Source organism: Anolis carolinensis, unplaced genomic scaffold (assembly GCF_035594765.1).
Source record: "Anolis carolinensis isolate JA03-04 unplaced genomic scaffold, rAnoCar3.1.pri scaffold_13, whole genome shotgun sequence".
In the NCBI taxonomy this organism is placed as follows: domain Eukaryota; kingdom Metazoa; phylum Chordata; class Lepidosauria; order Squamata; family Dactyloidae; genus Anolis; species Anolis carolinensis.
The window spans coordinates 10,872,933-10,945,021 of record NW_026943824.1 but is presented as its reverse complement, the minus strand read 5'-3'; positions in this window follow the sequence as shown (position 1 = coordinate 10,945,021).

Genomic DNA, 72,089 nt, shown 5'->3' with positions numbered 1-72,089 from the left:
GAACCTGAATCCCATAATTCCCATCAGTCATCTTGAAACTCATCCTGAACCTGAATCCTATAATTCCCATCAGAGTCATATTGAAAATCATCCTGAACCTGAATCCCATAATTCCCATCAGTGTCATCTTGAAACATCCTGAACCAGAATCCCTTCATCCGGTGAAACCTGTATCCCAAAATCCTCATCAGTCACTCTGAGGCTGTCACAACACTGGGAATGCTTAGCCTGCAGAAGAGAAGAAGAGACATGATGAGGGCCTTGTATAAATATTAGTGTTGTGCATTCCTGTGGAATTGCTGTTCGTTTTGTGTAGTTTCATTCGTGTAATCTCCTTATCGTATTCATGTCCCGCTAACGAAAATGGGTCGCCTATACGACAGGAATTATCGTCTGGCTAACAAAAAAAAACCTGAACATTTTCGGACCATTGGCTGCAATAGGAGGGCTTCTGACGCTCACCCCTCCCCCTCCCACCCCGCTCAGTTTTTGGGCATTTTCCTCCTATTAGTTGTTCCATTTCCTATTGCGTTGATAAGAAACAGCACCAGGACAACAAGTTCCGGATAAAATGCAAAAGGATATTGAGAAAGGCACAAACCCATGCTAATAAATCACTAATAGGATCCTAACTGGAGTTTCTTATGACGCACAGCAGTGCAACCCTTCATACTAAGGGGAAGTTCTCTTTCCGTTTACTTAGGAGTTTTTTATTTTGTTTGAGTTGAGAAGAAAGAGTGGAGAACGGCCTGATTTAAATTGATGCGTTTGACACGTTTTCTTGGGGAGTGCAGTATGTTCTCCCATTTATCTTCAAGCCTAACCTCCTGGCCTTTCTACAAAGCTATTTCGCAAACGTATGGTGGAGGAAATATCAGCCCTGGAAACCCAAGTGACCCTTTGGAAATGTGATGTTTGGCTGGACAAAGGTTTTAAAGGATTTGCTCGCAGATGAGTAAAGGTGTCATAAAGGAAGTTAACCTGGCTAATTAAAAGAAGATGAAGGAAGAAATCCCCAAGGAAATTTCTTCTCTGGTCTGGCCACAAGAAAGTTGGATGAAGCATAATTGGAAATAAGACCGGTTTAGGCTGCAATGTATCAGGGTACTGAATTCTGCAGAGAACGAAGCACCATTTCTCACAGTGAGATTTACCTGCAAGTAAACAGACAGACAGTACCTGTAGATGATAGAGGTGGATGAAATTGACTCAAGGTATCTCTCCATCTCACTCCAAAATAACATATGGGAGAATGATATCCTAGAGCAGTGATTCCCACACCTGTGCTCTCCAAGTGTTTTGGACTTTAGCTCCCAGAATCTTTAAACATTTGCCAAAGTGCCTGAGACTGCTGGGAGCTGAAATCCAAAACACCAGAAGGACTAGGGTTTGGGAATAATTGCCCAAGTTCATGCTTAAAAGGTGGACAAATGTCAGCGTGCTGGAAGAAGCAAATACCACCAGCATTGAAGCGATGCTCCTACACCATTTACTCCGATGGACTGGCCACATTGTCCTAATGCCTGGTCACCGTCTCCCAAAGCATACTATACTCCTTACTCAAGGACGGGAAATTTAATGTTGGTGGACAGGAAAAGAGATTTAAAGATGAGCTCAAAGACAACCTTAAAAACTGTGGCACAGACATCAAGAACTGGGAAGCCCTGGCCCTTGAGTGCTCTAACTGTGACCAGCAGTGCTGCAGAATTCGAAGAGGCACAAATGGAGGGCTTATGGGAGAAATGTGCCAAGAGGAATGCGCATCAACCCAGCCTGACCTGGACCGCCTTCCATCTGGAAACTGATGTCTTCACTGTGAAAAAACATGCAGGTCAAGAATAGGTCTCCACAGCCACCTACGCATCCACTGCCAAGACACATCCTCGAACTATGCATCATCCTCTAACTATGAGGGAATGCCTAAGTAAGTTAAGAGTAAAGCTGAACCATACATAAATATCCCTATCTTATGTACTGTTTGGCAGCTGGATTACCCCCTTACAACCATTTAGGGTCCACGGTGAACCAAAAAAGGCCTTTGTTCTTGCACTTGGATGCATGAGGATGATATTGTCCTCAAAGTCTCTTGAAGGATCCATGGAAGGTCCATTAAGAGGTCTAATTCTTCATCTGGGATACAGTGGATGCAAAGAGTGGGATATTATTATGTCCCATATATTTCTATCTGCTGTGACTCAAACTAGATGTACAATTCTGTTGGTAGATGTCACCAACAAGTCTAACCAGAGCATTATTTGTTTTTGGATAAGACTGTGTATTCTTGGTTATTCGAGATAAATAAGATCCAACTGTGCAAACCCTAGACCAGAAGAAGTTAGGCTGAATGCAAAACTCAGCCGAGGACTGTTGGAACAGTGGGTGAAACTGCTAAGCTGCAGAACTTGCTGACTGGAAGGTCAGCTATGCAAATCAGGGGGGAGTGAGCTCCCGTTGTTAGCCCCAGTTTCTGCCAACCTAGCAGTTCGAAAACATGCAATTGTGAGTAAATCAATTGGTACCTTCATGGCAGCCACATGACCTAGGAGGTGTCTATGGACAACGTTGGCTCTAGACTTAGAAATGGAGATGAGCACCACCTCTCAGAGTTGGACCCGGGTAGACAATGTCAAGGGGAAGCCTTTACCTTTTTATCTTGTCTTAATCTTGTGCAGAATGTTGGTGGACAGGAAAAGATATTTAAAGATGTGCTCAAAGCCAACTTTAAAAACTGTGACATAAATACAGAGAAGGGGGAAGCCCTGGCCCTTGAGCGCTCTCTGGAGGTCAGCTGTGATTAGCAGTGCTATGGAATCCGAAGAGTCACGAATGGGGATATGTCAAAGGGAGAAACGTGCACGTCAACCCAACACTGACCAGGACCCACCTACAATACCAATGTGGAAGAACATGCGGGTCAAGAATAGGGCTCCACAGTCATCTACGTGACACTGCACTTGGAAGGCCATTGTACTTGGACAACGAGTGATTGCATGAATAAGCAATCTTGTGCTACACTGTTTGTATCCTTGGCTGGATCACGCTCCACTCACTCCTTGGTGCCCATTCTCTATCTGCTTTTTTGTCTGCTCTGCTAACAGACCTTAGCCAGCAGAGCAGTTCTGCCAGCAGATTGCTTTACTGCAAATGTATTTATTATGCTGCCTTTCTCTCAAAGTGAGACCCTGGTACAATGAATTTTCCTTTGGCAGAAGAAACCTGTTAGAATGGGACTGCTACTCCTTACCGCCCTCCCCTCCAGCTGCATTATTCACACACCAAAGAAAGCCAACATGGAAGAGATACAGAATGTTTTCTCACCTTTGTCTGACGAAAGCATGCATGCAAAGCTCCCTTTGGCAAATTAAAGTAATAGGTCTTATTTGCTGCCTCCCCTGAGACACACAGTTCATGCGCTCGGCGCCTACGGAGAAAATTAGATACAATAGACAATACCTATCGTACAGTGTAGTTTTAAAAATAGACAATAGGTGCTTTTGGAAGCACAAATTATTTGTTGTCACAGCCATGCCTCTGTGGGTAAAGGAAATAAGAGAAACATCTCAAAAACTGTTGTGAAGCTTGGGGAACCTTGGGCCTTGGGGCCAAAAACAATCCTCTTGTGATCCCAGTCGAATGCTAGGTTTTTGTGCAGGGAGAGAGAGGCAGGTAGTTTCTTTACCAGTTATTAGTGTATCATAATAGCAAGTCCTGTTTTTTTAAAAAAAAATTATTAATTTTTATACTACATCGAAAGAGTGAGAACAACCAAGGTATAGAAAAGTAGGAAAAAGAAAGAAAAGTAAAATCTACGATCTACAGAAATATAGCCTACACACAACCAAAGGAAAATGAAAAAACAGGATGTGACTTCAAATCACAAATCTTTCAAATGGAAATCTTCTTGGATATTTTTTTATTATTCAAAAATATTTTTTCTTCCTAAAAAAAGAAAGCAAAAAATAGCAAAATTGTCTTGCCTGTATTTTTCTTCAACAAAAGTCAATTCGCCCATATCCTTTATTTCTCATCTTCTCCTCAATTGGTGGGACTGATTCCTGTTTCCATTTTATAGTGAAAACAATTCTAGCGGAGGTTCTTGTTCAGTCAATTGTAAGTCTGTCTGTAAATCCTAATTTACTGGTTTATACCTTTAAGTCTCTCCCCTCCATTTGATCCTGCAAACACACCCACACAAAGGTATGGTATGAGAAGGCACATTTGTGCATATTAGAGATGTGCGCGGACTTAGTTCTTATCGTTTCTTCCCTGACTCGTTTATTTTGAGGTCCGGATGTGGGGCTCCCAGGCCGTGACTCCCATGAGTGAATGTGGGGCATTGTGGGTTGATTTTTGGGCCCCTGAAACAAAACAATCAGAAACAACTTCCCAATTTCAGGAGGCTTTCCGAAAACAGATCGGGCTCTGCACTAAAGCCAGAAACGAAACGAAACTGCTTTTAGCCGAATACACACAACTAGTGCATATACCGTATATATTCGAAGATAAGCCGAGTTTTTCAGCCCTTATTTATGAGCTGAAAAAGCCTCCCCCGGCTTATATTCGGGTCAAGCCAGCAGCAGAGCCTGGAGGCCACAGTATGTTTTCTTTTCCAAAACCTCCGCTTCTTCTCCCAGGCTGGTTATCTTATATTTTTGAGAGAGAGAGAAGAAGCAAATGTTATCAAAAGCGAAAGGAGAGTGTGAGAAAAAACCCTTGCAAGCCAGATTTGCATGGGTAGAAGAAGAAAAAAGATATTCTTGCAAATTTGCACGATTCATTACTATTACTATTATTACTACTACTACTATTATTGCAAGAACATTTGAGTCCAAGCTTGTTCCTTAAAGTCAGAACTTTATTTTTTCAGTGAAAAAGAAGGGAGGGCAATGATTTTGATCCATTGCTCACAGAGTTGGGAGACTTTTTCTAATCACCAATGGAACATCTCCCCTTCCCAGGCTCCTTCTCTCCAAAACTCGTCTTAGGCTCGAAATTAGAAAAAGGTGAAGCTTGGTGGAAAAATGAGGACCTTGGACTTTACAAGATGCCATTTCAATTAACAATTGAGTTACTTTTTATTAAGATTTCTTTTATAATACAATAATAAAATAATAGTAATAAAGAAGAAAAAGGAAAAGAAAAAAGGAAAAGAGAAAAGAGAAAAAGAAAGGTTAATATATAGATATGAAAAAGGGACATAAATAGAACAGGTCTAAGACTGCAAGTTAGAGTATCTATTTTACTATGTGTATTACCTACACTAAATGTGTATATTCTGGAAAAAAATAAAATTTTTGCTATTATTGTTATAGTTACAATAGCAGTGTATAGAAGAATATATATATATATATATAGCGCATAGGCGTAGAAAAAATGGAAATATAAACATAGGTTAAAATTATCAGGATAAATGATGTTACATAGAAAAATGATTGGTTGTTTTGACATCCTGGTATCTTCCAGAGGTCTGTTCCTTTTCTATTCTTCTGTTTTATTCTTGTTCCTTTCTTTTCATAGTTTAATGACTATGGAACCAAGAGGAACGCAATTTGGAGGTTGCTTCAAGGCAAGCATTGACCCATGGCAGTTAAACTGGTATCAACCTGCACGAAGTAGTTTGGCTTTCTAGATCTTTTCTATTATTCTTGCTTCTTTGTATGGTTGCCTCTCTCCCTCCAACCCAAGCTTATTTAAATGAATTCAATTACACACAGCGCAGCAATAATGGTGATATAATGAATGTTATTTCACTTCAAAATGTATTATCTTCCGCAAATATTAGTCAGCCTTAAATAGAATAAAACATTTCCCCAAATTAGACCCATAAAGATCTAATACATAACAATTTACGAAAGTTTGGGTTTGAAGTAGCGATATGCTGATTTCAGGAAAAGACATGTCCTGAATTTCCCGTGCACTTTTCCCCTCATTATATGCTCCCTGTCTAAATAACAAGTTTTGGAATTTGTCTTCTGGATTTCTTGGGATCAGTCCAATCCTGTACAACTGGAAATAGGGTTTTCTTAGGCAAGGAATTGAGCCACAGCAGCTAAAACTGCATTCATTCTATAGTGTAGATGCACCCAAGGGGGCAGACTGTAGCACAGGCTGGTTAGCAGCCAGCTGCAATAAATCACTCTGACCAAGAGGTCATGAGTTCAAGGCCAGCCTGTGTCAGGGTGAGCACCCGACAATATGGCCCCTGCTCGTTGCTGACCTAAGCAACCCAAAAGATAGTTGCATCTATTAAGTAGGAACTTTAGGTACCACTTGTATGTGGGGAGGCTAATTTACACCATAATCATCCAGCTGCCGTTGGAATGAGGAAGTTGCTGGTGCAGTGGATGATGAAGCAGCTGCTCCCCCTGTGGCCGGAATCAAGCATACCCTCAGAAGCTGGAGGCTGCAGAAGGTTTAAATTGCCTCTGTGTCTGTCTCTGTTCTTTGTTATATGGCATTGAATGTTTGCCTTATATGTGTACAATGTGATCCGTTCTGTCCCGTTCGGGATGAGAAGGGCAGAATACAAATACTGTAAATAAATAAGAAATAATAATATAGTTGTATTATACCCGAGCCTCACATTTCCTATCTAAGAACTAGAAATGTGCATGAAAAGATTTCTTTCATTTCCTTTGTGCTATCGTTTCATTTCGACCATTCGTCTACACAATTTATTTATTTATTTATTTACAATATTTATATTCCTCCCTTCTCACCCCGAAGGGGACAGGGCGGCTCACATTACACATATAAGGCAAACATTCAATGCCTTGACATAGAACAACGCAGGCTCCGAGCTGGCCTTGAACTCATGACCTCTTGGTCAGAGTGATTGGTCTCAGCTGGCTGCTCACCAGCTTGCGCCACAGCTGTGAGAAGAAATGATGACTTTTGTAGAAAACGAGAGGCGACACGAAATGAAAACCCGCACAATCATCTATGGATGGAGGCTGAACCATAGCAATGGAGGGCAAATATTACATCAAACTGCAGGTGCGGTGACGGGAGGGAGGCTTCGCCAATTACTTTCCTTCTCATGGCTTTTTTGGGATGCACAGATTCCTCTCAGCAGCTCTCCTTGTTTGGCGCCGATAAAAATAAAGTTTAACGATGGAATTTTCCTTAAGATAATCAGAGGCGGTCTAATTTATGCCTCCAACGCCCGTTTGCAGACAGATGTAATGCCGCTCGGAGTGGCAACATTACAGTTAGTAATGACTCCGGCTGACTGCTGTTTGGGGAGAATTTATTTAACAGGTGACTGAACAATGCCCCCATATGATATTGCCATAATCAACATGTGGTCTATTTTGTTTTTAAGGAAATAAATAAATAAATAGGTACCAAAATAGGCCCCTCTCTGTTCGTGGATGCCGAAGGGCCCCGAAGGATGCCGAAGGAGAAGAATGCAAAGAAGTCAAATTTGGTGCACTTTGGGTGGGCAACTTGCAGTCCACAAACTAATTGGAAAAAGAACAAGCTGTCTCTCTGACAACTGTCTGCTAAGCTTGAAAGAAGAGGGAGAAAGTTCCCATCTAAACTGCATTTGAAACCACATTCGGTGGTCCGTGTAGATCCATATAACAAAGAGAATCGGAAGAAAAGGTGGTGACCAAAAACAGAAGTGGAAGGAAAAATGGGATGGATGGAGCATCTGCCAGAGAACTTGAAAGAATAACAAACGAGTAGGGAAGAGAGCAAAGCACTGGAAACTACAAATCCCATAATTCCATTGCATTCAAGAAAAGGTGGGGATTTTACGAACTTAAAACACAGGAAAAGATAAATCAGGAATTTAAAAATATAGGGTGGTTCCAATATGTTCAGATTAAAGATCATTTCAATAGAGATAAGAAAATAGGATAAAGAGACATTTTGGGACAAAAAAACACAATCAGAATCTAAAATCATAACTAAAGTTTACAAAAAACTACTTGAGTGGGCAACAGAACAGGATTTCATCAAAGAACGTATAAGTGAAATGGGCAAAAAACATAGGGAAACCAATCAGAATAGAGGAGTGGGAGAAATGTTGGAATTGAAGATTAAAGTATACATACTCATCAGATCTTAAAGAAAATTGGATTAAAACTTTCCATAGATGGTACTTAACCCCCCCAAGAAAAAAACTTTCCAAAATTTACACAAAAAAAACCGCCAACAAATGTTGGAAATGCAGGGAGCATGAGGGCACATACCACTGCTGGTGGATCTGTGAGAGATCCAGAGTTTTGGAGAGAAATACATCAAAGAATACAAAAGATTTTGACAATTAAGATCAGCCTAGATCCTATTAGGGATGCTGGATTTAGAAGATAAGAACAAATACATTTTATTTAATTATTTAATAACAGAGGCGAGAATAACACGCAAAAGAATGGAGGACAAAAAACAGACCAGATATAAATTCCTGGTTTAATAAAATCTTTGAAATATGAATATGGATAAATTAACATACTTATCAAACACTCAGGGTAAACCAAAAAACAGACAGATTGGGAACTGATAAAAATTTACTTAAGAAATTAAATTTGTAAAGTTATAATATAAAGAATTTTTAGATGAGTAACAGGGGCAATAGAACTGTCTCAGAATAAAGGATGAAGAAGAAACAAGATAGATATAAGGGTACTGGAAGTACCAAGGAACACCATATATCAGATGGAAGTCGATTTTAATAAATGTGTGTTTTGGTTATGTAACTATGTATAGTTGTCTGATTAGATTTATGTTGCTATTTAGCACAATTTTTTCTCGCTCTTCTTTCTGATTCGTTTGTTTGGTTTTTTAGGGGTATGTATTCACTTTTTTGTCAAACCTTTGTCATGTCTGGTAAATCACATTATTATAAATGTTTGCAATAAAAATACACTTAAAAAAAAGAAAAGGTGGTGACTGGTAATGTTCTAACAAAGAACTGCCAAAAACTGTTAAACTAAACAATCATTGTTGTTCCATTACGACAGTTGGAAAATAAAATAATAATAATAATAGTAATACTAATAGGATTTCCAAGCAGTATGTCATCATTTGGTTAACAGAGAGACATAGAAAAATAATATAACGTGCATATATTTCATTAAGGCTACAAATAAATCATGTTCGTACTCCTAGAATAGTGTATTTTTGCTTTTTAGTACATTAAGAATATTTTTAATGTAGATGGTAGAATATTAATGCCTGCACTTCAGGCAGAATTATCCTATGGTCTGTTATATCACTTTTTTATTTTAGGAATGTTCTTTTATTAAATAAAATAAAGCATAATAAATTATAATATGCAGGCAGTGAGTCAGAGCATTTCTACAAATATATAGACTAGGATGTCTTAATGAAAATACCAGTGTTGAGTCCATCCTGTTCTAATTATACTATCTGCTTCTAACCTAGCAATTTTATTCGAAGTGTTTAATGCCAGTGCTAATGCTTTTTTGCTTTTGCTTTTTGGTGTGTTTCTTTGCATTTTTATATCGCCATTTTTTTTCTTTTTTATATAACTATGGATACTTTAGCTTTTTTTTGGTTTTTGTTTTTTTTTCTCTCTCTCTCTCTCCCTTTTTGATCCTTTTTAAATCTCAGTTTTCCTACTTTCTATACAATCAAATGTTCTCTTTCGATGTTAACTTGCTCTATCTTATAAGGTAAAACTTCAATAAAAATATATTTAAAAAATAAATAAAAGGTAGTGACCAAAAACAGAAGCGGAAGGAAAAATGGGATGGATGGAGCATCTGCCAGAGAACTTGAAAGAATGAGAAACGAGTAGGGAAGAGAGAAAAGCACTGGAAACAGGGAAGGCTATCACCAAACTAAAAATCCCACAATCCCATTGCTATTCAAGTGATGTCAGGCTGCATTTGATTCTACTAGAGGGCACCCACACAGGACTAAAATCCGCACCAAACGGGTTTAAATAACTCGCTTTGGTGCGGATTCCAGTCCTCAGTCCCCACTTAAACTGGGCTTTCCCAGGGGTGGTGTGGGGTGGTGGCTACATGCCATACTGAGACAAATCACCTCCAGTCACCCATTTACCCCTAAAACTTATTTTAAAAGTCCCTGGCTGCCATAATTTCCTCTCTCGTGTCCTTCTGGTACAGGAAAATTATGCCCAAGAAGAAGCGAGGGATGAGGACGAAAATCCCTCCTCACTCCTCTCCTGTCTCATGCGTCATTTTCTCAGAAGAATGCAAGGAGGGAAGCTATGGTGGCCAGGAACCTTGTAAATACCTTTTTGAGGTGAAATTTGGGACTTAGAGGGAGTGCATATGTGCCATCCCATTCCTCCAAACACAATACCCCATAAGACCCGGGACTTTCAGGAAGGCCCAGATCGAATGGGGTATCTAAGCCTTTGTTCGTCGTCTCACTCATTCAGTCGTCTCTGACTCTTGGTGACCTCCTGGACCAGTCCACGCCAGAGCTCCCTGTCAGCCGACACCGCCCCCAGTTCCTTCAAGGTCAAGCCAATCACTTAAAGGATACCGTCCATCCATCTCGCCCTTGGTCGGCCTCTCTTCCTTTTTCCTTCCATTTCCCCCAGCGTCGTGATCTTCTCCAAGCTTTCCTCTCTCCTCATGATGTGGCCAAAATACTTCATCCTTGCCTCTAGTATCCTTCCCTCCAGTGAGCAGCCACTGGGCATTATTTCCTGGAGGATGCTTGGATCTTCTTGCGGACCAAGGCATTCTCAGGATTTTCCTCCAGCACCAAAGTTCAAAAGCATCTCTCTTCCTTTGCTCAGCCTTCGTTATGGTCCAGGTCTCGTATCCATAGGTTACTATAGGGAATACCATTGCTTTCACTCTGCGGACCTTTGTTGCCAGTGTGATGTCCCTGCTTTTCAATATTTTATCGAGGTTGGCCATTGCTCTCCTCCCAAGAAGTGGACGTCTTTTGATTTCCTGGCTGCAGTCTGCAGTGATCTTCACGCGTAGAAATATAAAGTTGTCACTGCCTCCACGTTTTCTCCCTCTATTTGCCAGTTATCAATAGGTGTAGTTGCCATGATCTTGGTTTTCTTGACGTTTAACTGCAACCCAGCTTTTGCACTTTCTTCTTTCATCTTGGTGAGAAGGCTTCTCAGCTCTTCCTCACTTTTGGCCATCAGAGTGGTATAATCTGCATACCTAAGGTTGTTAATGTTTCTTCCAGAAATTTTAACTCTGGCCTTGGATTCGTCAAGCCCCGCATGTCGCATGATGTGTGCTGTGTACAAGTTGAATAGGTAGGGCGATAGTATACAGCCCTGCTGCACTCCTTTCCCAATCTTAAACCAGTCTGTTGTTCCGTGGTCTGTTCTTACTGTGGCTACTTGGTCTTTATACAGATTTCTCAAGAGCTGACAAGGTGACGGTATCCCCATACCACCAAACCTTTGTTAGTTCCAAATTAAGTAGTTTTTACTGAAGATGTATTTTGGACACCTCCGGTAAAAGACGAGACAAGTTCCGGTTTTTGGGCCTGTCTGGATGGGCCCGTAGATACATCTAAGAGCAGTGGTTCCCAACTTTGGATCATCCAGCTTCCAGAGGCTCCAACCACTTCTGAAGTCCTACAGACCAAAGTCTGAGAACCTCTGCTTGAAAACCCAAAAAATAAGTACAGTAGGCTAAATGGGCCAGCAGAACCTTGGATAAGTGAATATTTTGGATATTAAGGAGGGATTAAGGAAAAGCCTATTAAACATCAAATTAGGTTATGATTTTACAAATTAAGCACCAAAACATCATGTTATACAACAAATTTGACAGAAAAGGTAGTTCAATACACAGTAATGTTATGTAATTATTGTATTTACGAATTTAGCACCAAAATATCATGTTATAATGAAACCATTGACTACAAAAATGCCTTGGATAATCCGGGACCTTGGATAAGCGAGTCTTGTATGTGAGACTCTACTGTAGTCTCTGACTATAATGGTTCTGAAATTTATATATGTGTGTATATGTGTGTATGTAGGAGCCCCGGTGGCAAAGTGCGTTAAAGCACTGACCTGGAGACCGAAAGGTCCCAGGTTCAAGTCCTGGGAGCGGAATGAGTGCCTGTTGTTAGCCCCAGCTCCTGCCAACCTAGCAGTTTGAAAACATGCCAATGTGAGTAGATCAATAGGTACCGCTCTGGCGGGAAGGTAACGGCGCTCCATGCAGTCATACTGGCCACATGACCTTGGACAACGCTGGCTCTTCAGCTTAGAAATGGAGATGAGCCCCAACCCCCAGAGTCAAATTTGACTGGACTTCACGTCAGGGAAAAACCTTTATGTTTAAAAAGTTAATAGTGAAAAGTCATTGTATATGACTTTTAGTAGAGTCTCACTTATCCAACATAAATGGGCCGGCCAAACGTTGGATAAGCGAATATCTTGGATAATAAGGAGGGATTAAGGAAAAGCCTATTAAACATCAAATTACATTATGATTTTACAAATTAAGCACCAAAACATCATGCATTACAACAAATTTGACAGAAAAAGCCGTTTAATACACAGAAATGTTATGTAGCAATTGCTTTATTTACGAATTTAGTATCAATGTATTGAAAAGATTGACTACTAAAAGGCTGTCTGAGTTGGATAAGTGAATGTTGGATAAGTGAAACTACTGTAATCTATTTTTTGCTTTCGTTTGGTGGGTTTGTGTTTGAGGTTTTATGGAGAGGTTCAAACCACCTTCCTGCTATATTAGGTCTCCACCTGACAGTCCTCTCTGTGATAATTTGCCATCCTTCCTATTAATCTTCAAACCGACTGATCATTTTATTGATAATGTTCAGCTCACTCTCAGAAATAATGGGAAGGAATAGTTTTCGTGAGCTCCTTGCCTTTATAAATCCTCCAACTTTAAGAGTTCTCATTTATGACTCAATATTTAGGCCTTCATGCCATATTGAAATCTCCCCCAACCATCATTAGCAAGCTGGTAATTACTTCCTGTAAATTTGTTCGTGCTCCATCAGCTATTTTATACAGAATTTATTTGTTTTTTATATCTCCAATATTCATCTTCAGAAGAATAATTTTGGTGATGGCATTAGGGAGGACTCAAGCCGTCCATGATGCTCGCTTAAAGAAACACGTTTTACTGTCTTTCCTCAAGTCAACCCATGGCAAAACCTTCCCAAATTTGCAAACTTTTATTACCCAGTAGCTGCTAAAAATGATATAGGGGCAAATATATAAAGGACAGAGCTTCTGATTTATCATTAGACACAAGAAGAAGGGGGAATAACTGTGTTGAAAGGAAACGTTGCAGCCGGTTATGTTGAATGTATGTCTTGCAGACCTAATCACTTAATTTTATCAAAACTATTTAAAGTTTTTGTCGAAACATTATCTATATTAAATAAGGAAATAGGGTCATGATATTTTCATATATATGTTTTAATAATACAGCAGAGTATCACTTATCCAACGTTCTGGATTATCCAACACATTTTTGTAGTAAATGTTTTCAATGCATTGTGATGTATTGGTGCTAAATTCGTAAAGACAGTAATTACTACATAGAATTAATGTGTAACGAACTACTTTTTCTGTCAAAACCTAATTTGATGTTTAATAGGCTTCTCCTTAATCCCTCATTATCCAACATATTCACTTATCCAACGGTCTGCCGGCCCGTTTATGTTAGATGAGATTCTACTGTATTATATTTTATCTGTGTGTCTAACTCATGTTGCATTCAACTTTGAACTGTAAGGAGAGGAAGGTAATAAATACAATTATTATTACATATTATTATCATTATTATTGAAAAGGGAGTAATGATTATTTCTGACTGATTGTGACCTCAATGTGAAACTATCATACGGTCCTCTTGGCAAGATTTGTTCAGAAGATATTCATGATTACTGAGGCTGAGAAAAAGTGATTTGCTCAAGTCAATAGATTTTATGGCCAAGCAAGGATTTAAACTGTAGTCCGTGGACCACCAGTGGTCCCCAAGAACTAAAATATGGTCCGTGGCCTCACCGTTACTACACCGTTGCTCTTGTTGCAACGGTGTAGTAACGGTGAGGCCACGGACCATATTGAGTCTTGAGAAACCCTCTTATAGTGCCGAGAAAACGGGGATGTTGGGAGTAGAGAGGCTGACTATCCACAAAAGGTGTGACAACAAGCCTCCTGATTGCTGCTTCTCCTCCTCCCTCCATCATCCGAAAATACATCACACAGTCCTAAACACTTGGGAAGTGTTCAACTTGTGACACGAAATCCAGCATATCTATCTTGTTTACTGTGTCAGACTGTCATTGTGTCAATAATAATAATAATAATAATAATAATAATAATAATAATAATAATAATAATTAACATGTTGAACTTAATTTTTAAGCATGATATTCTATCCCAAGGGCGTCAAACTCAATTTAATCAACTCCCCTAAGCTCTAATGATGAGGAACATAGGAGTTGTAGTCCAGCATTTGGAGGGCCACATAAAAGGACATGCAGGGCTGGATTTGGCCTGTGGGCCTTGAGTTTAACATGCGTTCTACGCTTTGCTTACATTTATACATTTATCCCCACACCCCATTGGTTCAGATTACTTGTTACAAGTTGGTGCTTTAACTCTCAGAAATTCAGAGGATTTTTGCATCATTTGAATTTTGCCTGGGGTTTAGCTCTATCTATACCGTGAATTGCATAAGAGATCCAAAATCCTCCTTTTGCGGAGAAGAAATGCAGGTGGATAAATGATGGTGCTGTATGTGCACATCATAGGGGACTATATTAACTCAGATCACTGTAGGTTAGAAGTATTCAACGGTTACAGCATATTCCATTACTCTTTACCCAAAAAGGACATTTATTTAATGTCCATATGTTAGATTGCTGCTAATAAATGGCTAGATTTTATCACTCCGGGCTTGATGCTGTCTTCCCAGAGTTTAATAAGGATGTAAAGAATTAGCTGCCTGCCTGCTCTCTGTGGTTGGACATGCAGGGAAAAGTTTTCCACTTCTATATTTTACTTATTTTTAATAGCACCTAATAGCGTAACATTTTACCCGTTGATGAAGATTTTATACCAGTAAACAAATAATAAAAATAACCAAATGCAGTGGCTGGCCTTCTGTAATGCTTTGACTGATTCCTAATCTAGAGTTAAGGATCTGTACTGTAACAGATTAGAGAGCGGGGTCAAAACTGACAAAGAATGAATTTGAACAAGGAGAATTGTACGATGCGACACTTTGGCAATGAAAATAAAATGGGGAAACAGTCCACACAAAAGGAATTTAGGAATCTTGGTGATATGGCAAAATGTGATATGGCAGCTAAAAAAGTGGTTCTAGGATGCATCCATGGGAGTCTAATATCTAGATTGAGAGAAGTCATAATCTCACTTTATTTTGCTTTGTTCAGGCCTCACTTAGAATAAGACTGTGTCCAGTTCTGGGCACTGCAATTCAAGAAAGATATTGACCAGCTGGAACAGGTCTGGAGGGATACACAAGTCTCCCCAAATCTCCTCCAATAAGGACAAAACTTCTGAAATTCTTTTGCCCTTGGTAGAGAGGAAAGTTTTCCCTTCCTTTCATTTAAAGCAATTCGGAACAAAAGGGCTGGACTGGCACAGCAATTTAAACCACCTGCTATAGAAGATCCTGCTGATTGGAAGGTTGGCAGTTCAACCTTGGGTTTGGGTGGGCTCCCGCCATCAGTCCAGCTTTTACTCGTTTACAACAATGTAAGTAGATAAATAGGTGGCACCTTGAAAATCATGCCAGCAAAAATCTGATCAGGAAAGGCGTTTAAAAAACAAGAAATGCAAAGTTGTAATATAAAGAAATATCAGATGAATAGAACTGTCTCAGAATAAAGAATTAAGGACGGATGCAGAAACAAGATAGGAGACCTAAGGGTACTGGGAGTAACAAGAGAATACTATAGGAAACACCACACAATAGATGGAAGTAAATTTTAAAGATGTTATGGTCATGTAACTATGTAAAGTTGTCTGTTGGATCCGGTTCATGTTTATTTTTAGTATTTTCTTTCTTTCTTTTCTTTCTTTCTCTCTCTTTTCTCTTACTACTTTCCTCCTCTCCGTTTAGGTCCAGTATCTGTTTGGTCTGTTTGGTGTGCTGTAGGGGGATTTTTGTGTTTACTTTTCATCACTCTTAAATTTGTCATCTCATTGTAAATCACATTGTCAATAAATGTTTGCAATTTAAAAAAAAAAAAGGAACGGAGTCTAAGGACGATAGTCTCCTTGGCTTGGAAAATGAAAAAACAGCACCTCCCCATGGCTGAATCAAGCACAGCTGGACGCCAGGAATGAAAAGAGGGAAGACTTGCCTCTGTTTATGTACTGTCTGTCTCTGTCAATTGTATAACAACATTGAATGTTTGTCATATATGTATGTATAATCCACTCTTAGTCCCCTTGGGGAGATAGAATATAAATAAAGTATATCATCATCATCATCATCTTCCTTTATATATGTTATGAATGAGGAGTTTATTGCCATGGATTTATTGCTATGAAAGCAGTGAACTCATCCTCTGTTTTACAAATTATTCTCTTGCTGCATCTCCAAATTGAAGTCTGTTTTCAGTACTGGTTCAGCAGTAGGACAGCTCCCCTGCAACCCAGAATAATAAATGGAAATACAGTATCATAGAACCATAGAACTATAGATTTGGAACATACCACAAGAGCCATCCAAACCAACAGCCTGCCATACCGAAAAGTACTCCTGACAGATAGCTATCCAGCCTCTGCTTTAAAATCTACAGAGAAAAATTAGAATTTATTCACCATTCCTCTATTAACAGACCCACTGGAGCCCCTATATATGTGGGCCAAAAGAAGGTTCTGGCATTCGGTACAATAAAAATCTGTTGGAATCTACCAGCATGTGCCTTGGTACTTTTCTTTGGAAGACGGACCCACAGCACAACTGAGAGAAGAGAACCCGACAATTTGTACCGAATCATCTACACTCTCTAGCTCCTACCTACAGCAACATGGAGGGAGGAGAGAGAGAGAACCAATTCGAATATTCCCGGGGAGAGGAAGCAAGCGCCGACGGAGAAGGGAGGGAAGAACCCCACAGCCTCTCGGACGAAGCAAGCTCCAATGGAGGGGAGAGGGAAGAATCCCACTCCTCCGTGGACACAGCCACTTCGCCCCCAACCATGGCCGCACAATGGAGGGTCACACCAGCGGGGCCGGAGAGGCCACACAGAGCCGAGCCAGCCGCCGCCTGGGAGCTTGGCAACCCCCACCCGACGGGCAGTCAAGGAATGCAGGAGATGAGGCAAGAAATAGCACAACTGAGGGAGATGGTCCATTCACTGATCCTGGCACAACAGGGCAGCCCCGGGGGCAGAAAGCCAGCTCTGGCCTTCCAGTGGCTGCTCCTTCTCCGCAGGTAACCTCCCCCTGCTTTTCTGTGGCAGCCCCTTCCCCCTATAGACAAAGGAGTGGGGGAGAGGGGGGGCAGCGGGGCCGGCACTACAGAGAGGAGAGGAAGATGCAAGTCACCTTTGATGGAAACCCAGAGAAACTGCCTTTCTTTTTGATGAGAGTGGCTGCCTTCATGAGCAAGTGGGAAGGTCTTTCTCAAACGAAATGGACAAGGTCCGACATGTGGCTGACCACCTTGAAGGAGCAGCCTCTGAATGGCTCCTGGCGCTGTACGACATGGGGGCACTGGAGCTCAACAACTTGGATGCCTTCATGGGGGCACTGAGATCCCGCTTTGAGGACCGCCTGCGGAAGCCAGGGCGAAACTGAAGAACCTGAAGCAAGGCGCCTGCTCCGTCCAGGACTTTGCCTTGGAATTCAGAAGGCTGGCCTTCCTGCTCCCTGAGTGGAACAAAGCCTACAGAATCAATGCGTTCAAGGAGGGCTTGAGGCCAGATCTGGTGGAATGGGTGCTGGCCAGGGGAAACCCAGACACCCTGGACGGATGGGTGGACGTGGCTGGCGAGAGGGAGGTGCTGAAGGAGGAAATCAAAAGCTTCCACCAAAAACAACCCCCCAACCCAGCTGGAAGCATTGCGGATAGAAGCCGTGCCCCTTCGAAGAACAGGGACAGGCTTGATCCGGCTGAAAAGAATCGGAGGTGGAAACTGGGCCTGTGCCTACAATGTGGAGGTGAGGGCCATTTGGCCACCTCCTGCCCAGGAAGCGGGAAGAAACCTGCAGGACGCAGAACAGGAGAAGTCCAGCACAAGGCCAACCTCAACCCAGGGAAGAAGACCAGTGCAACAGCACTGGCAGCGAAGCAGCAGAAACGGCTGGAGACTCCTCTGGCAGCGAACAGCTCTCGGGAAATGAGGTTTGCCTGGATTAAAGCGCACCGGCATCCAGGCAAAAGGAAGGAGGCACGTCAGAGCAGCAGAGACTGGCAGTGACTCTTCCCCACCCCAGGCAGCTCTAACGACGCTCTGTGGTGAGTGGCACAGAACCCCCTTTCTGGCTGAAGGTGCAGCTGAGCAAAAGAGGGACTGGAACAGACTTGCCCATACGGGCAATCCTGGACTCAGGCTGCACAAAATCCATAATAAAGCCTGAGGTCGTGCTTGGGATGGAGTTGGCCAAAGTAAAGCTTCGCTCACCAATAACCTTTGTGCAGATGGATGGGAGCGAGATGAAGGGGGGACTCTGTAAATACAGGACTGAACAAGTATTGTTGCAGGTGGGAAACCATTGGGAGGCCATCCAGTTCATCATTGCGCCCACGGCCCGCTACAAACTGGTCCTGGGCTTAGATTGGCTGAAACGATATAATCCCATGGTGAAATGGAGGGAGGGGACATCAGTTTCACAGATCCGACATGCAAGGACCACTTGCGGGACCTGAATGCAAGCGAGAGGGGAGGGGCTGATGCGGGATGCAGCACACTCACTCTTTGCCCATCGGAGGGAGGGGGAAGAGGGGGTATCGAAGACCCAGAGCAAATGGCAGGAAGCGCTGAGTCAAAGAACAACACACACACCTCAACAGGAGAACAGGAAGGGGGGAGGGAAGACCAAGGGCAAATGGCAGGCAGCACAGCCCAGCAAGGGGGGGGGGGCAAAGAGTAACACACACACCTCAACAGGAGAACAGGAAGGGGGGAGGGAAGACCCAGAGCACATGGCAGGAAGCCCAGCTCAACCACCGGCGGGAGGGGTGACACAGTCACTTCTCAAACACTGGGGGACGAGCAGAGCCAGCCCTAGGTATTTTTCAAGTGTAGGCGAACAGAATTTTGGCGCCCCCCCAAACCAATCACTGAAAAATAAAAGCGTTGGATAAGCGAAAATGTTGGATAATAAGGAAGTATAAAGGAAAAGCCTATAAAACATCAAATTACATTATGATTTTAAAAATTAAGCACCAAAACATCATGTTTTACAACAAATCAATAGAAAAAGCAGTTCAATACATGTTAATGTTATGTAGGAATTACTATATTTGCAAATTTAGCACTAAACATTGAACAGGGATATAGGGCAGTGTGGACTTAGATAACCCAAATAGCCCTCAGTATTAAAAAAACACTCTAAAATCAGGACAATAAATAAAGAACAACACTCTGAAAACAGAAGAAATCCAGACAGTAAACAAACAGGGACAGCTAACTCCTCCCAAAAAAAGATTCTCCCAGGCAAGAAGAAGCCAGGCCTTGAAGCCACAGGGCCATTAAATGCTAATCAAGGTGATTAATTACAACATTCACACCTGCTTCAAAGAAAAGTTCTTTCTCCCACCCTGGACCTTCTACAGATATATAAACCCCACATACCTAGCTTCCAAGTTCCTACAGACCTCACAATCTCTGAAGGCCCCAAAGGTGGGCTTGTGTGGTGCGAAGGTGGGTCTGCGCTGGCCGGAAGGCCCAGCACGGCCGCTGGAAGGCCCGAAAGAGAAGGAGGTGGAGAGTGGTGCCCTCCTCCCAGGACGATGGTGCCCCCGGGACAATGGCGCCACAGGCAAATGCCTATTTCGCCTTATGGTTGGACCGCCTCTGGGGACGAGGCAGGGTGCCCCTGGATACCAGCAGAGTATGCAGAGTTAGCAGAGGTCTTTGATGACAAAGAGAGTGACAAACTTCCTCCCCATCGATATACAGACTGTGCCATTGAGATCTTGCCCAACTCCCCAATGCCTAAACAAAGAACCTACCCCATGACTCCCAAAGAAAGGGTTGCGTTGAAAGAATTCCTAGACAAGAACTTGGCCAGGGGCTTTATTCGCCCTTCCATGTTACCCGTCTTTTTCAGGGAAAAGAAAGATCACTCAGTGAGGCTGGTCACCAATTATAGACGCTTAAACGCAATCAGCACCTGTAAGGATGTTATGAGTTAACAGAAATTATTAATTTGATTTTATTTGTTTGTTAAAAAAAAGGAGTTATATATTAATGAAGGCAGGCCTCGCATAGAAGCCAGCTGGAAACAGTATACAACAGGTTGCCATAGCAACATAGCCTCTCTTTAGAGGAGAAGGGGGCGTGGTTTAGTTGGCAGTTAAAGCTTAAACCCTTTAAAAAAAGTTAGTTGCTGTTCGACCTTTGAGGAAGTTAGGGGCTGTTTGAATCAGCTGAAGAGAGGTTGCTCTTTGACAGCTTAGAAAAGCTGGGAAATTGAGGCTTGTTCACACAAGCAGACGGCAGCTTATTGTCATTCAGGGAAAGGCTTAGGATATAAACTGACCGGGAGTTTAGTCCAGACGAAGTCGGTTTTAAAAAAATTAAAAAAGGAAAATAAATCCACGGCTTGATTGTTAAAGTGATAGTTAGATCACTGTTCTTTGAAGAGAAGTTTTTAAAGAAGTATTCATACAAATAAGACTGCACTGTAACTCAAGATCCTGAAATGTCTATATATTGTAACCACAAGCTTACGTACAAATAAACTTGAACTTCGTTGTTGTTCATAAAGATCAGTCTCCTTGCCTCACTCTGCGCCTGGGGAAAAGCCATTACCATTTACCATTTACCATTTGTCGTTTACGTTAAAAGACATTACCTCACATTGGTGGCAGTTACCATTACTTATATAAGTTACCATATTTACTCATATAAATTCCTCAGGTCTGTTATCCTTCCTTATCCTCCAAATCCTCCTGATATATATAACTCCCTCCAGACATATTTTCCCTCCATATTTTAAGGACGGTTCACAGCGCCACACAGTCTATGTGAGGCTTTTCACAGGGTGAGAATACGGGAAGGGGATGAATATAAGACAGCCATAAGCATTGTATATGGGAAGTATGAATTTCTAGTTTTGAATTTTGGTTTAAAATCTGGATCTGCAGTCTTCCAAAATCTCATTAAGTGCTCAGGGAACACCTAGGTAAAGGTGTTCTCTGTTATTTGGATGACGTCCTCATCATTTCTAACGACCTTGAATCTCATTTCTCCGTAGTACAAGTCCTTAAAAAATTGGTGGCCAACCAATTGTACGTCAAGCTGCCCAAGTGTGCATTCTACCAAGACATACTGGTATACCGCATCTCTAGCCAGGGCATTGAGATGGACCCCAGCAAAGTGCAGGCAGTACTGGGCTAGGAGCCCCCCAGGCTTCCTGGGATTTGCAAATTTCTACAGGCAATTCATACCCAACTTTGCCCAGATAGCCCTGCCCCTCACTGACATGCTCAAAATGAAGAAAAAGGGAGGGGAAATATTACCAAGGAAAGACACAGATCATTGCCCGCTAGTTAAAATTGAACTACAAACCCGGTATGAAAAAATGGAGACTTAATGAAAACCTACTACAGAAGGAAGAAGATATAGAGAAAAATAAAAAACCTTAAAAATATTTTTTGTTCAACACAACAGCGGATGTAGATGATGGCTTTATTTGGGATGCAAGTAAGGCCGTCATGAGGGGTAATTTTATTCAACAAAATGCTATAAAAAATAAATTAAGAAATCAAAAGTCATTAGAAATACATAAAGCAATAGAACTGGCTGAAAAGAATTTAAAGAAAAACCCCAAAAACTCAAAATTAGGACAGGAATTAGATTACCTTAATAAACAACATCAGCAATTGGAAATGGAACAAAGGGCTAAAGAAATTTGTAAAACAGTACCATTTCCAAAACGCAAACAAGCCGGGTAAATGGCTAACACGCACACTAAGGAGGAAAAGACAGGAACAATGGATAACCCAGATAAAACACGGAACCAAAGTTTATACATCATAGAAAGAGATTATGGACCAATTTAGCAAATATTTTGGAAACCTATATAAAAGCGACCATATAAATAGAGAAGAAGTTACGCTATACTTGGGGAGACAAAAGATACAAAGACTAACAGATGACCAAAGGGAGATGCTAAACAAGGATATATCACATAAAGAAATCGATATTGCTATAAGGAAATTATATCCCAATAAAGCACCGGGTCCAGACAGCCTAACGCCAATCTATATATATAAAATGATAAAGTTGTTTGCGCAGTGACTATAACAACAAAACTAAACATCCCAGAAATACGAAATTTGGCAACACAATGCAAAAGGCACATTTCATCCCATGCAGGAGGATGCCCAATGCAGAGCAATTGGTGCAAATGTTCATTGAACACTATAAGCACCATGGGGCTCCCTCGAAGGTCCTATCAGACCGGGGCTCCGTATTTGTGTCCAGATTTTGGAAAGCGTTTCTACGTCATTTAGGTGCCAAGCAAGCCCTCAGCACGGCATACCACCCCCAGACTGACGGGCAAACAGAGAGGGTCAACCAGGTGTTGGAACAATACCTGAGATGTTACACCAACTACCAACGGGATAATTGGTCAAAGTTTTTGGCCTATGCCCAGGTGGCATACAACAATTCGGTACATTCCAGCACAGGGCACTCCCCATTCGAGATAGTTTACGGCCGTAACCTCTGCACACTGCCAACCCCAGAGGTCATCCAGTCTGACCCAATCCCCTTTGCAGAATGGATGGCGAGAATTAAGGACGCATGGCCTGTCATCACACAGGCTCTTGAAGAGGCCAAGGCAGCTTACAAAAACCAAGCGGACAAACACAGGAGACCAGATTGGGACGTCAAGCCAGGGCAACAGGTATACATCTCCTCCAAATACCTCAAAGGTAGACAGCCAACCAAGAAGTTGACTGCCAGATACGTTGGCTCCTTCACGGTCAAAAGACTAGTGAATGAAGTCAGCGCAGAACTAGAACTCCCCCAGTCCTACAGAATGATTCACCCCGTTTTCCACTTCAGTCTCCTCAAACCAGCTCCCGAGAGCTCCCAGTGGCACCCAGTCAAGCCCCGCCCCCACCTATCATGAGAGGGGGCAACCAACACTATGAAGTGGCGGAAATATACTGTAAATAAATAATAAATAAATAAAAGTAATCTACCATGGAGTTGTAGTTAGAGTGCTGTCAAACTGGATTCATTCCTCAGTGAAGATGTTCCCTCTATGCCCAAGCTGCTACATTTCCAAAGTTCTCCTGTGTACCCTTTCCTATCATGGGCTGGTGTGCTTTTTTTCAACTGGGAAAAAATTCTTTATTGCACTGGGCTGAGAAGGAAGGCAAGGGCTCCATGAAATCCCAAAGGCAGACCTGAAACAGATGAACAAATCATACCTAGATCTGACTGTGGTGGAAGTATTGTATTCTCAAGTCAGCAGTTTCGGGACCGGGGCCTTTGGAGGTAACTCTAAGGCCCCTGCGAACACAATGGTAGAAAATTACATTAAAACTGTGCGCCGAGCTAATAAATCATACAGGAGCCTTGCAGAAACCGGTGCCTCAAGAAAGAACTGTCTGCTCCTGAATGAAAATAGATTAAAGCTTTCTTAGGAATCCTAGGGTTCAGCTTATTTGCTCCTTTTGCCCATAGCAAGTCTTCTTAATTCTCCAGCCCTTTCTGTGAAATTAATAAGCCCGAGTCAGCCAATGGGCGAGTGGAAGTGATAACATATGACTAATGGAGCCAATTGGAATATGAAAGAGAAAACTACCAGGGGATTCTCAATCCTGGCACGAGGAGGAGGAATGACAGCTTTTCCTCATTTTTTACATGGCCAAAGACATGGATCAGAAGGCATGACGGCATGCAAAGAAGTTGACCTAGCTTCAAGGATGCTCTGGGAGTTTGCTCAAGCCTGGCTCAGAAACAAACTTCTCCGGTTCTTGAAAAGTTTTCTTCAAGGAAATTTAACCAGCTAAACATTTAAAAGAATAAGAATTAAAGATTCAGCTGTATGCTCATCTAAGGTTGTCTACACTGTCAAATAAAGCAAGTTGAACTGCATCATAAGGTCAGTGTAGACCCATGTAATATGCAGTTCAACTCAGTTCAATATGGATATAAATGTCTGATTCTGAGGGTTGGTGCTCATCTCCATTTCTAAGCTGGAGCCAGCGTTGTCCGTAGACGCCTCCAAGGTCATGTGGCCACTGGCATGACTGCATGGAGCACCGTTCCCACCGGAGCGGTACCTATTTATCTACTCACATTTGCATGTTTTCGAACTGCTAGGTTGGCAGGAGCTGGGGCTAACAGCGAATGCTCATTCCGCTCCCAGGATTTGAACCTGGGACCTTTCGGTCTGCAAGTTCAGCAGCTCAGCGCTTTAACACACTGTGCCACCACCAGGGGTCTCCATATAGATAGGCACTATCTATATGGATAAAGCATTTCAAATATATATATATACTGGCCATATAGGGTCTGATAGAGGATTTCCATTCCAGTGGGAAGCTTCCCATCAACAAGATGAAGTATCATAGCGATGAAGATGGAAAATAAGGTTGGGACAGTAACACATCCCTGTTTGACACCTGATTCCACCTTAAATGGGTCACTTTGGGAGCCATTGCTGTCCAAGATACTAGTGAAACCAAGAGCGGATCCATAGCTCTGCAAAATTGGATGCTGACACTTCTCTATCCTCACTACATACATATAGAGGTGGGCTCAAAACATGCTGCTTTTTAGTATTATAGAAGCAGCATCCCTTTTTTTTACTGTCTGGGAAACGAGCAATCGAACGCACTGGTAGGCTCCTTAACCCCATAGGGAACAAAATAAACAATAAAATTAACCAGATCCCGATGGCATGGCATGAATGAAGAATTAACGCCCTTGATGCAACTTGAAGCAGAAGAGAAAAAGTCCTAAGGCTTTGAAGTCGTTTAATTTCCTGAGCTGGTTTGTTTTTTTGTTTTTTTGAACACCGGATTAAATATCGCTACTCAGCTGCCAGGGTTTGGGGGCAACAAATGCTTTCGGGACAAAGCAGCCATGTCGGAAGACTCTTTTCCAGTCTGGAAATTGCTTGCATAAATAACGTAGTCTGATTGAAAGGAGAAGTGCATGATTTATATTTTCCCCCAGCGCCTTATTCCTAAGCACTAAATTTCTAGACATTAAATGTTTTCCATCCCTGCAATTCTACATTTGCCATGTTCCCATTTTTCCCAGACCTCCAGTATTATTTTCCTGGTCACAAGTTTGGTCTATCTTTGGTGGAGTTCAGAGTGCTTACTGATTGCAGGTAAACTATAAATCCAAAGACCTACAACTCCAAAATATCCATGCCACTTCCCCTCAAAACCCACCAAGTATTCAAATTTGGCCATATCGGGTATGCATGTATGTTTGGGTTCATAGTGCGCTCTGGATGCTGGTGAACTACAGCTCCTATAAATCCCTCTAAAGGCTGTGCGGCAAGTTAGTTCCAGGTCCATTGTTGGTGTTCAGAGTCCTCTTCGATTGCAGGTGAACTATACATCCCAGTACTTATAACTTCTATAAATCATGGTGAATTCTCCCCAAACCTCTCTAGTATGTTCAGTTGCAGATAAATTCCTCTGTTTGCTGTTTGCCATAGAAAAGAATAGAAAAGGGTTAAGGGAGAAGCAGTGGGCGGGGTCATGCAAATTCCACACCAATTAAGATAGTACTGGGATGTTTGTGGTGGAGGAAACACATACAATCTAGATGAAATTGTCCCCGTATGAAAGCTTTCACTTGAGTGATGGGCAGTATGGTGTTTGTGGACGACGTTGGCAGGGCTTTTGGACATATTCGTGGCATTCGCTATAACCTGCAATGTCATTGGAGGGATTGGTGTCTCCTGAGTAGTGGGAACTATAGCTATTTGTGGAAGTGAGAGCTTGTCTGTGTAAGTGGACACCCAGCATATTTTCACTTTTATTATGTATAGATATTTAGGGCAGCATACTGTTTATATAGGATTTTTTGTAATAATTTTAATAGGTAGTTTTAAACATTAAAAGAGTGAGAACAATAGTGGGTATAGAACAGAAAAAGAAACAGAAAGTGAAAAGAGAAGGGAAGGTGATAGAAGAGAGAAAAAAAACCAAAAAAAACCCACAACAACAAAAAATAAAAATGCGATGACTTCCTTTAATCCTTTGTGGTTAGGGTCCTGTTGTTTCTTTCACCAAAGTTATTCATTGTCCTTCTGACCCTAATTCTTCTCCAGATATTAATATTCTATTAATTCTTCAATTCTATTAATTCTTAGAGCCCCGGTGGCGAAGTGCATTAAAGCACTGAGCTGGAAACCGAAAGGTCCCAGGTTCAAACCCCAGGAGCAGCGTGAGCACTTGCTGTTAGCTCCAGCTCCTGCCAACCTAGCAGTTCAAAAACATGCCAATGTGTATCAATAGGTACCGCTCCGGCGGGAAGGTAATGGCACTCCATGCAGTCATGCCGGCCACATGACTTTGGAGGTGTCTATGGACAACACCGGCTTTTCGGCTTAGAAATGGAGATGAGCACCAACCCCCAGAGTGTGAGTAGATCAATAGGTACTGCTCCGGCGGGAAGGTAACATTGGCGCTCCATGCTGTCATGCCAACCACATGACCTTGGAGGTGTCTATGGACAACGCCAGCTCTTCGGCTTAGAAATGGAGATGAGCACCAACCCCCAGAGTCAGACATGACTGGACAACTACCTATTTCTTCAATCTTCTGTAATAATCTTCTACTGGTTCCCAGTCCATTTATTTTATAGGATTTCCCGAATTCTTTTTGAGAAAAAAAGTTAATTGGTCCTTATCTTTTACTTTGTTTCTCCAGGTATCCATATCTGTTTGTTTCCTGTAATTTCCATGTTTTCGGAAATACTATCCTTGCCACCGTCAAATAGAATGTCTTCATTTTTTGTTAAAATCAAATCCTTATCTAATAGACCTAAAAAATAACATTCTGGTTTCTTTGGGAAAGTTCTTTTAAATAATTTTTGTAACTCCTTGTGAATTTTTGTCCAGTATTTGGTGGATATTTTGCAAGTCCACCATAAATGGGAAAAACTTCCATCGTGTTCCAAAAGCAATTATTTCTCATTATGGGGTGGTATAATGCAACACCTCTATGGGGGGGATAATGGCCATCAAGTATAGAGCAGAAAGAATGCGGGACTTTTCTCTGTCTGCACTCAATGTATTTCACTTTTTAAAAGCATGTGATCAAATGGGCCACAGTCATAATGTAATTTGTGCAAAACCCGGCCAGCTGTGTTGCTTGCTGGCCATCTTTCCCCACCTTTATCTAACTCTCATTGTCCATGGACTGGCGTCCACCCGGAGAAAGTCCCATTAATTTCCACGTCCCAAAGGAAGAGCCACGATCACATTTATTCCTCTCACTTTGCAGTTCATCCTTAATAGGCATTCCATGGATGAATAGAGTTGGTTAGTAATTCATGGAGGTATTGATCCCTGTATATTAAAACAAGCAGAAGTCAACTCTTGACTTTCAGCTCCTCCCTTCACTATTATAAGGAGAGCGTTGAGTTCTGCGGCAAAGCATCCAGAGCTTTGAAGGCTGTGTCGTGCTACGTCTTTCTGGAGAGAAGTCCCAAAGACAGAGGAAATCTCTCTTTCCTCAAACCCAGCATGTTGTGGCAACCTGACATGAAAATCCAATCATAGAGGACCAGTTAACTCCAGGATCTCATAGCATTGAGCCATGGAGGTTAGAGTGGTGTCAAACTGGATGTGTAGATGTAACCTAAGTACCTTTAAAATCGAGTAGCTACAGCTCATGGATGTGAAAATCCTTGTCTTGATTTCACTGTTTCTCTCCATCCCATTTGTATTTTCTCTACATCTTGAGTTCCCCTTCTCGCATTCAAATGTGTTCAAACTTTCAATGCATTTTAATGCCTAGTTTGCCAACTTATTTGCACAATTTGCCTGATTAGCGTAACTTTTTCTCCATTAACGAAAGAAAGTTCAATGTGTTGTCAAAGGCTTTCATGGCTGGGATCACAGGGTTGTTGTATGTTTCCGGGCTGTACGGACATGTTCCAGAAGCATTCTCTCCTGACGTTTTTCCCACAACTATGAGAGGCATCCTCAAAGCCAGTGAAAATGTTGCAGTTAATCACCTTAATTAGCATTGGAAAGGTTCATCTCCTGGCTATTTCTCCCTGGGGGCATCCTTTGTTCAGAGTCATTAGGTGCCCTTGTAACTTCTGTTTTCAGAGTGTTGCTTCTTATTTACTGTTCCGACTTTTGAGTTTTTTAATACTGGCAGTCAGATTTTGTTCATTTTGTTTCCTCCTTTCTGTTGAAGTTGTCCACATGCTTGTGGATTTCAATGGCTTCTCTGTGACATGATAGTTGTTGGAGTGGTTGAGCATTTCTGTGTTCTCAAATAATATACTGTGTCCAGGTTGGTTCATCAAGTGCTCTGCTATGGCTGATTTCTCTGGTTGAAAGAAATCTCACCCACGTTTCCAGTAGGCTCATGTCATCTGGTGTCGGTTTCCCAAATCTGTGTTGTTTTCACATTTTATTTCTTAGAAGCATTATTACAAACCTCTGACTTACAAATGACTCTTCGTTAAGAATGGCGTGAGAAAACACCTACCGGCTGTTAGGAATTGGGCTGGGCTGTGGCGTAGCTGCCTAGTAACAAGTTGCAGTTAAGCCCCTGGCCATTAAATAGCGTGGCTTGCTGTTTACCTAAGCAGCCTGAAAGACAGTTGCATCTATCAATTCGGAAATTTAGGTACACTTTAATGCAGGCTAATTTAACTAATTTACAACACCATAAAACTGTCAGCAGCAGGTGGAAAGGAATGAGGAAGTACAGCATTCGGTGTCACTTGTGGATGATGAAGCAACAGCTCCCCCTGTGGCCGGAATCGAGCATACCCTCATGAAGCTGGAAATGTTAAAATTGCCTCTGTGTGTGTCTATACTGTATGTTATTTGTCTGATGGCATTGAATGTTTGCCATATATATGTTCATTGTAATCCGCCCTGAGTCTCCTTCAGGGTGAGGAGAAAGGGCGGAATATAAATACTGTAAATAAATAAATTGCGGGAGTTGAAGTCCAAAACACCTGGAGGGCCAAAGTTTGCCCATGGCTGGTCTACACAGTACAGTACAGACTCAACAGACACAACAGAGCATGAAGCATGGTGCGCATGAGCCAGCACTTGAGCCATGCGATCTTCTTTTTCCGTTCTTGAGACCACATTCATGCAAATATGAGCAGTATCCCATACTGGCTTTCTATTTACACACATTGGTCTCCAAATCAAATAAAAGAGGCATTCCTTAAACTGGCTCCAGATTTCAATCCCAAACAAACCGAAATGAATGTCTGGACAAGCGACTTTCACTTTTCTTTTATCAGAATTTGGGAAATAAACAAGAGAAAAAAAGTTGCACTCAACTAGATCAACACAGAATCCACGCTGTATTTTTGCACTGATAAAATTATTCTGGCTCTTTTGAAGCTCTTTCTGCATCCATCAACATTCGTCTGAAGTTTACTTTCTCCCCCAAGAGGAAGCTTTCAATTTCCTTTGAATGAAATGTGCTGTCAGTTTGTCAGAGTAAGTTTTCTGCTGCGATACCACGGCTTCTACCCACAAGGCTCGACGGTTTCCTGCTTGCAGTCCAATTTTCTGAAGTTTACATTTTCATCAGTGGAATCAATTTCCTTCGCTTTGTTTCTTCTAACTGGGGCCCTTTCACAGTTAGATTGCTATGATTCCACTTAAACTGCTATGATTCTCTATAATGGAATCCTGGGATTGGCACAAGGCAAGGACATTTGGGATTCTCATCCAAAGAGTTCTAGGACCCAAAACTACAAATTCCAGAATAGGATGCAGTCAGTGACCCCATGGGGCTTAGCATCTTCTGGGAAGCGGACAAGTTGGAATTGTGTTTAAAGAACTACGGAATAGCCCAGTTAGACAGAGGTTGTCTAACTCCCAACAGAGGTTGTCTAACTGGGGTCTCCAGATATTTTTGGCCTTCAACCTGAAATCCTAACAACCGGTAAGCTGGCTGGGATTTCTGGGAGTTGTAGGCCAAAAACATCTGGGGACCCCAGGTTGAGAACCATTGGCCTATACAGACCAAGCAAAATGCATGCATTCAACGGGATTCAAACCCATATCCCTCTATTTAATAGGAACATAAAGTTGCAATTTTTCATGGCTTCCATGAAACTGGATGTTTTGACACATTGGGACATTCCTTGAGTCAAAATGGCCCGGTGAGATTGTTCACATTTTGGTGCAAAATCAATATTTTGCTCAAAATTTCTTATTATAGTAGTCTCACTTATTCAAGCTAAATGGGCCGGCAGAAGCTTGGATTAGCGAATATCTTGGATAATAAGGAGGGACTAAGAAAAAGCCTATTAAACATCAAATTAGGTTATGATTTTATAAATTAAGCACCAAAACATCATGTTAAACAACAAATTTGACAGAAAAAGTAGTTCAATACGTAGTAATGTTATGTTGTAATTACTGTATTTACGAATTTAGCACCAAAATATGATATATTAAAAACATTGACACCAAAAATGCATAGGATAATCCAGAACCTTGGATGAGCGAGTCTTGGATAAGTGAGACTTTATTTTAGTTTCATGTTTTTCAATATGTGTATGTTTTAACATATATTTTTATGATTGTATAATATAAACCTGGCTTACAATGATGACGCTGTTTTATGTTATTATTTTGTTTAATGTTGTTGATTCTTTTGAGCTATGTTTTAATCTATGTTTGGTTTTAATTTTTGTTGGATCAGGCTTGTCCCCATGTAAGCCACCCGTGTCCCTTCAGGGAGATGGAGGTGGGATATAAAAATAAATTTATTATTATTATTATTATTATTATTATTATTATGTTTCAGCTATGTTTTAATATGTGCTCCATGTATGTAATTGGCTTTATTGTGTGCCCCACCTCGTGCCTAAAGGAGAGGAGAGCGATAAATATTTATTTTATTTTATTTAAATGTAGTTTTTTAAATAAAAGGCCTCTCATTGAATTTTCTAAAAAAAGATACCACCTCCAATGTAACCTAGTCATTAACAGTTTTAAATTAAACACAATATATTGCTAATAAACTCATTTTTATGCAGTAAAGGAATATGTCTATGGCATGGGATGTGGTGGCCCGAAGTTTGGCTCTATTCATAATGTTCTCAGTCTTGGCTATGATCCTGCACTGTCACCATATCTATGAATTTTTGCCAGATTTGTAAGCTGCTTTGAGTCCCTCCCAGGGTTGAGAAAGACGGGGTAGAAATGACGTAAGTAAGTAAATAATAATAATCATAATCATAATAATCATAATCATAATAAACTGATGAAACCATTGATCATCTCCTCTGTTGCTGTAAGAAAATCGCACAGACAATGTGGCCCAAATCAATCATTGGAACTTATGCCTCAAGTACCACCTCCCTGCAGTAAAGAACTGGTGGGATCACAAACCTGCAAAAGTATTGGAAAATGAACACGCAAAGAGACTGTGGGACTTCCAAATCCAGACTGACAAAGTTCTGGAACACAACATGACAGACATCACAGTTGTGGAAAAGAAAAATCCAAACATCCAAAATGTTTGGATCATTGATGTTGCCATCCCAGGGGACAGTCGCATTGACAAAAAAACAACAGGAGAAACTCAGCCGCTATCAGGACCTCAAGATTGAACTTCAAAGACTCAGGCAGAAACCAGTGCAGGTGGTCCCGGTGGTGATGGGCACACTGGGTGCCGTGCCAAAAGATCTCAGCCAGCATTTGGAAACAATAGACATTGACAAAATTACGATCTGCCAACTGCAAAAGGCCACCCTATTGAGATCTGCACGCATCATCCGAAAATACATCACACAGTCCTAGACACTTGGGAAGTGTTCGACGTGATTTTGTGATATGAAATCCAGTATGTCTATCTTGTTTGCTGTGTCATACAATAATAATAATAATAATAATAATAATAATAATAATAATAATAATAATAATAATAATATAATGATTGGCAAAGCTTCACCAAACCTATCTTTATAGCCTCAGTTGAAGCATATTGGAGATGTTGGCAATTGTGGCACTGGAGTTGAAGTCCTTGGCCATGGATATCTTGAGAAGGTTGAGTCCAGGGTTAGTTTCCATTACAGATCTGAATGGGTTCATCTTGGGCTGCTCATGTTGTCTGTTCTCCACTTTATTACATTTATCACACACCAAAATCTAAGCAACAACCTTCCATTAATGGAACTTCTCTTATCATTGTCAAAGGAGTAGGAAAACAATGTAAAACATCCAGGAGACAATCGGGATCACTGCTCTGTGCCAGGACGATAAGTAAGTAGCACAATTTAGTCCTGCTTAATCCACACTTTTAGGGTTGCTTGGCAACAGGAAAGCCCATCTCAAAAAGGTTGCGTGCTGAAAACAGTAAGCCCCTTTCCTGACGAAACCTCATGCAGACTTCAGAGAAACTCTCCCAGGAAACTTGGCTAATTTGATTGAAATGCTCTTGAACTCGCTTGAGGTTCTCTCCTTGATGTTTGTCAGAGCAAGACCCTGCAAATTGGCCTCAAGCTTCACTTTGGGCAAAATCTATGGCCATGGAGAGACATGTTGAACTTCCCTGAGAGAGCATCTCTTAATCTTCTTGAAAATCACTCTGCTTCCCTTAATATTTGTTATAAAGGCTTCACCTCCAATTTTGCTCCAGGTAAAATGTGGCGTCAGTTCTAATGTATCAATTAATATCTTCTTATACTAGTTTTCCATGAAATCAGCTGGCAGACTTAACACTAACAATAAAGAACTATCCAAGGTACTGAACCAATTTGTGGGGTAGGATACAGCACTGTGGACAGCTTAGACTAAGCCTCAGACTAAAACAAGACTACTGTTTTGGCCTACAACTCCCAGAAATCTCATCCATTTACCAGATGTCAGGATTTCTGGGAGTTGAAAGGCCAAAACATCTAGGGACCCACTCTTCTTGTGCAAATAATTATTTCACATTGAGGAGCTAGCATTTACAGAGTCAAAGGAAGCTGCCTTACACCCAATCTACTATTGATCTGCCAACCCATTATGGTCAATGCAACTGGTATCAATATCTTCCCGGAGTTTCAGAGCAGGTTTTTCCCCATAACTCTATCTGGAGATCCTTTCTATCATGTCCAAGGACTTACCAGGCCTGATCTTGCTTAGCTTTCAAAATTAAAGGAGATTATAATAGTGGTAGATTCCTCTTTAAAATCCAAAGGGACACAGTGATCTTACTTATCCATTATGAAAGATCATAGTCAGCCATGTCTCTCTTTCTGTCTTTTTTTCTTAGAAGAAAACCCCTTTTCCACATAATTATCATTCCAAAGGCAATGGCTGAAAATTGATAAAGACAAGACAAATGAATGAAAAAAATTCCTTGCACATATTAATAGTACGGATGGTTTTGGAGCTAAATTGCCTGTTTGCTCAACGGTATCCTTTCATTTACTCTGCCATCTCAACATCTCTCTCTCCCCCCCCCCCCCCCCCCAATCCTCCCCGTGCTAAAATTGTATTTTGATTAAATAAAATTTCCTGGTGCATATTTCGACACTGCTGAGTCGAGATCTTAGCGCTGATGCCTTGATGTGTTAGGCCCATAAATGCAAATTGAAGCAATCACGCAAACACGAGAGCCAAGTGAATGAGAGCGAGCTAGCCAGGAAGGCTTCCTTTGAAAAAATAATAATCCAAACAAGCTCAGTCATTTGATTAAACTTGCAGTAATTTGTCCTTCCTATCATTTCCCCCATTATAAAAATGGGAGCAGTAAAAACGAAGGCTTCAGCTCAGCGATAAAGATGCATTCACAAAGAAATAGCTGAAGAAAACCTCTACGAATCTCTGTACCATTCAAAAGTTATGTTAAGTATCTCTGCCCCCCTTCACCCCCAATATTTTCCTTCAAAACACAGTATCCCAAATTTGGAGATAAAATGGGTCTCATAAAAAGTGCCTGCAAAGTCATTTCAGCAATTCCTAACTCAATGAAACGAGATTGTACACACCGCAAGGTAGTGTGGGAATTCTGCAGGATAAACTATTGCATATATCCACTCATTTTGGATTCATTATTGGGTCCCTGGACATTGTGTGGCTGGTCAAGAGCAGAGGAGGGAAAAGCAAAAAGTGTCAAAAATGGAGTAAATTGTAAGGAGAAGGAGAAGGTGAAGGAGATGGAGATGGAGACAGAAACGGAGAAGGAGAAGGTGAAGGAGATGGAGACGGAGATGGAGAAAGAGACGGAGAAGGAGAAGATGGAGAAGGAGAAGAAGGAGAAGGTGAAGGAGATGGAGATGAAGACGGAGACGGAGAAGGAGAAGGAGAAGTAGACAGAGGAGGAGACGGAGAAGGAGATGGAGACAGAGAAGGAGACGGAGATGGAGAAGGAGAAGGAGATGAAGACTGAGAAGGAGAAGGAGGAGGAGAAGGAGAAGGAATTGACTCTGGAGACCAGTTCAAATCCCCACTCAGCCATGGCAACCCATAGGCTGACCTTTGGCAAGTTCCACCTCTCAGTCTTGGATAACACCATGATAGGGTTATCTCAGAGTTGCCATAAGTTGGAAATAGCTTGAAAGTAAACAACAACAATAACGACTTATACCTCCATGTGCCACTAATTCAATGCTGGTTGTGATTTTAAAAAGCTGGCCCATTTAAATTGAGGTTGGCTCCCTTTCAGGCAAACAGGACACTTACCTGGAACTGGAAGTCATGAATCCCTCTGAGAAACAGCTGAAGAAACTGTGCATGTTTGGCCTGTAGAAGAGAAAGAAGGGGACATGAGAGTCATAGTTAAACATTAAAGGATGTCATATCAAGGATGGGGCAAGCTTGTTTTCTGCTACTCTGGAGATTTGGATTTGGAGCAACAGATTCAAACTGCAGGGAAGAGATTCTGAGTGAATATTATGATGATTTTCCTGATGGATAGAGCTGTTCATCTGTGGAATACACTGTTGTTTGAGAGACTAGTGGAGTCTTCTTCTCTGGGGGTTTTAAACAGAGGTTGGATAGCCATCAGTCAAGATGGCTTTGATTATGTCTTCCTGCATGGAAAATGAGGATGGAAGGTGTGGCCCTTGTGGTCTTTTTCAACTGTATGATTCCATGAAACAAGAACAAAGCTTCGGCAAACAATTTTGGGGTTGCCTAAGTTATTGTTCTCCTTCTCCAAGTCAGTAGCAGAGCTGCTTTGAGTTTCCTTTGTGGAGAGAAAAAGTGGGATATAAATAAACATAAAAGTTAAAGGTAAAGGTTTCCCATGACATCGTCAAGTTGTATCTGATGCTGGGGATTGGTGCTCTTCTCCATTTCTAAGCTGAAGAGCCAGCGTTGCCTGTAGACACCTCCTAGTTCATGTGGCCAGCATCTGCATGGAGCGCCATTACCTTCCTGCAGAAGTGGTACCTATTGACCTACTCATATTTGCATGTTTTTGAACTACTAGTTTGGCAGAAGCTGAGGCTAATAGAGGGAGCTCAGCTCCCTGTAGCCCCTCAATTATGGAATGCCTTGCCAGTTGAAACTCGAACTATCCGAGACCTACTTGCCTTTCGGAAAGCCTGCAAAACCTTTCTCTTCCGACAAGCTTTTGGTGGGTGAAAAACTCCGGGCTATGTTTGTTTTTATTGTTGTTTTTTATTGTTATTTTAAAGCTAATTGTATTTTAATCTATTTCTGTAAACCACTCCAAGTCAAACTGGTAGCGGTATACAAGTCTAATAAATAAATAAAACCGCCAATATTTCAATCAGTGTTTAGCAGATCAGTGGTTTAACCCACTACACCACCAGAGGCTCCTATAAATAAACATAATAAACACAACAACAACAACATTAGACTTGAGAGATACCTAAAATAGAAAGCTCTGGACCTTCATATTATGCTCTACAGGTGTAATGCAGAACCTTTGTTATGTATATTTTCAATCTTTACTCAATGTCAATAAACTGGAGAGAGAGAACACAAAGCCAGGGCCTAGCCAGGAACATCTGAACACCTCCAACCATACCTGCCCAAAGTTTGAGCATCGGTAAATGCCAGTTGGCTTCTTTTCCCTTTTTTTTGTTCCAAGAAAGTTGGTCCCTGGGAGAAAGGTCTCCAAGGTGTCACCTAAATGAGATTGAATGCCTATGAGTGCTTTTTCCAGTTACTTGGAAAGCAATTTGGTGGTCATTCGGCTCCTTCTTGCTGCCCTTAAACGGTCTGTTCATTCCCATCCGAGTTCCCTCATATCATCGCACCCCGCAGAATTAATTGAGCGGGAGATTTTCCCTGCTGCACTCACAGAGGCCCGAAGCAGAGGCCCGGCCACCTCCCTCTCTTCCCGGCTCCAGCCAGTCAGGAATGATTAGCATTTGATGAGCTTCTGTTTCAAGACTGAAATTGAAATTCCTGAGCCTGCAAGAGGACCGGGGCTCTGACAGCTGACTTATTGAACTTTCCCAAGCTGTAACAGCAGAGAAGGTAAATCTATCAGGGCTGCCTCATACTGTAGCAGCATTTGTAAAAATAAGAAGACAAGAGGGGACAAGAGAGACGGAGAAGAGAAGGCAGTGAATTCACCTGGAAGTCCTAGACACCCAAATTAACCTTTGCTTTGCAATCTTGCCTGACTAATTAAACAAAAAGTGATGTCCTGCATAACATCCAAGGGAGGCGCACACTTGCTATTTTGATTTCTAGCAAAAAGCGGTGATACTTTTCATAGTAAAGGTAAAGGTTTCCCCTGACGTTAAATGCAGTCATGTCCGACTCTGGGGGTTGGTGCTCATCTCCATTTCTAAGCCGAAGAGCCGGCGTTGTCCGTAGACCTGAATTAGTACCATCAAAATGCCAACACCCTACCTGTCATGTCAATCTAAAAGGTTTGGGTCCTGTGATTCCAACCGAAGTAGTTTCCTTACCTGTCGAATATGGCAAATGGAAAGGAGTGTGGGACTTTGCTATTAGTTCTGATATACCATATAAATGCCTAATTGGTAATGACCTTGCCAGAGAAGTCAAAAAGATGCAAAAGACTATTGATGAGGATGAATGTAAAGCTGGAAAATCTGATAAAAAAATTGTCTGTTTGCCTATACAACAGAAAGAGGAAAATCCTGAGGTTTTAAATCAAAAATCCCCAGAGATTTCCGCTTCCTATACGCAGATTGTGGTACCTCAGAAGTATAAAGAACAGCTGATGAAGGTAGCCCATGACAGCCCACAGCCAATGCACTAATTTCAATATGGGGAAGAAAGGGTTACCCTAAAGAGCTCATATCGGATTTGGGAACCCAGTTCACTTCCAGGTTAATTGAAATATTGCTGGAACTGTGTGGCATAAGGCATTTGACATCATCCACAAACCAATGGCCTTGTTGAAAACCTAAATAAGACTTTGGTTAGAATGATTAAGTCTTACAGTCAGCAACACCCACATGACTGGGACATCAAGCTCCAGCAGATTATTTGCCTATAGGGAAGTTCCCCAAGACAGCACTGGCTATAGCCCCTTTGAATTGTTATACGGGAGGCGAGTGCTAGGACCGCTTGATCTAGTCAGAGAATTCTGGGAAGCAAGCCCAAGACCGGAACCTGTTTCGGTGACCAAGTACATTAGAGATCTACAGTCAACAATGGAGATGGCCAGGAACACCGCCAAAGAACATCTAGTGACAGCCCAGGAAAGACAAAAAGCTCAGTATGATTCAACTGCCAGATGCAGAAGCTTCAATATAGGGGATGAGGTCCTGTATCTTACACCAACCAAGACCAACAAGCTCCAATTAGACTGGACTGGACCCTCGAAAGTCATCAGAAGACACAGCAGCTTGATCTATTCTATTTATAATGAACAGTCTAATGTAGAAAAGGTGGTGCATGTAAATATGTTAAAACCCTATGTGAACAGATCTGTAAATGTATATATGATAATTTCGGTGGAGGAAACAGGTACTTTTTCCTTTTGGGAAGGAAATATGAAGCCCTATAGAAGTAGTGACCAAGTAAAGGTAGAGGAAGGATTGTCCCAGATTCAACAGAAACAAATTAAGAAATTATTAAACAAATAGGATATGTTATTTTCTGATCTTCCTGGGAGAGTACAGGGGGTGATACTCCACCCATAGCATCCCCTCCATATAGAGTTACAGGGAAAATAAACAGAGAGGGATGTGAAAGAAATGTTGGACATGGGCATTATAGTACCATCAAGCAGCCCATGGGCCTCACCAATTGTTCTGGTTCAGAAGCCTGATAACACTATAAGATTCTGTGTGGATTATCGTCTTTTAAACAAAGTAACACAACCAGACACCTACCCAATGCCTCAATTAGCAGCCTGGATTTAACCAAGGGATTTTGGCAGTTACCTCAGGACCAGGCAAAGACAGCTTTTAGAACTCATGGGGTTCACAGTTCACTCATATGAGTTCACAGTTTTACCATTTGGTTTAAGAAACAGCCCGGCCACATTTCAACGTCTAGTGGACAAGGTACTTAGTGGTATGGGAGATTTATTTTTTTATTTATTTTTTTATTTATTTGCGACATTTATATACCGCCCTTCTCACCCTGAAGGGGACTCAGGGCGGTTTACAAGTATATATAGATACAATATATTATATTATACAACTATATCACAATATTATTAGGAATATTGCATGTAATATAAATATACAATTATAATAGTGAATTATAATAATTATTACATTGTATTACATCATAATATTATTAATATTATATGTATATACAATGTATTATAATATTAGTATAGTATAATATTATTATATATCATTATATCATTAAATTGATACAGGAGACATGGTGGAAAGATGTCTTCCCGGCCCCGCCTTCTTCATTCTGCTCCAGATATAAAACTAGCATAGCAAGTTATTGCGGATAGGGGCCTCTAGCTGATGTAAAAAGACAAGATGGAACTGTCCTCATGGCTCCCTCTTAGCTCTGGCACCCGAGCGTCAGTTGGAGATGGTGGGAGGGGCCTCTAGCTGATGTAAAGAGACAAGATGGAACTGTCCTCATGGCTCCCTCTTAGCTCTGGCACCTGAGCGTCAGTTGGAGATTTCTGTGTGGCTTACATGGATGACATAGGGATTTTTAGTACGAGTTGGGAGGATCACTTGAAGCACCTAAATCAGGTATTGAGTCGGTTAAAGGAGGCAGGTCTAACTATCAAGGCTTCCAAGTGCCCAATAGGTAACCGCACAATCCAGTACTTAGGCCATATAGTAGGTTGTGGAAGTATTGGAACGGAGCTTACCAAGGTTGAAGCTATCCACCAATGGCCTATTCCAAGAACTAAAAAGCAAGATAATTTCAACTGCCAGGATATTATCGGAAGTTTATACCATCATTTAGCACTTATAGCAGCCCCTCTAACTGATCTCACTAAGAAAACCTGTCCCAATCAAATAATTTGGTCCCCTGAATGGAACAACTCCATGGAACAATTAAAGCAAGCCCTTACATCAAATTCTGTTTTAAAAGCCCTGGATTTTGACGCACCTTTTATTTTAACCTGTGACGCTTCTGATACTGGATTGGGAGCCGTTTTAAGTCAGGTTGACACAGAAGGGGAAAATCGTCCAATCCTCTTTTTAAGTAAAAAATTACTTCCTTGGGAGTGCAGCATGTCAACTATAGAAAAGGAGTGCTTAGCCATAGTTTGGGCTATACAGAAATTCCGACCTTATTTATGGGGGAGGAGGTTCACCCTCCAAACAGATCATGCCCCATTAAAATGGCTAGATAACACCAAGGGAACTAATAACAAGTTTCTCCGATGGAGCCTGTTACTACAGGATTACTCCTTTGACATGACATGTAAAAGGTAAAAATAACATTGTAGCTGATTCACTTTCCAGGACATATTAGAGTTTGCAACAGTGAAGGTTTGTGTTTATGGTTTATGTGTTGCATGATAATATGTAAATCTTATATGTTAAATGTGTGATAATATGTATTGTTATATATTTTTAAATACAATCCATATTATTTTTGATCATTCTGTTAAAGAAGAGTCAAAAATAATCTTTATGGGTTGGGAGGTGTGAAGAAGTGTGTGTTTTGTTTTAATTTATGGATGACATGTTTATTTAATTTCGTTTTAAAAGTCAGGTTTTACTATATAAGGGTAAGTATTAGTTGCTATTTCGTGGGGGAAGGTAACCAGCTCAGCATTCTGAGGCAGGTTACCATAGCATCGGGGGTGGAGCCAATAGCCGTTTGAAGAGAAAAGAAGGGAATGTTTTAAACCCAGATCAGTCTGTTATTGTTAGTCACAGGAGATAGACTGGTTCCAGGTTTAAGGAAACCAGGGAGGCAGACCTGTAGTAGTACCAGACTAAGCAAGTGGAGTGACTTGTTTAGGGTTATTTATAGAGGCTGTGAAGTAAAGGGAATTAATCCCAGTAGATCCAAGTGATCAGTTTATAGTTAGTTCTGAGAGGAGAAAGTATTTTGGAAGTTAGAACACCTCAACATCTATCTGTAACAGATATTTACCGCTGAATAAACATTACTGTCCTCCCAAAAATCAGAAATATTTTTAATCTCTTTTGAGATCTTTCAAGGGAGTGCTCCTCTATGAAGGAATCAGATGAAAATTTTGGACCAGACATTCAGTTGCGATCCATCTCAACTTTTCTCAAGTTCCATCCCATACCCCAATACTCCATCATGACAAATGCAGTCTTCAGCGTCATGGATTGGGTCCTATTTCTCGAGGGAGGAATAAAATATTTTCATGAATTCGATTCCTTCCCTGCCAGCTCAGAATTGATCCAGAAATGTTCCACCCTACAGATTTTTACGTCTTTCGAGGGGAGGGAAGAGAGCGAGAGAAAAGAAGATGATAAACCAGTCTCATCTGTGTGGGAATCTATGACCTTTCCAGTCACAATTCATACTTAGGTGAAGACAGTCATGAAACGAAGATTGTTTTTACACCAGAAAGTCTGTGATGTCTCATAGTGAGAAGGAAAGTGGATATAATAAAGTCCGTGGTGCACAATGCGGTGCTAGGATGTCCATTCAATATTGTCTTAGCATGTGGAGATGTGCTATCCAAACTATACACCCATCAACCAGCATATTCCAAAGCCTCAAGGCCATCCTACATGTTCATTGCAGGCATCAAAATAAGGAAACAGGAATGGAGAAGATCTGACTGTCACTCCCAGAGCCAAACATACAATGAGAGAGTGATGAGATCTAGAGAGTCTAGATGAGATCTGGGAGTCTGTCAGAATAGGGAGTATTTCCAGAAGCTTCTTTAACCCTATCCAAAAACTTTGAAGTATGGAATGGCCATATGAGGCAGCTTTGGGACTTTACTGTCCATTAGGAGGGGATCACTATGCACTGTGTGGAGAGGAAGAAAACCCCAACCGTCATGGTGAGGAAGAAAACCCCAACCTTCATGGTGCCCCAAAAACAAATCCACAACTGTAAGAGATATTCTATTAAGCACAGCCAAGGTGTGTTGACTTGGAAGTAAATCACTTTGCATGCAGTAGGATTTGTGGCCTAAGTGAGAATTAAGTTACAACTTAAGCATGGATGCACATCTACCTTGAATTCCACAGAAGGTCTGAAGTCAACTGAGGAGATACCATTTGCCTTCAAGCCACCTTGAACACACCTAATATCCTCTGATTATGGATGGTAAGATAAATTAGGTCTGGTTAATCCTTGGATGGGAGACCAATCAAGGGATTTCCAAGTATTCATAGATAGCATTTGTAAGGAATGCTATATTTTTCTGCATTGTGGTTGGATCAGGTGATCTCCATCCTGCCTTCCAATTCTGAGATTCTGTGATCAAGATAGACCTTTGGCCATTTTCTGAGTGCATTACAGACTCAAAAAGAAATTCACAGTGTACACAGTGAGCTTTCGGAGTCAATGACAAAGTGTTTTACTAATGGCAGGGGTGCTTGGTTTCGATGCGTCCATTTATTATAGTTTTTTTTTTCTCCCCATGTCTAAACTATAAAAATATTAGCTGAAAGAACTGACCCATGTCCTTTCCCTTTCCCTGCTCTTTTCTCTTTGATTTATAGCATGGTGCACCCGCTGGGTACTCACAACACCTACTGCAGTCAAACATTGGCACTTTGCAAAAATTTAATAAATAATGGTAATACATGGACAGGGGATGTCCTTTTGCTTTCCTCCTTGATTATAATGCAGGGGGTCCCAAGCGTCAAGGCTTGGCTTGGCAGTAGACATAACTGGGCAGTGTACTGCTCTCTTTCTGAAAATGAATCAGCTCCCTCTTTTCTACATCCAGCATAATGTGGGCAAGAAGAAGTATCAGATTGGTATGCAATGTACTTGATCTCTTTCCCTATTCTTTCTTCCTGTCACCTCCTTATCCCAGGCTAAGCCATACCCAGGTCTGTCTATCCAGATCTCATGAACAGCTCCTTGAAAACTCAGGTGACCTCTTTCTAATGTACTTGTGCCGTCACACCCAGGCACCTTTGGTTGAAATTAAGATGTGCTCCTTTCTTTGCCGGGTGGACCTTTGCCGGGGGGGCCTTACTTTGAAGCTCAGGAGTCCCAGCAACTAAGGCCTCTCCAAATTGAACATCAAACAAGATTTTTATTTACTCAAAGTTCTTGGCACAAGTTGTTGAGGTTACAAATTCAAACTGTCAACTTGTAAATCATGCAGATGTTTCCCTTGTCCCTTTAGCTGCTGGGTTAACTTCTTCCAACCGTGGAGAGATCCTCTTTACCCTAACCCTGAGTTGCTATATCAGAAAGAGCAGGTCTTTCCCTAGCTAAACTCAAAGCTAGCTTGGAGATGAAGTGGTTAGAGCTTCTTCCAATGGCAGAGAAATCCTGGGATATTCTTTACCCTAGTGCTGTTACTATTTTAGAAAGAGCAAGTCTTTCCCCATCTAAACTCAGAACTAGTTTTAAAAGCAAGAGGTTAGTACTTACGATGGCTTGTCTGAGCTGGCCTGGCTTGACCACACAAGCACATCTGAGTTCTTTTTCTCTTTTGTAGAAAGCAAAAAGGCTTCTTAATCCCCAGAAAAGGGGGTGGCCTCAAGATCAAAAAGATACTTTTGCAAGCTTACAGCAGCAAAGGGTTTGCAGGCTGGTTACAAACCTCATTGGTTAACTATCAGGGTGTTGCTGAGTCGTAGCAACCCTGAAAGAAACACAAAAAGGGTGCTATTTCCTACAAGTATGGGACAATGCAAATCAAACCCCTGGGGGACGGAACAGTACCAACCCATATTTGTTTTCCTTTAAAGCAAAATAGAGCAGGAGTGGCCCATATGGGTCCATTAGGTCCACCATACGGGCCACTCACATCACACATGTTACGGGTGACCATTCCATTGGCACTGTATGATTTACACCACCAAAATGGTGAGCCTTCTCTTATTTTAGAGTGAAATGGAGATGTTTTCATTTGTGGTCCTGTGAGTCTTTACAGCATGGAGGGGATGCTTTAGGAACCTCCTACACCATGGAGAACCTCTTCTGTTGTCCCTGAATAGCAACTACCATCATGTTGGATTTGGCAGCTGCTAAATCCCATCATTGAAGGTGTCAGTGAAGGAAATTCTGGCAGGCCTACTGGTCTATATAAGTCCCTAAGTTTGGGAAACTGCCATGAGCATAATCCAAAGGAAGGATGCACATAGTATCTTGATGCTGTGGCCATACAAAGATGGGAACATATAATTTCAGATCAGCAATAGAGAAGCGATGGATGGAGCTGATGGCTAACACTCAGGAAGATGTTGCATCTTCATTGTGTTTTTTGCCATCAAAAGTAGAAGTACAAAAGCAGAACCAAGTTGAGAAGACCAACTTGGTCTTGTGAAACAAGAAATTGGGCAAACCTTAGTAGAACCAGCCAAACATAGTTCAAGTCAAGAATATGAAGTTCAGGGAGTTTGACGCAGAGAAGATACTGTGTACTGTGCATGGAACCAGCCAAGAGCTGGTTCATTTGTTTTGTAACAAATCTTTTCTATATATATCTGAATGTTTTAATTTCATACTTAACAAAGACAATTGGCTATTGAACTGATCACTACAGTTACTTGTCTAGTAGAAAGGTCTCCTTGTGATCTAAATATCAGACAGGGTAAAATGGCAAGGGAGTGCCAAGAAATGTTAGAACCGGAAGAAAATCTGAGTCCAAATATACAGTACACAGATAGATGTAAATACAATTTGGAATGCCATACCAAGTTTGATCCTGGAAAGACTCCCTCTTTCTGACTGAGACGTTGACTTTGTTCATTTTCTTTGACCGGTTAATTGTAGGAAAGTTCTCCTTTTTTTCATGTGAGTTGGGAACTAACATACACTTTGCATTTTTGTTATGTCTCCTCCTGGATCTAATTACTCTTTAATTTAAATGCAAACGCCGACCCGGTATGGCTCTTGAGAGGGAAGGAAGAAATGCTGCTCGATTCTTGTACATGACGACCTTTTATGATACCCATTATATAATAAGGAGCATCTGGATTCTTAACAATAACGCTTCCTTGAAGTCTGCTCCTCTCGCCGCCCCAACCCCTGTTTAACCTCCCCCCATCTGTATTCAAAGTTTCTGCATAGTAGCTTAGGGAAGTAAGGACATTTTCTTCTCAGTCTCTTAGAACCCACCACAAATTCTTTTTTTTCTTAGAAAATAAACCCACTTGAGGAGTGCTGAGGAAGACGCCTTTATTGACTTTCATCTTGGTAGAAAGAAAAACAAAAATTTCAGCTTTGCTTCCAAACTATCCCATGTGTTTATTTTTTTGGGGGGAAAGTCTTCTCTACCCTTAAACAATTCAGTATTCCCGACTCTCCTATTAATTCAAGAAGACAAGATCAAGAGAAGGGTTTTTTTTTCCACCAGAACATTCAATTTCACTATTTTACCCCAGATTCTAGAGTTAGGTTCATCCAACCATATTCTGCTCCATGACATGAGGCTATCTGCCTTCTTCCAGAATGTGTCCCCTTCTCATTCTTCCTTGGGTTTCTGTACATGCTTTCATCACAAGGGGAGCAAAGAGGATAGAAAGTCCACTTCATATAACTGATATTCCATATTTAATGGGAAAGACATTCCCATGCGTGAAAGGTTCTGGTGTTTTGCCTTAGGTGCAATCCCAGAAAGTCTTTGGCTTTATTCTTCAGACAATTCAGCTAGTTTGGACAATGGGTGGGTTTCTGGGTTTCAGAATGCAATGTTTCTGTTGAGTTACAAAATACATTTTGATTAGGTTTGAACATTGAATGGTGACTCTGAAGACCAGTAGGCATGAGCGATCCATGTAAAAAATGGTTCAATACTCGTCTCTAAAGTAGGGGGTGCCGGCGCTTCGTTTTTCAACTATTTCCGATTTTTCTCCTCAAAATTTTTGGATATTTCTGAAAATTCATAATGCTCGAAATTGGTTCATTAATGGCGGTCGCGCATGCATAATCATGAAAAAAGTAGTGTGCAGGTGTGTGTGTGTGCTCTACCGCCCTCATTTTTTGAGCTATCCTGATCAAATTTGGTACAGTGGGAGAACACATTTAACCCTGCCAGCTCACCAAATTGCAGAACGTTTCCTTTACCCTCTCATTTTTGTTGAATTTTCATAGCTTATACAAGAAAGAAACCCTCTTGTTCCTGCATTGAAAGACATTTCCTTTTCCATTTAGTTTTTTTCAATGTGAGTCCTATTTAGGTAACTAACTTTGCATCTCGGAAATAATAAAAACCATTTAAAACATACAGCTGAGCTTATGTCTTTTGAAACGAAAGAAAAGGCCAGTCTGATACGGACGGAAACCAAGCCAGCAGCAACCCAACCACCAGGTCTAGATGCCCCACCTGAGCATGGAAACCCACTATGTGACTTTGAGTGTGTCACACACTCTTAGCCCCAGAATAACCCATGATAGGGCTGCCTTAGGGTCACCCTAAGTTGGACTTGACTTGAAGGCATACAACAGCAAGATGGTGGAAATAGGTGTCTCTGTTTTGTGTGCTATGTTCTCTCCAAGTGTGGAATACCAGTGATAACTAAAGGAATCTCTCTACTACTGTTTCTGCTTTCTGCCAAAAGAATGAGCTAGTTTTATGCCCCACGTTCCTTCCTACAAAAGAAAGCACAAGGTGCATGTGAATCCAAGAAACGGCTTCAGAGACTTACAAGGTGCAGGATAAATGTGCAGATGTTTTCAATGTGGAGGTTATCTTCTCTGATGCTATTGGGGTGATAACTTCCTCAAGTTTTTAGTCCAAACTTTGAAGAAGCTATCCAAAGATTCATCGAATCTATATATATAAAAGGGTAATGACATTTCGGCCTGACAAAACAACAAAACTACAGACACTAAACTTGCCAGCACAACCCCTCATCCATGTCTACGTTCATACAAAAAGGAAAGAAAAAGAAAGTCCTAATTAGAGGGAGAGGAATAATTGTTTTTATCCAATTGCTGCCAGTTAGAAGGCTAAGCTCCGCCCACTTGGTCTCCTAGCAACCCACTCAGCCCAGGGGACAGGCCGTTAGGCCTCTTCCACACTGCCTATAAAATACAGATTATCTGATTTTAACTGGATTATATGGCAGTGTAGACAAGGCTTTTCCACACAGCTATATAACCCATTTATACTGGACAATGTCAGGGGAAAACCTTTACCTTTTACCTTAACTACCACCAATTCCTCAATACTTTATTTCCCAAACCACCATACTTCGCCACAGCAACGCATGGCCAGGCACAGCTAGTCATAGAATATTAATGTTAGAAGAGACCACATGGGTCATTTAGTCCAACCTCCTGAATCCTATTGCTATAATAGGTTTTGCGCTGTATGTAGGCAATTACTTTAACAATTGAGTGAAAAATTTGAGTGAATTCATCCACTTCCATGGCTCTTGTTCTGTCCTAGGAATTGATAACAGCAATGTTGGGTTCTTTACTACAGTTCCAGTTGGAAACATTGTGACTAAAGGACAGAGAGAGAGCATAGCCATCCCTGGAACATAAAGAAAATGGGCCACGTTGCTTTGCATCATCCAACGAATGTGGGGGCAGAGAGCTGGGATGAGCATCTGGCCTTTCACTCTGAAGCATTTCTTCATCCATGCCTTCACATTTTATAGGGTGGCATTTAGAAAACTCTTAAGATCTAGAAGGTCTGAACTTTCCTGTTAAAAGTTTAGAGGGGAAAGGGTTATGAGGGCAGCTTAGAGCGTTTTATCACAAGGCAAAGTAACCTGGATAACTCTTCAGGTCTGAGTAAACATCTAAAATATTGACAGAATCATGAAAAATTCATCCGTTCTAAACATTAAACATGGAGTGATAATATTTAATATGTATGCCTAAGAGAATTTTGGTCAAATGAGAACGGGTGTATCCTCCTTTCCCCAGGATCTAAAATATTCATTTGGGCAAGACATTAAAGAGTGTGGGAAGTGCCGTCTGACAACATTTTGCACCAGTCATAATTTTGCATAATCTAGGACGGTCACTTGTTGGTGATGGACTACTTTGCCTAGTTGTGGGCAAAAAGACCTTAACGGATGAGAGAGCTGGGCCAAAATGAAGAAATGAATTTTAACAGAGAGAAATGGAAAGTACTACACTTGAGAAACTGCAAGTGGCTTCTGGTATGAGAGAATTGGCTCTCGGCAAGGACGTTGCCCATGGAACACCCAGATGTTTTGATGTTTTTACCATCCTTGTGGGAGGCTACTCTCATGTCCCTGCATGAAGCAGAAGCTGATAGAGGGAGCTCATCCACGCTCCCCCCCCCCACGCGTTGGATTCGAACTGGCAACATTCAAACCTTCAAGTCATCAGTCCTGCCAGCACAAGGGTTTAACCCACTGCACCACCTTGGGCTCCAGGTACTACACTTAGGTAGAAAGAGTGAAATGTTCAGCTATAGGATAGGTGACACTGAGCTCAACAATAATATATGGGGTGGTGAAAACACCAATGAGGTAACGACACTAATGAGGTAGCAGATACCATAGCTACCTCATCCTTACATCCATTGGAAGGTAACCAGATGTTGAGATTTCTGGAAACCAAGCTCAAGAGTAATGGTTGAAAAAAATAGTGTGATGAACCAATAGAAAAAAGATTGTGTACTAGGGATGGAAGGGATATTTGAAAATATTTAAAAATGTCTGTATCTTTGAAGAACTGAGAAAACATCATGTTGGATTGATAAAGATCTTTGCAGTTTGGGACACTTACAATTGGGGGTTTATTCTGTGCAAAATTCACATGCGGTTGTTTTTGCACAGAAAACAGCATTTTCTGTGCAGAAAGTAATAGTCTGGAAGACAATTGGAAACCTATGTTGTTCTGCACATCCCTATGTTAGCCACCCCAAGTCCCTTCGGGGGGATGGAGGCGGGGTACAAGAATAAAGTATTATTGTTGTTGTTATTATTATTATTATTATTATTATTATTATTATTATTATTATTATTATTATTATTATTGTATTACACAGCAAACAAGATAGATATGCTGGATTTTGTTTCCCAAAATCACAAGTCGAACACTTCCCAAGTGTCTGGGACTGTGTGATGTATTTTCGGATGATGCGTGCAGATCCCAGTAGGGTGGCCTTTTGCAGTTGATAATTTTGTCAATGTCTGTTGTTTCCAAATGCCGGCTGAGATCTTTTGGGGGCACACTGGTTGCCATGCCAAAAGATCTCAGCCGGCATTTGGAAACAATAGACACTATTATTATTATTATTATTATTATTATTATTATTATTATTATTAGACAATAAATGGAAAACCTCTTCTGAAGAAATCTTAGCAAGTAAACCCTGTGGTAAGTTCACCTTAAGGTCACCATGGGTCAGAAATGACTTGAAGGCATACAACAACAAACAAACAACAAAATTAAGTTCATGGGTTTTGAAATGGAGTTGCCCTTGCAACCCTAGTGTAGAGAGCTCGCCATAGTTAAAGATATGCTTCATCCAAGGTTGATCATATGTCTGTTTGGGTCACTGGAGATCACGGATTGGAGAAGGATCAATTTATATGACTTCTGTATCAGAATGGAAAGAAACTTTATTGGTCTTGGCAGTTGATGGCTAGAATTGTGTTGGGGTCTTGGGCCTAGAGTTAGAATTGGTCTATTCTGTAATGTCAGTATCCAGTAATAACGCTGTTATATTACAAGATAAAGGATACAGCAAAGTGAACTGATGTGCATTTGAATGAAATAGGACTAATGGAGATCTGAACATTGACAGGAGGGCACCGAGACACTCCTGCCAATGTCCTAATACACATCTTTTCAATTCACTAATCGGGTTCCTTAGCACCTCTACTATATATACATAAAGTTACGTAATCATGACAGATGATTACAGTTGATAAAAGTGACCTTTTTTTGCTCCTCTTGAGAATGTTTGAGAAGAAATACATCAAGGACTTGTTCATTTGTGAAGCTTAAAGGCATTTTGGAGAAACAAAATGCACACCCAGCGAGGCACACATTTCAAAATGAGAGTTGTAAAATGTGTCTTAAATGAAGAGAAATAGATTCAAGGAAAACAGGGGGAAAATGCATGTGCACAAACAGGCTTTTGTCAAGAGGGAAGATGTGTAAGATAATGCTTAATGAATAAATAAATATGCACATTAGGAAAGGGATGCATTAAAATAAAAATTTCCCTATGAGGAAGCAAAGACTCTACAACTTGATATAAAGCAAGGAGGGGAGGATAACACAAGTGGGTTGTAGAGAAAGGCAGTGAAATAGAAATTGAGAGATGATCCTCTCCTTACTTCTAAATTCCTGACTTACTATATGTGCTAGTGCTAGTAAAGCTACTAAGAAAGTCCTGAATATCAACCTTTCAGGAAAAACGGAAGAGATTGAGGCCCATAAACACAGGGCCCAAACACGTGAACTCACGGACTTTTGCCCGAGTTGTCTAAATGACACTTCTGAAATTAATTCACTAATTATGCACGGTGTGGGCTCTGTGTGGACTGACCCCTTAGACGTCAGTGCCGTGTATTTATTTTAATCAATGTTTAATGTATTTGATTTTTAACTGATTGAATTGCCTGTAATATTTTTATATCATGTTTTATTGTAAGCTGCCCTGTCCACTATGGGAGAGAAGGGCGGGATATAAGTATTGTAATAAATAAATAAATGTCCTGGGATTTCTGAGGGGGCTGAATCAAACTGGAAAACCCGTAGGACTGTAACACCTACCTCAAACTCCTTAAAACCCCCTTAAAATTAAAAATAACACCTGGCCACCCTTACTATGGTGGCGGAGCTCTCCTGGGATGAAGAAATGATGTGCCAGGAGAAGGGGGGACATTTCTACATGCCAGGAAGACTCCAGTACCAAGGTAATGGTAGCTGGGTAAGTTATTTTTTTAATTTTTAAGGCTTTTCTGGGGGTTGCCAGAAGTTCCAGTAGGGCATCTAGACACCCCCTCTAGGAAAGTGCGGGTTTTAGGGGGAGGTTGTGGACCTGAATCCGTGCCCAATTAGGTTTCTTGAACCCAATTGGATGAGAGTTAAAGGCCTGTGCCACCTCAGGTCTTAATAATAATAATAACAATCATCATCATCCTTGACAAAATTGAAGGAAAAACTGACAAGAAGAAGACCTGGTTATGGCTCACAAATGGGACATTGAAGGAGACAGGCCTGATCCTTGCAGCCCAGGAGCAAGCCATCAGGACAAAGGCCAAGGTCGAAAAATCAGCTGATGACCCAAAATGCAGACTGTGCAAAAGCCGACGTAACCATTGATCATATCCTCAGCTGCTGTAAGAAAATCGCACAGACAGACTACAAACAGAGGCACAACTATGTGGCCCAAATGATTCATTGGAACTTATGCCTCAAGTACAACCTCCCAGCAGCAAAGAACTGGTGGGATCACAAACCTGCAAAGGTAATGGAAAATGAGCACGCAAAGATACTGTGGGACTTCCGAATCCAGACTGATAAAGTTCTGGAACACAACACACCAGACATCACAGTTGTGGAAAAGGAAAAGGTTTGGATCATTGATGTTGCCATCCCAGGGGACAGTCGCATTGACAAAGAACAACAGGAAAAACTCAGCTGCTATCAGGACTTCAAGATTGAACTTCAAAGACTCTGGCAGAAACCAGTGCAGGTGGTCCCAGTGGTGATCGACACACTGGGTGCCGTGCCAAAAGATCTCAGCCGGCATTTGGAAACAATAGACATTGACAAAATTACAATGCCAACTGCAAAAGGCCACCCTACTGGGATCTGTGCGCATCATCCAAAAATACATCACACAGTCCTAGACACTTGGGAAGTGTTCGACTTGTGATTTTGTGATACGAAATCCAGCATATCTATCTTGTTTGCTGTGTCATAATAAAATAATAATAATAATATTCCTTGACAAAATTGAAGTAAAAGCTGACGAGAAGACCTGGCTCTGGCTCACGAATGGGACCCTGAAGAAGGAGACAGAAGGCCTGATCCTTGCAGCCCAGGAGCAAGCCATCAAAACAAAGGCAATTAAGGCGAAGATCGGAAAATTAGCTGAAGTCCCAAAATGCAGACTGTGCAAGGAAACCGATGAAACCATTGATCATCTCAGCTGCTGTAAGAAAATCGCACAGACTACAAACAGAGGCACAACTATGTGGCCCAAATGATTCATTGGAACTTATGCCTAGGCAAGGAAAGGAAAAAAATATATATCCGTGGAGAATCCAGGGTGTGACAAGAGTCCTTTGTCAGTTGGAAGCCAGCATTAATGTTTCAGTTAATCACCCTAATTATCATTGGAAAGGTTTGTCTCTGAAACAATGCTGGCTTCCAACTGACAAAGGACGTCACATATTTTTTTCCTTTCCTTGCCTAGTTGATCCATGCCTCACAAACTCTGAGGATGCCTGCCATAGATGTGGGCGAAACATCAGGAGAGAATACTTCTGGAACATGGCCACACAGCCCAAAAGACATACAACAACCCTGTGATCCCGGCCATGAAAGCTTTCGACAACACAATTACAATGAATATCAAAACAAAACAGTAATAACATAAATCAAATAAGATAAACCATTTAAACATTTTAAAAATACAATAAAACACATAAAATCAGAGCAAATGAGTAATAATAGTCAGCATAGTAAATGGTGAGGAAAAAATGGGATTTGTAATTTGACAAAATCCAACGGACCATAGGTTTATCATTTCTGGTGTAAGTCATTCTCCTTTGGAATATCCTGGGATTGAGAAGAATAGATTATTATTAATCTTATATTAGCCTCCTTGAAACCATGGACAAATCATTCCTTTGGTACAAGTTGGTAGTGATTGTCCAAAATCTATGTCTCTTCATCTTCTCATAAATTTGGCCACTAGGCTAGTTCAACTTCGATGCATTCCAGAAGTCAAAACAGTGTACAATGAAAAGCAACATAAACTGAAGCAAGGGGAGGGAGGCACCATGTCTTTTCCAAATATATTTTTTCCTCCTGTGCCCTTGATCTCCACCTACTCTTTCACAGATTGCAAATAAGACAGCATAACTATGGGAGGGGAGGACATTCTGGGTTTAACCCCAAACCTCAAATTGTCCAATGAAAGACACCTAATAAGAACCAGAGCAACTGATCATGGCACTGTGAAATTAGTTCCTGAGATTGTAAGAGGGGTAACCATCTTTGGAGGTCAGCTGGGCTGCGGAAAGTTGCATTGCAGTTGGAAACTGAACAAATTGACTTTTTTGAAGCTGTAAAAGGACATACTCTTAAACTTCTTTTAACTGCTGCAGGGCAAAAAAGCAAAGGAAAAAAATCCTTGTAGGAATTATCATTAATATTTCAATAAAAGGCAAGATACAAAGATAATAAACTGGGTTAAGGCCAGTGTGATTAGCTTTATTTTCAGTTTAATTGCTTCCTTGATATGACTTCAAAGTGTGCTTATTTTCAACTTCTCTTTTTGTAAAGGGAGGGGATATTCGGTTTATAAAGATGCCTGGCCTATCAGACACCAATGTGCTCATTCATTCAATATATTATTGATACTGGATTTATAGTGCTCAAAAGGTGAAAATTATGTTGATCATCTGTAAAGTTGACTGATTCACAAATGCAATGTGAAAAACCTTCATTTTGTAAGACATTTTAAAATAACTGTTGTTGTTGTTGTTGTTGGGTGTTTTGACCTGAAAGGAATAGTTATAAGATACACTCCCAGGAAGCTACGTGTTGGAATCATTTTGTTAGATGGTCATGTTGGATCAAACCTGAAAATACATAACAAGCACTACCACTTAGCCGTGGAACCTTGTTGGCTTGTCTTGGGCAAGTTGCAGTCTCTTAGCCTTAGATTGTTTGCATGGGGCAAACTATCTAGAAATTAATCATAACCAGAACACTCTGTGAAATCAGAAATGGTTTGGAAGCCATACAACTGTGCTCAAATTCTTTCATGGAAGCAGTTTATTTATTTATTTTATTTACAGTAGAATATAATTCCACCCTTCTAGCCCCTAAGGGAACTCAGGGCAGATTACAATGCAAACGTTCAATGCCATTACACATATGACATATAGACACATACAGAGGCCATTTAACATTTTCCAGCTTCCGGCTTCATGAGGGTATGCTCGATTCTGGCCACAGGGGGAGCTGCCACTTCATTGTACACTGTGACACCGAATACTTGATAGTAACTTCTTCATTCCTTTCCACACACTGCTAGCAGTATTTATGTTGTTTCTTCTGTGAACTATGTTGACCGGGCTTTGCCCGATGTGAGCCTCCCTGAGTCCCTGCAGGAAGATGGTGGCGGGGTATAAATAAAGCTTTATTATTATATTATTATTATGGTGTTGTAAGTTATTTAAATTAGCCTCCCCGCATAAAGTTAAAGTTTCGAGCTACTTAGGTCAACAGCGAGCTAGGCTATTAATGGTTGGGAGTTCAATCCAACCCGGGCAGGCTTTGAACTTATGACCTCTTGGTCAGTAGTGATTTTTTGCTGCAGGCTACTAACCAACTGTGCCACAGCCTGGCCCCAGTTGCTTATTATGGAAATCCACATTCTATACAACCCTGACATAAATTCTTGGCCATGTATCCCAACATTTGTTAGGAAGTTGAACCTTGATACACATGTGTCCCACCATATAACTTTGATATTTAACGTAGCACGAGAATGATGTTTTCCCCCTCTTCCAAGCTAAATTTCTATGCACCCCCTCTTCCTGTAGTGGCTTGAGCATTGAGCTATCACTGTGGAGACAGGGTTCAATTCCCTGCTCAGGCATAGAAACCCACTTGAAGACCTTCAATGAGTCACACACTCTCCACCAAAGAAAATCTCATGACAGGTTCACTTTTTGGACTCCAAACAACTTGAAGCTATCCATCTAGCTATCAATCCTTCCACAAATACATAGAGGTTGGCATTCAGTGGGTCCGTGATGGATTCATAATCTGCAGTCTGCAGCTACTAATCCATCTTGAGATTCAACTGCTGGATTGAAGGTCCATTCAACAGGCACTCAAGGCACAAAGAGGAGGTTTCCAAATCCTTCTAAACATTTTGGTTTGTTCCTTGTTGCAACCTTGCACTAGATTCACCCATTACAGTGACAAAGAGAAGCTACTTAGTTACATCTCTATTAATAAGCAGCTGATGTGGGATTCCAAGATTCATTTCGAGACGCTTGCTCTGAAAGAAGCCACAAAAGACAAGACACAATGGCCCATCCAAAAACACACGTTGGCTCTTCATTATCAAAAACCCAGCACTTGCCTTTAGAGGTGACTTCTACCACTTTTTAATAATAAGGCTGTTTATTAGCCCATCTGCACAATATCTGTGCAACATTTATTGCCACATTTACACTCTACGATTACAACAAGGCGAGGTAACAGTAGTTTCAAGGTGACCATTGTAATTCAAGGTAATCAGCAGACTCCGATAGTGTTACCCATGATTATGAAGCACATTATTTATGTAATGGTAGTCAATAAGGGCAAATGGGTTTTGCTTCATGCTCTGAATCTAAGGGTGGCGATGTGTGGAGGATGAGGCTACAGCAAGGGGATGGGACTGGGAAATATTGGGAAAATGGCCGGCAGCCACATCCCATGAAAAAGGGTACAGGGCCCATTACCTTGAAACCAAGCCAACGTGGCAGCTGAAATGTTTGGAAGTTCTAGTAGGCATGCGAAGTTTTTGTGTATTGGTTGCTAGTTTGTTTTCAGGAAAAAATCAAAGCATTGGTTATGAGCTATAAAGCCTTCCATGGCTTATGTCACATCCCATCACCTCTACTTGGGTCCCAAGATCTTCAGGAGAGGCCCTTCTTTTAGTCTAACCACCTTTGTAGGCATAGATAGTGTGGATGACTGATAGGACTTCCTTGGTGTCTGCGCCTGGAATTCCCATCTGAATTGTAGTCCTTCTATCAGCAAAGTTTTAGTCCAAAACTCAAACCACACCACTGGCTCTCATAGTGGGGAAATTTAATTTTGTCAACTATAAAATATGTTTAGATGGGAGACCACTAATGAATCCCAAGTGCTCTAGGCTCTAACCCCTCCTTGCCCAAGAAAACCTTATGAAGTCTGTGGTGTAGCCATAAGTTGAAAGGTGATTTGAAGCCACACACATACATTGAATGCTTGTTGGGAATATATCCAAGCAGGGAATAACTAAATCTGGCCTCCACTTTGGCCCTAGCTCAGTCAACAGCTAGACTAAGGTCCTCTAAAAACTTCCTAAAGTTCAAGAGTAAGAGATGTTTCCCATCATGGATGGAAAAGTAACCTGAACTCCAGTAAGACATTTTTGACAGGAGGTTAAACAGCTCCAGACCACCCTGAGTTATTGGTGAGCCAGGCCTCTCACCAATACATCAGACTGCTTGAGCATCCGGCTAAGCAGCACCGACAAACAATACCACAGTCGTAATTCAGCTGCTTGCAGTTGTTCCAAGGCTTTGTTTATATACAAACTATTTACAAGTTACAAAGTCCATCGCTCATAGGACACATGCTTCCCTAAGCAAAGCAAAGCATGTCCTCTCTCTTTGCCAATTGTCAAAGCTCTTCTGCCGGCAACTCACACATTCCATAGAAGAATTACGAATGTCCTGTCCACCCTTCTGTGACTGGAAGTCTTGACTTATTGGCTAGGCAGGCTATCACTCAAGCTGGCCTGCCATTAACCCGTGTGCTGCTGGAAAGCATGCCGGAATACACAGTTGCAAAACTCCAACAGCAAAACACCTGATTCCACATTTCACACACCAAAATACACCAATTGATACTCAGTTTTTTTTCTCACACCAATGAAAGCCACAAAACCATCCGGATTCAGAGCTGAGATGGATTGGGCTCTTTCTGCCAGTACCATGTCAGGATTGCCAGTTTCTTATGACTCCAACTGGGACCCATTCTCTTGGCTGTCCTAGAATCATAGTTGGAAGAGACCATCCAGTCCAATCCCCTGCCAAGATGCAGGAAAATTGCATTCAAAGCACCCCCAACAGATGCCCATTCTGTCATCTGTCTACATTCAGTCCTCTTCTTCATCTAAAGAAGATTCCTTCAGGACAACCAGGCAGCTAAAGGCAGAGGACAAAGGGGAGTAAACACCTTTCACAGATGGAACAGAAGGCCTAACCATATGCGGCACCTTCAGCATCCAGGCATGGCACGGTTATATGAAAAGGTGAGGGACTCCCTGAGCTTCTTTCTTTTGGGATTTGGAAGTAATCTGCATTGTAATACATTGCATGACTGATTGGGGGACATCAGTCAAAATAATGATATTGCCTGCCAGTCAAGATCTAAGAGAGAGTTTCTTCCATTAAATTCCAAATCCGTCAGGAGTGAGGTTAGTGACATGCCTAATCTTTTCAGTGCTCTCAAAAGGCAACCTACAGGTTGGCTCTTCTTTTTTTTCCTGACAGTGCTGAGAGTATGTGGGATTTATATCTAGGCTCAACATTCAGGCAGAGTACTGGAGCTGCAGTGAATATCTGCAGAGGAATTTTGATGGGGCTTCTGTCTTGAAGCTCCCAAATTAATTTGCTCCCAAAACCTCTGTCCCAAAGACTCACTTGGGTGTCAACCATTCATTGGCAGCATATTCTATAACTTTCAGATCTGTATTTTGATATTTAGCAACAATCTGAATCCCATTGTTATTCTGTAGAGGGAAAAGTTCCTCTGAAGAAGAGTTCCCTCTTTGTCCACTCTTGTCCATCTGCTGAAAACTGAAAAAGTAGTTTGCATTCAGTTTTGATGACCAACCATGGAATAATCAGACTAGACACAGAAAGCTGGATTAAATTAAGTTCACTTTATTTGACCTATTTCCTATTAAAATAGATTGAATTGAATGGAGCAAGAGGAGAGAGCAATCAATTTTAAGCTTACTCAGATCGGGTGTCTACCCTCAAATGTCCTTTGAGCAAAACATCGGAGCCCTGAAGACAATCTAGTAGTTTGAGATGCTCCACAACTAGGCACCTCTGTTGGAAAACAGAGGACATTTCCTCCCAGGTCCCAGAACCTTATAAATAAGAGAAGCCCTCTGGTCATTCTGAAGGACAGAGTCCTTCCCAAGATCTGTGGAGACTGTTCTAGAGCCCTACGCTTTTCCACGGTGTCTTGCCATGGACAAGCTTAGTTCTATCACCCACCATTTGGCCCACAACTCCCAGAAATCCCAGCCAGCTGTTACGATTTTTGCAGTTGAAGGCCAAAACATCTGGGGACCCACGGGTTGAGAGTCACTGATTAGCCAATAAGCCAGCCAACTTCCTCTCAGCTGGCATTTGGAAACAATAGACATTGACAAAATTACGATCTGCCAACTGCAAAAGGCCACCTGACTGGGATCTGTGCGCATCATCCGAAAATACATCACACAGTCCTAGACACTTGGGAAGTGTTCGACTTACGATTTTGTGAAATGAACTCCAGCATATCTATCTTGTTTGCTGTGTCATAATACCATAATAATAATAACTTTATTTATACCCCGCCACCATTTCCCCGCGGGGATTCGGGGTGGCTCACATGGGGCAGAGGCCCAAACAACATAAGGACAAAATAAACAGCAACATAATACAAATTACAATATAAAAATATAAAACACTAATACAATATGAAACAAGAGTATTATAACAGCTGAAGCCAGTCAATTAAAACAACAATACAAGGATAAAAATTGCATTTAAAACACAGAAATGGTAAGACCATAATAAATACAGGCTATATTATTAAAAACCATCTAGGGCTGATTATTTAATGACTGTCTCACTGAAGGCCTGCCGAAACATGAACAATTTTAAAAAAGGGTTGTTGTATGTCTTTCGGGCTGTGTGGCCATGTTCCAGAAGCATTCTCTCCTGACGTTTCGCCCACATCTATGGCAGGCATCCTCAGAGGTTGTGAGGTATGGAGAAAACTAAGCAAAGAGGTTAATATATATCTGTGGAAAGTCTAGGGTGAGAGAGGTCAGTGTGAATGTTGTGTAGTTAATCACTTTAATTAGCATTGAAAAGATTATCTGCTGTCTTCTTCCTGCCTCTGTTTAGAATCGTTAACTGCCCTTGGTTGATTCATGTCTGGAAATCCTCTGTTTTCAGAGTATTGCTTTTTATTTACTGTTCTGATTTTTGAGTTTTTTAATACTGGTAGCCAGATTTTGTTCATTTTCATGGTTTCTTCCTTTCTGTTGAAGTTGTCCACATGCTTGTGGATTTCAGTGGCTTCTCTGTGTAGTCTGACATGATAGTTGTTAGAATGGTCCAGCATTTTTGTGTTCTCAAATAGTATTCTGTGTTTAGGCTGGTTCATCAAATGCTCTGCTATGGCTGATTTCTCTGGTTGAATTAGTCTGCAGTGCCTTTCATGTTCTTTGACTCTTGTTTGGGCGCTGCGTTTGGTGGTCCCTATGTAGACTGTTCCACAGCTGCATGGTATCCGGTAGACTCCTGCAGAAGAGAGAGGATCCCTCTTGTCCTTCGCTGACCGTAGCATTTGTTGGATTTTCTTCGTGGGTCTGTAGATAGTTTGTAAGTTGTGCCTCTTCATCAGCTTCCCTATGCAGTCAGTGGTTCTGTTGGAAACGCTCCACTGGATTTCTGTAGTGCTCAAAGACTCTCATGGCTAGTGTGGTCAGGACTTCATGCTTACCTGAACTTTGTCTTGGCTAATATCCTTTTGGCCTCTTCGTTGGTGGCACCCACCAAGGAGTCCTTATTGATCACCGACCCACAGACGCCCGTCCTGCAAGAAGAAAGATCTCTGTGACACCCATCTGATAGGAACAAGGAGAAGGAAGGCTGTCAGGGACAAGGGTTCCAAATCAGAAGAAGACAGGCAGTGCTGCCTATTTGTTTCAAGACTACTGATACCATTCCAGAAACTGATGTATGAGGACCGAAAGCAAAAAAAGACAGCAGTCTTCCAAAGATGAAGGCTCTGGTTAGTAGGTTAGTGGAGCCAAACAGATTCAAGGAGATGTTCTTCCATCTTAAGGATCTAAATGCATCTAGTCTTTGTTCAGCAAACATAGATACATAGATCCAAGGTGAACTAAACCACCTAAACTGGGCTATACAGGCCAATGGATACTCCACCACAGACATCAGAAGAGCTGCAAGGCCAAGAACAAGCCATGAGAGTCAAGACAAGGGAACCACTGACCGCCTAGACAAACTGATGAAGAAGCACAACCTACAAACTATCTACAGACCCACAAAGAAAATCCAACAAATGCTACGGTCAGCGAAAGACAAGAGGGATCCTCTCTCCTCTGTGGGTCTATCGGATACCATGCAGCTGTGGACGTATACATAGGGACCACCAAACGCAGCAATGCCCAAACACGAGTCAAAGAACATGAAAGGCACTGCAGACTCACTCAACCAGAGAAATCAGCCATAGCAGAGCACTTGATGAACCAGCCTGGACATAGGATATTATTTGAGAAAGAGCCTGCAGAAGAGAAGGCTGAGGAGACATGATTGCCATGTACAAATACGTGAAGGGAAGTATAGGGAGGAGGGAGCAAGCTTGTTTTCTGCTGCCCTGCAGACTAGGACGCAATGGAGCAATGGCTTCAAACTACAGGAAAGGAGATTCCACCTGAACATCAGGAAGAACTTCCTCACTGTGAGGGCTGTTCAACAGTGGAAATCTCTCCCCCGGACTGTGGTGGAGGCTCCTTCTTTGGAGGCTTTTAAGCAGAGGCTGGATGGCCATCTGTCGGGGGTGCTTTGAATGCGATTTCCTGCTTCTTAGCGGGGGGTTGGACTGGATGGCCCATGAGGTCTCTTCCAACTCTACTATTCTATGATTCTATGATTCTATGAGAACACAGAAATGCTGGACAACTTCAACAGAAAGGAGGAAACCATGAAAATGAACAAAATCTGACTACCAGTATTAAAAAAAACTCTAAAATCAAAACAGTAGATGGGAAGCAACACTGAGGGCAGAGGAGCCCCAAGGATGGCTATTGACTGAACAAAGGATCCCCCCAGGCAAGAGACAAAAACCTTTCCAATACTAATTAGGATGATTAACTGAAACATTAATGCTGGCTTCACAGTGACAAAGGACTTGCCACACCCTGGACTCTCCACAGATAGATATTTTTTCCTTTCTTAGTTTCTCCATACCTCACAACCTTCTGCAAATTGCAGTCACGTTCCAGTCACTTGATGAGGTTTCCGCTCTTTCACTAGTTCTTCGTGCCAATAAGGTTTGCTTGGGACGGCTTATTTTTGGTTTTTCAGCAGCCCAAATGCCTTTGCAAGCACTGGTTCCATTTCCCAATAGTGTTGCAGTCCCTAAGCCATCAGATAAGGAGTTTCATGTGCCATTATAATACTTTGATATCACTTTAATTCCCATGGTTCCATCCTGCAGAACCCAAGGACCAGCAGCTATAAACCCAGCAGGAGCAGAGGAAGTTGGAATCCTACCTAGTAGATTCAGAAAAAAGGAAACTGTTCCAGCTTCTCCTAGCTTGTTTGTTCCCTCTGGACATTTTTCCTCCAGACAAAATCCGTGATATTGCTTGAGTGCATCTGTCCTAGTTTTCATCTGTGGATTTTTGGATCGTATGGGGCATGGGGGATCTCCAAGGGTTGCCACAGCTGAGGGCACCTTCTTTTCTATCATCCTACACCATATTGTATGGACACGGAAGATCGTCCTGGCCGTTCATGTGTGTGTGTGTGTTAGCCATTCTGAGATTTGGGAGGGTGTCTTCTGAGACAGGAAGAAGGCGGTTTGAAAGGATTCTTGTGAGGATTTTCCCAGCAGAGGTTAAAAGGGAGCAAAGTCTGCTTGGATTTTCTCGGTCAACCACACTTTTTCAATGAGCTAGTGGAGTTGTTGTATCAGCTCAGGTCCACCCTCTTTGAAGACTTCAGCAGGGATCCCATCAGGTCTGCTGGCTTTGTTATTTTTTTGTTGGCTATATAGGATCCCAGCCAAAGTGTTGCAAACCCAGTCAGTGTCTCAGGATGATGTGTATTTCTGTGTTTGTAACCTGCAGAATTATAACAACCTTAAAAATGTTGCTCCTTACTTCCTGACTGTATTTAAACACCTCTTCCTTTTGACTACAGCTGAGCCTTCCAGCTCCATCAGTCAAGCACCAAGATGTGGTCTTGGGATGTGCCAATATAGTCAGGAGGTTTGAACATATCAGAGGTATGTTTTCAGAGATTTATTAGACATTAGGAACCCCGGTGGTTGTGTTAAAGGACTGAGCTGCTGAACTTGCAGACTGAAAGGTTGCAGGCTCAAATCCCGGGAGCAGAATGAGCGCCCACTGTTAGCTCCAGCTTCTGCCAACCTAGTAGTTCGAAAACATGCAAATGTGAGATCAATAGGTACCGCTCCGGTGGGAAGGTAACGGCGCTCAATGCAGTCATGCCTTGGAGGTGTCTACGGATAACACCGGCTCTTTGGCTTAGAAATAGAGATGAGCACCAACCCCCAGTTGGTCACGACTGGGCTTAACGTCAAGGGAAACCTTTACCTTTTTTTATGACATTATCATAAATCTGTCCTTGGCACATTTTCCTCTCTTCCTGTGCCTATCTGGGTTGCTTTGTGTGTCGTTGCGCAGGGAATTTGGGTGAGGTCTGTCCCATCTCTCCAAATCCCATAAAGACACTCTTTGCCAGCCACCTTTTTTAATGCTTCTTCCTCCCGATATCTGAGAATTATATGTCTCTCCCTTCTCTTCCCCCCTTCCTCCACCTCCCCTCCTTCCATGATGGAGATTTAAAACAGGGACAGAGCTAAAAATTTAATATGCACAATAAAATTTAGTATGTAGCTGAGCAAAAAGTCTATGCATCAAAAATTGGTCCAGTCCAGCAGTTTTCTAAATGATGTAGGAGAAAAATAATGGGGCAGAGTAACGGCAGCCTGACCCTTCTTTCCCATAAGGCTTGAAGATTTATCACCTACATAAGCAGAATGCTACAGAAAAGAGATCTATTGACCACGGCAATAACTCACCAACCAGTAAAGCTAGTAGAGGCAAAGAATGCAGGGCTGGTACTTGCTGATAGAACCTTTATTATGGGGTGTTCAGAATGGTTTTAAATAGCCTTGCTCAACAAGCTTCAGTTTTTTTAATATTACAAACTACCTTCACTCTTTAGATTCCCCATTTATTTACCATATTGTTATTGTGGGGAGGGAGGGGGAAGGAATGGGAGAATGCATTGTGGATGGGGTTTACTATTTTCCTCGGCGGATGGGGAGAGGGAGGAGGGAAGGGAAGTGGAAAGTCGCTGTGATATAAAAACGTTTCTGAAGGGAAAAAAGTGCTTTGCTGAAAACAGCGCTGTAATTGAATATAATATTTAATGGGGGATTATTATTTTTAAAACACACACGCATCAAAGAACTCTTTCGTTCCTGATTTTTTGATGGTAAGGATTTTTTTCCTCCTAGAAACTTGTTTCTGAAGTGTTTTTTTATGGGATTGCATAGGCTGAAGAGTCAACATAATGCACATCCATTTTGATCCACGCAATAACAAAATGGATTGGGGAAAAAACCTTTCTGTTTTGGGGTGTCATATGAACTGGAGATATGAATCTGAATCTTTGGGGATATAGATGAACCCTTGCCAAAATGGGGGAAACCTGAATTTAAAAAATGTCATTTCTTTTAACCCATGAGAAACTTCCCTTGGAATCTTTAGGTCATTTCCTGGATGTTGTTCATAGAACCACACTGCGGGACCTAAACATTTCTATACAGTTATGAATAGGAATCTTGAGTTTCACTGGATTACCCCTAGGTTCCCTCTCTCTGGCTTTCACCAGTGAAAGGGAAGGCACATGGGCTGACGTGGTGCTCCACTCACACTCTCCCACATAAATGCTCATACATGCTCCTGCATGTATGGTGTGTAGGAGCATTTGCACCTGCCAGTGACTGCAGCCAAGCACCTCTTACTCTATTTTTTTAAATTTATTTTTTTAAAGATATTCTTTATTGAAAAGTTATGTACATACATCATAACAACTCTAGAGTAAGTGGCGTAGGTACTCTGGGAGCTGCATACCACACACACACTCTCTTTCCAAGGAGAATGCATGTGTGGCATGCAGTGCTCACACCTGCCAGTGCCTGCAGCCAAGTGCCTCTTACTCTAGAGTAAGGGGGTGCTCAGCTGCAGGTACTGGTGGCATGGGTACTCTGGGTGCTGCATGCCACACACACACTCTCTTTCCAAGGAGAATGCATGTGTGGCATGCAGAGTGCCCACACCTGCCAGTGCCTGCAGCCAAGCGCCTCCTCTAGAGTAGAAACAGCAGGTAAGAAGAAGCCTTCTTAAAGTGCATGCCAAGAAGGGAAGCCTGAGTGGGAAGCCTTCCCCCCGCCCCATAATGGGATGACAGAAAATGGATCTTTCGGCACTGAAGAGTGAAAACAGCTATTTGCCTTCCCAATTTTGGGACGCTCCCAAGAAACAGATTGGGTTCCCTCACCGAAAGCTGGGACATGACAGGACAAGGTTTACCTCTAATGCACAACCCTACTATGCAGTCTATGAGGTATATTCCATATTAGACTGAGGTCAGGTTTCAATGAAAACAGAGGTGTGAGGAGAGTCAAGAGTATTTGTAGGGCACGCTGGTAACTGATAGTTCCCATGCCAGTCTTTACTTTATAGGAACTATCCAAGGTGCTGAACGTCAAAGAGCTTTTCTTGCTCTTGAAGGGGTTCAGAAGTTGAAGCAGGAAAGGTCTACAATAATACAGCCCAGCATCATGAAGCCATAAATCAGAACAAAGTCCAAGTAGAAAACTCCACGAGGATCATAAATCCAAGGCATACAACAACAGGGTCTGGTATTTGTGAGATAGACTGGTGTTGTTTTCAGTGCCAACCAAAAAGACACTAGTTTGTTTTTAACAAGACTCAGCCTAACTCATGACCACATAACAAATAGTATTTGGGGAGTGCATCTCACAGCTGGGAGCATGTCCCCTTTCACTGTCAATGGCTTTTGGAAGTTGCACCTCTAAAGTTGCACCAAAATACGTCAAATGCATTTCACTCCCAGCTGAACTTTGTGGGAATTTTCCAGCAGTTTCTATGTCACGTAAGAAATTCTCCTGCTGCAGTGTGATGTGTTCTGGCAGGCATTCTGCCACAGAGATGGAACTGTTCATGCAGCAGCACATGCAGAACAACAGGGGCTGAGCACCAAGCATAGAAAACAGAAAAAGAATTTAGAATAATTGCCAGGAAGCAAGATATATTGGCCAATCATTTTATGACACTGCATTTTGCAAGTTCGCAATGTTTCCAAGTTTTAAATATAACCATATATGCCATTTATTGATTCTGGAATGTCAACGTCTTTCCCCCCCTGCTTCTCCTAAAGTCCACCCAGTTTGTTGAAACCAGAAGGAAGTAGGACATTTTGCGACGAGTGCCTCAAACAGAAGCTAACGGCAACTGCTTGGCCACGGAGTGTGTTTGGCAATGCGGAGGCATTCACATTACGCAACCTGTTCTGAGCAGCATTAAATAACCCAGTTTATTTCATAAATTTATTATAGACATCTGGCCAGCCAAAGATCTGCCAAACCTTTCCGAGGCATGTTTATCTGTTGCATTCCCCGATGAGTCCTGGAATTATCTCTGAAGGTGTTTTGCAAATGGACCCTTCTCTCCTTTGTGGTTATTAAAGTAATGGGATTTCACACTGGTTGTTCTCTTTGACACTGGCCTATGGCATTTTCCTGGTTCGGGTGTCAGTTGAAAAGGGGAGGAGTGGTGTGCAGTGTGTCAAGTTGGATGGAAGAGCACGAGCTTGCCCAAGCCTTACGATCTGCAACTGAGGGCTTTCTCTTGATCCTATCACCATCAAAGATATGTCTGGTGAGGATACGAGAGAGCCTTCCCGGTGCCTGATCTGCCCAAGTTAAACAAAAAACCTGGGATCAGATTCTGGCATGTCTGGGCCCTTAGTTGGCTCTCTGCTATTTTACCACCATAAGGAAAGACTCAGGGCACTGAACATGTTTTGTTTTTAAATTGTTGTTGTATGCTTTTTCTTGATGCATTTATTGCTGTGTTTGAATTTGTTTTTACTATTGTATTTTTATATTGTTTGGGCATGGTCCCTTTGTAAGCCGCCCCGAGTCCCCTTGTGGAGATGGGGCGGGATATAAGAATAAAGTATTATTATTATTATTATTATTATTATTATTATTATTATTATATTTTATGACACAACAAACAAGATAGACATGCTGGAATTCATATCACAAAATCACAAGTCGAACACTTCCCAAGTGTCTAGGACTGTGTGATGTATTTTTGGATGATGCGTGCAGATCCCAGTAGGGTGGCCTTTTGCAGTTGGCAGATTGTGATTTTGTCAATGTCTATTATTTCCAAATGCCGGCTGAGAGCTTTTGGCACGGCACCCAATGTGCCCATCACCACCGGGACCACCTGCACTGGTTTCTGCCATAGTCTTTGAAGTTCAGTCTTGAGGTCCTGATAGTGGCTAAGTTTTTCCTATTGTTTTTCACCTGGGATGGCGATATCAATGATCCAAACCTTTTTCTTTTCCACAACTGTGATGTCTGGTGTGTTGTGTTCTAGAATTTTGTCTGGATTTGGAAGTCCCACAGTATCTTTGCATGTTCATTTTCCACAACCTTTGCAGGTTTGTGATCCCACCAGTTCTTTACTGCTGGGAGGTGATACTTGAGGCATTATTATTATTATTATTATTATTATTATTATTATTATTATTATTATTATTTTGTTATTTTAAAGGTGCATTAAGATTTTAATATGGTGCAGCAGATGAAGCTGCATTAACAGAGAGGTGTGTGTCTATTTGAGTTGCTAATGTGTTATTAAACTTGCATTTACTGTACTTGTTTGTTGAATCTACTATCCATCTTTCTCCAGAAATGTGATCTAGGTGGCTTCCAGATTTAAAAAAAAATTACATTAAAATCTCTCTCTCTCTCTCTCTCTCTCTCTCTCTATATATATATATATATATAGGAGCCCCTGGTGGTGCATCGAGTTAGACTGTTGCTGACCAAAAGGTTGGCGGTTTGAATTCAGGGAGTGAGGTGAGCTCCCGCTATTAGCCCCAGCTCCTGTCAACTTAACAGTTTGAAAACATGCGGTCAATAGGTACCACTCCGGCAGAAAGGTAATGGCATCGGTTACATGACCTTGGAGACATCTATGGACAACACTGGCTCTTCGGCTTAGAAATGGAGATGACCACCAACGCCCAGTCGGACACATTTCATGTCAGGGGAAACCTTTACCTTTACCTTTATGTGTGTGTGTATAATCTTACAGTAAAGTAAACTCTCTATGAATCTCAACCACAGCTGTATGGTAACCTATGGGGGAATCATACTATAGGATTGTGTAAACTTTTTTTCCCGGACATGGGTAAGTAAACAATGAACATGGGTTTCACAGTTATGGGATCTGTCCCTTATCTTTATCCAACATGCTGAAAGTGGTGGGACTGAAAGGAAGTCTTCCCCTGCAGATTTAAACACTCACGTAAGGAGATACGATATTTCAAACAGGCTGGGATTGAACCCTACTGTCTCCCAACTCACATATCTGTGTGTGATATTAACAGGCTTCCAGACATCTCTTGACCAAACCTGCTCCATCAGATTAATTTCACTGTCAAATATTTACCCCAAACAGAACCGGAGGATAACAGTTTATCTAATTGTGAAACGTTTTATTCTAAGCTTGGATATAATTGCATAAAGATTTACAGTTCTTTGTGCTGAGATACTGCTAACAGGCTAAAAACTCCACAAACAGCGTGCATTATCTGAAGCGGTTCTTTCCCCCAACCCTCCCCAAAACAGCACTCTTTGCTCACAATATAGCAGAGCTGTCTGGTAATGATAAATGATGTACTTTGCTTTACATTTCCTTTCTGCTCAGTAGTAGATATTGGCCAGTTTGGATGTGTGTTTATTGCGGATAAATGACTTTGGCAAGTTGCGCCGTCCTGATGTGCATTGCAGCAGGTACGTGATGGCCCGTTTGTTTCTTTGTCAGTTTCACCTGCAGCTGTTTATAGTTGAAAGAGCACCTTTCTCCCCCCCCAAAAAATCCTCCTCTGCTTTTTTAATTTTATTTTGTCTTTCCATTCATGGTGTAGTTGAACTTTCCTACCTGCTGCAACATTCCTTAAGGGCAAAATAGGACAATGGAATTGCTGGGCTGTTAAAGATCCTTTTTGTGTACATGTGTAATGCAGCCAGGTGATCATTTATGGGAGGTTTTATGCCTATACAAATGGGAACAAGGTCTTTTGTTTGCTAATGAGATTTATTATAGACCAACTGAGGTGCCTGTGCTGTTGAGAAGTCTCTTGGGTACAAACAATCTTGACTGTTAGGGATTCCTCTTCTTCAGAATAGAAAGGGGAGCAGGAAAGTGTTCATGTATCAGGGGGCAGTTGGAATCTGAGGAGGAGCTTTTGCAAGTACCCACAATTCAGGAAAGGTGAAACAGAACAGAGATGTCATTCAGCTAGAATAGTTGCCAGAAATGCAGCTAATTGGGAACCGCCCTAGCAGCTGTGGGGGAACACGGGACTATAAATCAGAAGAAGGTGCAGTCAGCTTTTGCTGGTAACAAACTGACTCTAATGCCTAAGCCTTCACTCCCCTTGTGCCTGCTTCAAGTCTGCATCTGGGAAACTGCTCCTAAGGATTTATTGCTGTTTCTTTGTCTGATGTAAGACTGCTACTTAAGAACTGTTTGCCCTAAGACTACTTTGCTTTCTTTTGCATTATACCACTGAGTGTGCTGTTCTTTATGTTTTGCTGAAGTAAAGCATTCATTTACTTACCACAGTGTTTTAAGGCTGTTCCTTAAAGACAAAACAGGACATTGACAAAAGGTGCTTTTCTACAAAAGAAAGCGTGGGAGGGAAGGAAGGAAGGAAGGAAGGGAGGGAGGGAGGGAGGGAGGGAGGGAGGGAGGAAGGAAGGAAGGAAGGAAGGGAGGAAGGAAGGGAGGGAGGGAGGGAGGAAGGAAGGCTTGTTCATTGTCTTTAAGTCAACTAAAATTTATGGGGAGCTGGCAATATTTCTTCCAAGGCAGTGATTCTCAGCATGGGGTCCCCAGATGTTTTTGGCCTTCAACTCCCAGAAATCCTAACAGCTGGTATTTCTGGGAGTTGTAGGTCAAAACACCTGGAGATCCACAGGTTGAGAACCACTGTCTTAGATTGAGAGAGTTTTCTCAAGATCACCCATGAATTTTCATGGCAGAGAGGACCTCTGAATCTCCTTTCACAGGGGTCTAGTCCAACATTTAAACCACTACATCATGCTCACTCTCAAGGTTATGTGTCGTCGACTCTGATTTACGTCATCCGTAAATCCTAGTTTCCATGCCGTGCCTTCTCTTTTCCAAGCTAAACATAACCAGCTGCTGTTTGTGGTGGAAGATGACTATTACCTTCCTTTACACTATTTTTTCCTCTTCTCACTGAAAGGAAAAGCCAGTTTATGTTCTTAAAGGGATGAAAGTCGTCCCCCAAATTTGTGGTCTTGTAGATATAAATGGAATTTCAGCTTCAGTTCACCTTCCTGCTCTTGCTTGAGTTTCCTAATGCCGCCAACTTATTCTGCGTTGCTCTCCCTGTTGCCTGCCCTTTTTACCTCCTGACCTGGTTGTTTGTCAACAGCCAAATGGGATCAAAGTGTTCGCTTGTATCTTTGCAGATCAAGGGAAAGAACAGTAGCAAGGTCAGTTCAGCATTAACTAGGTAGTCTTAGTCTTTTGGGAAGAAGAGAGAAATGGTTGTGAAACAAGGCAACGTTCAAAGCGGTTAATTATGAATCTACTTTAGGAACATCGCTAGATCAAAAAGAAAATAAGTCCAATGTTGCTTTAGGTCATGACTTGCTTAGAAGGTTGGGAAACAGTTTAGAGTAGTGTCTTGCTCATAAGCCTAAAAACAAAAAGGGTATTTCTAGGTTTTGGCACAGAAAGTTGGAAGACTGTTGTTTCATCACAACTAAAGCTATCTATTGAAGCCATTGGTTGACTCAACATATAGCCATGTTGCATAAATTGAGTTGGTCTACCCCAGTGGCGCAGCATGTTAAAGCGCTGAGCTGCTGAACTTGTGAACCGAAAGGTTGGCGGTTTGAATCCAGGGAGCAGAATGAGCACCCGCTGTTAGCCCCAGCTTCTGCCAACCTAGCAGTTCGAAAACATGCAAATGTGAGTAGATCAATAGGTACCGTTCTGGTGGGAAGGTAACGGTGCTCCATGCAGCCACATGACCTTGGAGGTGTCTACGGACAACGCCGGCTCTTCGGCTTAGAAATGGAGATGAGCACCAACTTCCAGAGTTGGATATGACTGGACTTAATGTCAAGGGGAAACCTTTACCTTTACCCTAGTTGGAATGAGCAAAGAGATGTATATTTTGCATAAGATAAACTACTTACCGGCAAAGCCATTTCTTTGCACAAACAGGGCCTTTTTGAGAGCGAAATAAAGAAATTTCAAGTTCTGGATGAGGATGAGTGAGGCATCTCAATCAGCCAAGATACCTCTTCTCATTGAGGATGGACAATTTGTGAACATCTTTTAATGGCATTATAGTGAGATGGGCATGCCTGCCTCACCTTAATCCATTCTGTAACTGGAATTGTTATTATATATGTGTATATATATATATATATATATATATATATATATTTCCTGGGGAGCATGGAAATCTGATTTTGCTTTGGTATGCTGAGAGCCACCCAAATGCCTCCGATAATGAATGAATAATCTGCCTCGACACTCGGCGGCGAGGGAAATGGCGTTTCTGCATTATTGCTTATGTGAACTGTAGAAAGCGTAGATTTGTATTTGTGTAGTCTTATTTGCCTTGTATATGGCTGCTCTAGTTAATGTGGACATTTGCACAATTTTTCCCCATGTTCGGGGGCTTCCCAAGAGGAGAGCGGCAGTGTAGCCAATAAAAGCAAGCAATAAACCCCGTATTAATAATGCATGCAGAGCTATATGTTTTGTGTCGTACGGTGGTGGGGAAGGAACCGAAATTCTGCTGCTTCTTTGCTTTCTTCTAATTTAAATGTGGATAACCCAGACAATTATATACTGTGTGTGTGTGTGTGTATATGCACATAATGATTTCTTCCAGAGCAAGCAACATCTCAGTAACGCTGCATGTTAAGCCTCATTTTAGGATAACATTTCCCAATACAATCATGCATCACATAAGCAATTCCTCCCACACCGGCGTATTGCTATTTGTGGAAGGAAGAAAGGGAAGGCGGTAAAATATGAGCAGATACAAGCTGCAGGTTTTGATTTGTCCTCAAGTGAAACAAAGGCCTAGGAGCATGTGCTGTATATACCCTTGCTTGCCCATGTTTATCAGATATATATTTTCCTTTTTGTAATGCATGCTATGTATAACCCCAGGTTTATTGAATGGGGACAAGATATTTGGTGCGGTGCCAGCTCTCTTTGGCAGAGAAGGCATAAACCTTGTAAAGCCCCACCCGCGGCCAAGCAAGCTTAAGGAATGGGGAGAGGCAGTTTGAAAGACCCCATGAAGGAGTCAGACGTGCTGAGGCTGGCTGGTCTGCCCTCCCATCCGTGTGAGGGGGCCAGGCAACAAGTGAGAGGTGGCTGCTCCTTTCCCCTCTTTCAGTTTCCTCCTGACGGTGACCCACCCTCTGGGGGGGGGGCAGTTTGAAAGACCCCATGAAGGAGCCAGATGTGCTGAGGCTGGCTGGTCTGCCCTCCCATCCATGTGAGGGGGCGGAGCAACAAGTGAGAGGTGGCTGCTCCTTTCCCCTCTTTCAGTTTCCTCCTGACGGTGACCCACCCTCTGAGGGGGCAGTTTGAAAGACCCCATGAAGGAGCCAGATGTGCTGAGGCTGGCTGGTCTGCCCTCCCATCCATGTGAGGGGGCGGAGCAACAAGTGAGAGGTGGCTGCTCCTTTCCCCTCTTTCAGTTTCCTCCTGACGGTGACCCACCTTCCGGGGAGGGGGGCAGTTTGAAAGACCCTATGAAGGAGCCAGACATGCTGAGGCTGGCTGGTCTCCTGTCCCATCCGTATGAGGGGGCGGAGCAACAAGTGGGAGGTGGCTGCTCCTTTCCCTCTTTCAGTTTCCTTCTGACGCCGTGACCCACACTCCCGCCGTATAGACAGTGTG